The following is a 72,089-nucleotide window of genomic DNA, read 5'->3' on the forward strand; positions in this document are numbered from 1 at the left end:
GTGCTTGAAGATAAAAAAAAAAATATTTATTCTCCAAATGGAACCGTATAATAACGTAGTAGAAGGAAAGCCGACACTGCGGCTGCAATGCACGCGCAATACTGAGCGGAATTAAAAACAAAACAAAAACAAAATGAAATAAAGAAGAGAAAGAAAGGCATCTATTCCTAAGGCACAAATACACGTCATATCCAATTATAAATACTGTTTGAGCGGCCCGAACGCATACACCAGCACACAGAGTAGTACGAATGACCCTTCCGAGAAGTAGCACTAACAGCTTCCAACGGCGCGACCTTGATACGGTCCAATCCACTGCGTTCGCAGCGCCGCCACGGTATTTTTCGTCGTCACGCGCGTCACTGAAAAGCAGGATCCGCACCAGCCATAGAGCTAATATAACTAATTCTATAGGAAAAGCTGGGCAGAAAAAGGGGGAACCGCTAGGGCGCCGCCCTGTTGCTACTTGTCAATGTGGCCAGCGCAATTACTTTTGAAGGGGCTGAAAACAACTGCAGGTCGCCTTAGGCTTTATCATTAAAAAACGCATGCCTCATCGAAGGTGATGTGGGAAGTTCACCGAAAGCGCTTGCTAAGTGCGTAATTTATGTAAATCACATGTACGCACTCGTTCAATAAAGCATGGTGCGAATTGCGGTTTCGAATCTGTGTTTTTGGACGCGTAGTGGTTTCGTACAGTTTAAGTCCGACATGTGATCGCGCGACGACATCGGACGCTGTGGCACATTCGTACCTTTTGTGCCAACCAAGCCCTGAAGTGCTCTGGCATATACCTTCACATGCAGGTAAACGAATATCTTCTTGTTCAGAACACCAGGCGAGTAGGCAGCTCTTGTGATGCATCACAATCGTTTGTGAAGCGTCACAGTAGAGCATTTTTTACATGCGGAGCGGTGTTTTTATTTGCATGTTTCCCTTCAGTAGGGAATTGCTGGACAGGTGGACCAGCGCTCCGGAATTGTACTGGCGAATCTACAAGCAAGTCATAGAACCTGTTCAATGGTTGCACATTGAACAACCATGCTTCTACAAAGGCCACAGCAGAAAAACAGCCTGATTCCGAGTATTTATGTGCCAGGAAGCAATCAACAGGCGAGTGCCTAACACGGACGAAATCGAGTGCATGAACCCACATATTGATAGCGCAGGCGTTTTATTAACTGTGCAATATTTTCAACACTTCCTTGCATGCCATTTCATGTGGCATATCCTTTCTGGTCACACATGTGTGCAGCGAATCTATTTGCATGATCGACTCCGGGCCTGTGGGACCGTTCACTTGTACTTAATGCTGAGTCTTTTACATGTATCTATAAACTACAGATATGCACATCAGATACCTGCGAGAATGTTCAAAATTCAGTTATTTTAGACAACACGCACATATGGAATACTGACATAATCTCAAATACCACTAAGCAGCTGGGACACATTTTTGTTGAGTATACTCGCGGGTAAAATAAGTAGATCATGTGGACAGCTCCAGCTCATTTTCCTTAGATCAGTGTGTACAAGGGTTATGCAAAAATAATGTTCGCGCACCGATTATTTAGCTGTATAAGCAAGAGAACCTACCACATTAGTGTAACATATGTTGTACATCACACTAATACGTGCTTTCATTTACCAAGGGAGATGAGTTACTTATATGGCTCATTCAGTCAAATCACACTGCAAGCTGCGTTCATCAAACTTCTGTTGGAATTTGCAAATGCTCAATGAAACATGTTTCCCTGTTATGCAGATATGCAATAGCAAGCCCTTTATGTGTTCTAAAGGTAAGATTTAAGCTCTAAATTAAAGAAAACATTTCAAGTCAGAAACAACAAGCAAACATGGTGAATGCATAGTATCAGAAGCCCAAGGTACAGAAATTTTGAGAAGTGTCGAATGATTTTAAGGAAAGAATGGTATTTGAAAATGCGAGACTTTAGTGGAGGTCAAGCAAGTCAATATAGGTAGAATACTCTGCAAAATTATGCGAGTGATGGGATGGCAAACAATGGGTCAGCAAACAATGGCGCTTCGGCGGTGTGTCTGACTAATGACGCATGCATCTGGCTCGTCATTCGCCGATTCACCCGTCGCTAGGTGACGGAAGTAAGCCGAAAGGTTTAGTTTAATTTATACGCAGATATGTTTACTTTAGTCGGGAAAGAATAAAAAAATAAATAAATTTCTGTTAATCTCATTTGCCATTCTTTTTTCTTTTGCGATGCTAGCGGCAGCAAACGGTCGGCGTTAATACTATAACGTGACGTATTTCCTGTTGCCACGGTTCGCCGAGTTTCCCCTATTGTTATATTTCTTTCTCTATGCTTGTGTAATCTGATTTGATCGCGCGACGCTAATGCTGTAGAACTTTGTGGAAGGCACGCGGGTCCCAGCGATTACTGTGGAACCTTCGATGACTGATGTATAAAAACCGACGCGCTAGACCCGCTGATCAGATTTTCGATGATCGCCGACGGTGCTCGCCGCTATCGCTGTTGTTTGAGCGTAGCCTGCTTTTGAGGGCACAAGTTCGCCCAACAAAACGCTAGTTTCGTTAATCACAGTTTTGCTGCATTCTTTAACGTTACTACTACGTGACGATATATAGGAGATGCCAGGCAACGATCCTCCAGACTTCCTCCACTTCTTCTTGCCGCACTTTGTTCTGGTAAAGAATTTCATGCATAACATTCATCTACGCCCATTGGTCCGCCGGTCAGGGCGAAGCTACGCCGTTTGCCGTTTGTGCCATATACGGCAAAGTCAGCCCTGAGCTTAAATGCCTGGAAACCACGTTCGTAACATGATTACTTGTGCCGTTTGATACCTGCCTTGATTCTCTGATTTCATGGGGTCACACGGAACGGGATCGGGATGAGAACTTGCAATAAGTGCTTAAGCGCGTGAGCGACTCAGACATGAAGCTCCACAAAAAGATGCAGCAGATCCAACGAGTTGGAATCTATATGCAGCGATGCTTTGTGTTAAGGTATAAAAAAGTGGAAACACGAGCATATTCACGCCATCGATTCTCGATACGAATGCTTCTCTTAACTTCCCCAATTATTCTTTCTTTTGGGGTCTCGGCTCTTGGCTTCAACCGCAGTGAAGTTTCCCCCGAACGTGTCATTTTATTTGACACACTAATAAATGGCTCCAATATTGTGACATTACCTTTTTGTTCTTTTTGGAAATCTTGGAGCAATTATGCATGATATCGCTTCTGTTTCTCTTCTGCATGGCTTTTATTACATATTATGCATTTGTTTTGCTTTAAATGTACCAACAGTTTCTTGAGCAATCCTCTTGTTATGGACACGCGCCATAATGCGAGAGCCATCTTCATCATCAAAACCACGCGCCGCGCGGCACGCTTTTGCGTTCCGAGCTCGTGCCAGACGAAAGAGAAGCGCAGCAGAACCGAGGGCCTCACCACAATGAAACCCTGGGTCTCCAAGAACACCATGACCACGCGCCAGGCAGGAGCCTTCCACAGCTCGGGGAGCGGCACTACGTATACGGCAGAGGACACCCCGAGCGCGAGCCTCGCCCGAGCCGCCGTCACCACCGTGCCCGCGCAAGATGTGTCCCTGTCACAGCTCACGTACAGCGTCGAGTCTGGCCAGACGATCGCTGGGCCGGGCAAAACTTCGTGCGAGAGGAGCGAGCGGCAGCGTTCACCGTTGACCAAGCGTCGTGCTTGCAAGTCCGAGGGACAGCTAAGGGCATCGCCTCCTCTGCTAGCGCCTCGGCGACAGCCTGCTGCCCCGACTGCACTCGAGACCGAGCAGCATGGACTCCCGTGCAGCCACAGGCCTCGGACGAAGTCGCAGCAGGTCCGCGGACTCGTGAACGTGGGACAAGGAGGACCAACCGTAAGCAGAGGCATCGAACCCTACTCGAGTAGCGAGGCCTAAAGGCCGGTATTAACAGGGTATATTCCCTACAGGTGCTGTGTATTTTAAACCACATTGACCTTCTTCCCGAATAACCGCAGGCGTTAGCATGAGCATAATGGTATCGTGGTATTCAGAAATTTTTATTTTTACGATACTAATATATCAACTTCAGATCATTATGCTATTTCCTGTGAAAATTTTTCTGCTTGTAGCCTACTTACAATGAAATAATTATTAAGCAGTAAATGTAATGTGGCAGGATAGCGGTTAAATTGACGCGAATAATTATACGGCAGTATATTAGAAGTCTGCGCACTCCATAATGGGAAAATGGTTCTCCGCATTTGTGATCGGTGAAATAACGGGCCAAATGTTGAATAAGTTGTTTCCCTGGGCTAATCGCTTTTTAGATGAAAAGGGCCCTTTGTTAACCAGTACAACTCAAGAAAGAGAAATTGGCGGACTCATTTAATAGGCACCTGCCAAGTACTCAGCACAATCACTTTTTCTTTTCTTGATTTGGCGTCTGGCTTCGCGGGCCTCCTTTGTGGCCTGCTGTCCATTCGGCCTTCGCGGCACCGGCACTACACGGCTGCAACGCCGGTAGAGGCCAGTGCCACAGTGGAGCCCGACATCAGTATGCGCCTGATACGTGACGCGGTTTCGGCTATTGGCATAATTGGCTAATCGTTGTATATTAGTTCTCTCAGAATTTTTGGCTGTTTAAGACGAACGTTGATATTCCACATAATTTTGTAAAAATTGGGCGCGGCTCGTTCGGAGCATGTTCAGCAGCACAAGCCTACATGCTGCTGAGAGGTAATAAGGGGGGCGTGCCACGTAGGGACGTAAATATTGAAAAATGTCACTTTTTTGGTGGAAAAATCTCGTGCCCTCAAAAATCGACTGCTCATTCGTGCTCAGAAAACACGCGGCATTTCAAAGAGTGCGAAAAAAAAAAGGATCTAGTGTTTCTCAAAATTTGGCTACCCTGTTACCATTCCTCAACGCTAAAACTTGTACGACGCGTAATTCATCACCGGGATGTAGCGCGTCAAACTTTTTTGCATGGCGACCACGGCACTAGTGCCTAAGGGTTAATTTCCGTAATCTGATTGCCATTATGTGCCGAAAATTGCCTAAAATCGTCAATTTGTCCCTTATCCAATCGCCCCTTATGTAATACCCCGCAAGGGATCTTTAAGGTAATAAAATGAAAAAAAAATGAAATTTGCCTTGAATGAGGTATAGTCGCTTTGAAGATTATATCACCAAGGAAAAATATTGCAAATATATTGTGTTGTAGGTGCAACGATTCGTGATGATCCTGCAATTGCTAAGACACTTATTGCTTTCGTGCATTTAGAAAGAAAATAATCTTTGGAAATCTAGAGAGATAAAACTTGACAAAAAAGTCGCAGTTCTGCCCGAAAGGTGAAGCATCAATTGCGATAGCGAATTATTAGACTGGTATAAGAAATAAAGATAGTAGATTTATCTGCTGTACAAACTTGTAAAGTTTACTAACTAAATTAACAAGCATGGTGACACGCGCGCCCAAGCAAGCAAGAACAGATCTCACTTGATGACCGCAGACACTTGCTGTCAGAATGCTGGCGTGAGGAAGCGTGGCAGCCGCAGCTAGCGAATCGACCTTAACGCTCCGTCTCACTTCAACGCGAACTAAGCGGCGCAGATATAGCGTACACGAAGCTATCAGTCCCCTAGGTACGCCTAGACTCTGTGCCCATCGCAGATTGTTTTCAACATAGGGGCCGCGCGGTCGCGCTCAGTCAACGCCTCCTAGATAGGAGGCCGGTGCCTTCTGGTTTATGGCTTCACGTTACTTGGACCGAAATTTTCATTGCCAAGTCGGGCATGATGAAAGCGGTGACGGTAAAATCACCGCGGCTCACTCGGGGGCGTCCCCATTAGATTCTATAGCAGTCGGGCAAGGTAGCATGACGTCGCAGATTAAAGTGCACCGGCCTTGTGCTCCCTAGAAGGCGTTGGCTCAGCCGCGCTGTATGCAGCTGCCTCCAGAGTAGAACCCTCCCGGTACCTCAGTCGCGATGAAAGACATCGCGCTTCCTCCCCACTTTCCTCTGTGCACACGAGATCAAGCCACCCTACTTGGCTCGCTTTCGTGCGCTTTCACTCGCCCACTCAGCATATACTGCGTGGCCACGATATTATCACACTTGAACTTTGTCCAGAACGTCACGGCGACGCCGACGCCGACAACGATGGCGGAAATGCGCCTGCAATGCGCAGATAGTTGCTATCACAATGATATGATATCACGCGAACGTCTGTAAGCACAGGCACGAACATTAGGCAAATTTACGTGCAGCTCGCAGTTTTCATGAGAGCTGAACAATTCTAATGCCACCCACTGTGGTGGCGTAGTGCCTCTGACGTTGCGCTCCTGAGCCCGAGGGGGCTGGATTGAATTCCAGCCTCGGCGGCTGGATTTCGACGGGGCCAAAATGCAAAAACGGCCGCGTAGCGTCCACTGGGTACCCGTTAAACTCCACCAGTTGGTTAAAGTTAGTCCAGAGCCCCCCCCCCCCCCTCCCCCCCCACTATGATATGCCTCATAATCATATCGCTGTTTCGGGACGTGAACACCCAAATCTGTTTATACCGGTTTTTTAGCGAACACTTTCAAAAGTATTTAAAAGTTGCCTGCGCCAGATAGTACAATTGTACTATATAAGCTGGTCTACTCGAAGAGGCGGACATTACTTGCACAAAAACTGAAATGCAGAATCAACTTATTAAAATATCACTGATGGAGTTTTAACTAATTACCTTATGGCTCATATGGCGATTGACAAATTCCAGCAGGAGGGAGTTCCCAAGACACATCCACTTGCAACAAGTTCTCTGGATGACACCAGTTTCGACATATTAATTTCCAAACGTTGCGAAGACATGCACTGACGTTCCAGTTTCGTGCTTCAATGCATAACACGACGTTTTGTTAAGGAAGTGGAACGACAGTGCATTTTTATCGCAAGTTTGAGGGCAGATATCTCGTAAATGGCGTAATCCACACAATATATGCCTTGCAGTCGCACCCACTATAATTTGTAAATTGCAATATGTGCCATATGGTAATTAGTTTACAATTTAATTGTTGATTTTTATGAATTATTTGGTTATTCGTTTCAGTTATTTGTGCACCTATACCTTTCGCCTCTTGGAGCAGACCAACTCATCGACTAAAATTGTACTATCCACCACCAGCAATTAAAAAAAAAATTGAAGTGTTCGCTGAAGCATACTGTATGTACAGATACAGTGCTACAAAGTTGTCTCTAATAAATTTGTTGTAAACTATATGGGCTTGTTTACTGCGTATTCAAATGGCTAAGATAGGATTGTAACAGGGCCAGTGTTATGTAACGATTCCATAAGTATTCTCTAAAACATGGCGGCTATGACGTATTTCCGGCTCCTACAATGGCTTGCGGCCTCTGCAACCCGCAAGAGCAAAACCTTTGAGATTCGTTTCGTTCACTTCGAGGAAGTGGTCGCTGGTGGGCGTGAACGCCTCCTATTCCAATACGATTCTATTTCGCGCTTCGCCAGTAGTCTGAGCAGCACTCCTCTTTGCTGTTACAGGAATCAGCCGGCTGCGAAGGGTGTATGATAACGAATTTATAGAATCAAGCCACAGGGATCGTTACATCACAGCGGCCCAGATCACGAGAGTGTCATTGATTCATATGATACAGCTTCTTTAAAAGATGCACCTGCAAGAGAAAACGGGAACGTTCGGCAATGTTTTCTTTCACCTGCGCAGCATACCACGGAGACAACGCTGTGGACTGCCGGGTCGTCGTCGACGTTCCCCTTTATCGCCTCCCCGTCAGGCCCGTGGCGGCGATGCGGACACTCGGCCTTCCTGTACACCGTGGGCAGTGACTTAAGCAGCACCGTCGACACTTCCGCCACTACCAGCAGCAGTGCCAGCAGCGGCACAAGTACCAGCAGCGCAAGCTGCAGGGACAGCGCCCGAGTGTTGTACGTTAGGGGCCCTCTTATTTGGGGGCTGATCAGGGGTCGATTGATGGGCACAGACTTTATTTTTTTTTTAAAGCTGAGTGTAATAATTTCCCGCAGGCGCACAAGTGGTTCGACCAGTGACATGGTAGATGAACACAGGGGCCGTGTTTGAATTGCATGATAACGAGCCTTATCGGTTTTAGTTTTATTCTGACTGTTTACTTCGACTCTGACACTGCGTTGTGAAGTGTTTCTTTTGACATGTAGCAATGCTCGCAAAAAACACTGAAAAGGAGCCTTTTCATAATTTGCCTCATCTGTAACCAAGCCACTGGCGTTACTTTATCATTTTTCTGCATCTCGATAATACCACAACACTACACATTTTCTTTCGTAGTATACTAGTCGAGCACCTGTTTTCAATTCTGCGAGCTTGCAGTAAACGCGAGTTTTTGGAGTTGAAATCGGACTTACTATTGGCACATTAATTCACTGTCATGAAAAATCAGACTCACGATCTTCAACATAGGAAGCCAGAAAGGCGCCAATATTCAAGTCGTAAATTAGTAACCTTGTGTAGAGTCCATATGTTTCTATAGTGAGTAAACTATCATCCAAGCGGTTCTCGGAGAAAACATAGGATTTATTTTCATCAGATCTCCTCGGATCCTACGGACACTTTCATGGACAATAGATATAATTTTAGATGTGTACTGAACGGGCGAAAAGGCTGCTTTAAATTTCCCCCGAGGACTAAAAATTTTGTTGCCACCGATTTAGCGTTAGCAATAGATCGCAACCTCATATAGCTTCACATGCGGCGACGCGTAAGCAACCACTCGTCATTGAAAAGGAGCTGCTGTACGTTGGTCAACCTTATGTCGGCGGATGCAGAAACACGCTCGCTCACGCGTGGTCGCAGGCCTGCCCGTGTAGTGCGCGTCAGCAGCAAGGCGGCCCTGGCCCCGAACACCCGTAGCTGCGCCCTCGACTGCAGGCGACGCGACGTGGCCACGGCGACAGACTTGCCGCCGGGCGAGCACAACGGGAACCTCCCGGGCGTCTGGATGGGAGGCCGGCTGCCTCTGATGGTCGGCGCTGCACTCTTGTCCGCACTGCTGGTCGCCTCTGCGGTGGCCACCACTGCCGGTATCATGAACCGCCAGTCGACCACGGCACCTGGAGGTGCCGACGAACACCGCCTACGCGACGCCGTCGCTGGTGAGCTGCTGCCGCGTGCCACGGGCAGCGGACACTTGGGTACTCACCGCGGGCATGGATGCGGCTTGCTTTGGGCATCGATAATCTTCGACTATTTGACAGCCAATACGTCATTAACGACGGCTCGAGGAAGCACGTTAACGCACGGCGTTAAACGAACGCTTCTACAAGCTAATGTTAAAGCACGGCGGCATTGTTCCCGCAAATTTGATGCCACGAAAGTTTGATTTCATAATCCGAGAAATATAGCCATTATTTAAGGTAGTGTAACGTACGCTGCATCTAAATGTGAAAACATGCTTATCAAAGAGGCCACTGTCCATGAAGGACAGCATTACTCTATCTCTGGCATCCACGTCGTTCTTCTATCCACCTTCCGCCTCAACTTCAGTTCACTCTTTCACAGTGTGTTGATACCGGTGAGGCAAGAGCAGAAACTGCAGCTCGAAGCAGTAACAGAATGCAGTAGCTTATGACATTTGCTGTCCGACCTGTTAAATATAAATCAGTTATTACCCCCGTGTCAATATAATGCGTTCATATCAATTCAGCCACATCTCTGCCGCGATGTCATTTCAAATGAACACGTGAAGGAATTCGCCAGTTACGGATCTTTCAAATGTTTAATCTGCTTTTTACGCATTTACAGTTGGTAGTCTTTATTGAAACAACCGAAGGATTTTCGGCCTTTCGCTCACTGCCACAAAAGCTGGGTACATTTCTTCTCCTGTACAGGGAATCTGAGCGTAACGATGGTTACAACTCTGTATTTTGTATAATATTATATCGAGTTGTTGACAATTTCCTCTCGTGAAACTTCGTGTACCTTGCTAATTTCCACCGAACTTAATATATTCGACAAAAACTTGCGTGTGAGTAAAGAGAGAGAGAGATTTTATTTGCATTAAAGGGGGGCAGATGGGTCGACCTGAGCAGCTGCGCTGTAGTCCGCTATGCTGCATTGAGCTCTAATGGAAACAGCGGCTCTATAGTAGGCGCGCCCTCTAATGTAGATATGCATGAGTGAACTTCTATAGCCTTAAATGGACAGTAAGGAGAATAAGTGGAACCCTATTAGTAAATTATGCTTATAAGAATTGTAAATAGGGAGACGAGGCTCGATAAGCAAATAGTAAAAAAAAAAAGAAAAAAAGAAAACCCGCTAGAATGAAAGGCGGGTGGCAACGCCGACTCAGACTTGCCGCAACAGCTTGTCGTGACATCATATATTTTCACAGTGTCTGGCTAGGTCTAGATAACTGTTTATCAATAATGAGGACTATTTTTGTATCATATAGTGCCCGAAGGGTGAACTTGTTAAGCTTGGAGGATTGTTACGGGGCCACAGCGCCCTAAAGGCCAGAAAATGCACTGATATTTGTAACGTCACGCTGACGTTCTGGCGGTGTAGTTGTGTGGCGCATGGGAAAAAAAAAAGAAAACTTAGCCTTGATTTATTCTACTAACAAACCTCTTTTCGCGGAATGAAGAACAGCGTTTTTGAGGAATACTTTATAAGTCTAAACAAAGTTAGTGTTTCGCTTTACTGTCCCTTCAAGTACACCTTCTAAACCGGCAGTTCCGTAATGGCTAACAAATTTCCTGCAATGTATCTCTTCGAGCAGCTGGTGGTCCGCTTTTGGGAACTATTTCGACAACTTGGCCTCGTGTGCCAAGTGACTCGATCCCTCTTGGCACCCCCTCTCGCTGCAGGATTGGCAGCCACCAAACCGCTGCTGCCTGGATTGCCGTATACGGAGTACCCACTACGGCATGATCCTGGCGTCCCAGCTGACGAGGCGGTCACTGACGCTGCCTGGAAGTGGCCGTCGACTGCGAGCGAACCAGTCGACGGGGACGCGACCGTTGAGCAGCCGGCTGTCGGATACGGCAACGCAAGCGCCAGCTTCGTGACTGCCGAGAATCCACTGGAGCAACCGTTCCGGAGATCCGTAAGTGTAAACATGACGAGCGATGAATGAGAGGGTGCTGTTTTTGGCGCTTTGGAAAACCAGCCCGATCGCGGCACGTTGATCTAGTTCAGGTTTCTTCTCGTGGCGCTTGCATAGTAAACTGGTTCGTCTTTAGAACGTTTACGTGTTGTCTACATAATTAAATTTTTTTTCACGAAACTTCGAAAGAGTTGGGCATGTGGTGGGTAACGTCAGTAATCTGCAGGTCTTTTGGCTTGGTGACGTGATACCCGATGCACCCGTAAACGCAGCCACATCACTGACTCAATTGATGGGTAATGCTCATAAAGTGACTTATATTTGTAAAGTGATGTCCTGTGATGTAATCTCAGGAGCCTTTTTCGTATTAAGTAAGCCTGATGTTAGAGAGCCCCACGCTTGCAAGAGCAATAACTCACCGTGAACTCCAGCCATTGACCAAATATGTAGATTAACGGTCTAATGGCACAAGTGAACAGACCATGTGTGAGGTCTGTTAACGTATGGACTTATATGGGCAGATACATTCGCTGTAGGCACTTAGTATATAAATGTCTATATGCTTCCCAGTGCTCTATTCGTGCGTTCTTAGTAATACATATAAATCTGATTATAACGAACTAGAGTATAGCGGATTTTACTTCATATGTTATCCAACAAGCAAAATTCATTTAACGACATTCATACAAAGTAAATGCTTGAAATTCACTTTAATTCAATTATGGGGTTTTACATGCAAAACCACTTTGATTATGAGCCACGCCGTAGTGGAGGACGCCGGAAATTTCGATCACCTGAGGTTCTTTAACGTGCGCCTAAATCTAAGTACATGGGTGTTTTCGCATTTCGCCCCCATCGAAATGCGGCCGCCGTGGCCGGGATTTGATCCGTAAATGCTTGAAAACGAACAAGAGGATGGGATGTGTATATTTAACCTAGAGCGCCTACAATTGGCGCCATAAAACCACCTGCAGTGGCATATAGACGGTTTACCGCATGCTTTTATTGCGATAGCAATTATTTGGACACTCCAGGCGCATTCCTGCCGTCATCGTCACAGTCGGCGTCGCTGTGATGTTCCGCGCAAAGTCTAAGGGCGATAACGTCGTCGCCGCGTGCCGTATGCTGTATGTGCGAGTGAAAGCGTGCGAGTGTGAGCCGATGATGGTAGCTCAATCTTGGGCGTGCAAGGAAGGAAAGCGGTCAGGAAGCACGCCGTATAAAGTGTGTATAGATCGCTATACCTTAGTATTTACTTATTTATTTATTTATTTACTTATTTATTTATTTATTTATTTATTTATTTATTTATTTCAACATACTGTAGCCCAAAAGGGCTATCGCATGAGTGGGGAAATACAATATATGGAAAAGCATAAATATAGCACTGAACATCAATAATTAGTAATATGTAAGAGAAATTCATCGATATATCCAGTTACCTGATATATCGAAATGAAGAAAGCAGACAGTGAAGCGAGAAAAAGCACACGGGTAATCATTTGTTTTCCTTTTTAAATTAGAAATGTAAAAATAATAAGAAAAAGGGGGATTGGAAGGGGACGAAAATACAATTTAACGCAGATGAGAGCGGAACGCGAACGTTCCGCATCAGGCGCGCGGTGGAATACGAGTTCAGCTACCGCGGTGGCCATTTCTCCGACCGTATTTCTCTATCAGTTCTATAATTCAATTAAAGAAAACAAGTAATTTCCGATAAGCTGCCAATTTCCTTTGTATCGCTGTAACTAAACAACAGTCATGCGCATCCATTTCCCATATGTTTGTCGATCATCTACATATTCAGCTATTTCTAGCGCAAGAACCACTTCGTTATAACCGGAGTTTCGACTGCATGCTGGAGGCGCACGTGCACTGCACGTTGTTTCAGACGAGGCCCGAATGCGGCGTCGCCTTCTACACGTACTGCCGGGAGCCGCGCCGCGAGTTTGTCTACCGGGCCTCGATCAACGCCTGCCTGGCGACCGGCGACGACCACCCGGCGCAGCTGTGCAACCGCGGCCCCAACCGGTTCGCCTCGTGGCGCGAATGCGAGAGGAGCTGCGTGCTCGCCCAGCCGCCGCGCGAGGCCTGCCTCGACAAGACGCTTCTGCTTGGCTGCAGGAGGTACAGAACCTTTCTCGTGCTCGCGTAGGTGCGGGCAGGCCACCACAGCGCGTTAAACGTATAGCGGCAAATAAGAAATAAGGTAATGCCACAGAGTTATGTCAGTAAAGGACCCCACAGGTTTGCACTACTATCGTGGAAACTAGAGACATAAACTTTGTGCTTTAACTGTGAATTCAAAATACGCGCCACGTTTGAACGAATGAAACAAAAATTTACCTTATCCTACAGCAGCCACCGGCCGAAGGCACACGTGAACGGAAGTACTTGTACAGCGCACCACGGGGCATTTGCGTGATGTTCAAGAGTACGGACGGCGCAGGTACCAACTGACCGAGAGTTCAAGGAGATATGGCGATAGTTCTACAATGTTTACTTGCTACTTTAGCTTGGGGAACATGCAATGGAATACAATGATGTCATACTACGTCTACAGTCTTGGACGCCGTAATTCATTTCTTGCTAACCTTTAAGAGGAACCTTTAGTTTGGGACGAACTCCAATGCCGACATAAATGCATTTTGAGACAGACCCTAGGCCGATTTGAATAATCTTTACTTAATTTGAGGCAGGAGGTTAAGTTCTAGTCACTTAGGAAACGAGATTTTGATTGAGGGCCACAAAATGTAAACGAAAATTGCTGAAAATTGGTAAGTGCTAAAAAATAGACGCAGAAAGCTTACAAAGCGGTAACTCTGCACCAAAGTTAGCTATCGCAGTCCTGTCGACAGAATCTCTTAGAGCATATTGACACGTGTACTTATCTTTATCGGGCGACCACGTTTCGCCGCTTAACAACTGTAATCGCACAGCGACGGACGCGCCTGCATGTATCCGACGTTTCTGGAAAGTTATCGATGATTCTACCCGGCTGTCTGTTGTCGCCGAACCTTATGTTATCTGATTTCATCGCCTGACGCGAATGGCGTAGAACATTGTGGAATACGCGCGGGTCCCAGCGATTAGTCTGGAACATTCGACGGCTGCTGTATAAAAGCCGACGCGCTTGACCCGCTGGGCAGATTATGCGACGATCGCCGACTGTGTTCGCCGCTTTCGTTGTGCTATAAGTGTAGCCTGTATTGTGGGCACAGGTTCGCCCAATAAAATCTAGTTTTGCCTTTCACAGTATTGCTACTGTGTTCTTAACGTCACCACCACGTGACATCTGGTGGAGGTGCTTTTGGTCCATGTACCGGACGTCCCCGACAAGCCGTGATCCAAGCCCGGACCGTAAAGAGAGCACCAACGTAGTCACGGACCATCGAGTAAGCCGTCGTCTGCAACAGCTGCCCCCGGAACACGGACTTCTACCTGAGAAGACCAAGAAGATCGTGGCCAAGACAACCCCAATGGCTGCCCCAGCGACCCCGATTGTCCTGCAACAACCTCGGGACCCACCGACCTTCCATGGAGCAGCAACTGAAGACCCGGAATCCTGGTTGGAGAAGTACGAGCGAATCGCGACATTCAACAACTGGGACTCCGACGACAAGTTGCGGCATGTATACTTCGCCCTAGAAGACGCCGCCAGAACGTGGTTCGAGAACAGGGAGTCGACATTGACAACATGGGACCTGTTCCGAAGCGGCTTCTTGCACACGTTTACAAGCGTCGTGCGAAAAGAGCGAGCCCAAGCTCTACTAGAAACCAGAGTGCAGCTGCCAAACGAGACGATCGCGATCTTCACGGAGGAGATGGCCCGTCTTTTCCGGCACGCCGACCCGGAAATGTCGGAGGAGAAAAAAGTTCGCTTCCTGATGCGTGGCGTCAAGCAAGACCTTTTCGCCGGACTTATTCGTAACCCACCGAAGACTGTGGCTGAGTTTTCTGCAGAGGCATCGACGATCGAGAAAACTCTGGAGATGCGCACCCGGCAATATAACCGCCAGGGGCACACGCCGCAGTATGCCATCCAAGGACTGGGTTCGGACGACCTTCAAGAGACCATCAGGGCCATTGTGCGCGAAGAACTGCGCAAGGTCCTGCCTTCGTCGCAGCCTCAAGTAGCTTCGATCGCTGACATCGTGAAAGATGAGGTTCAGCGATCGCTTGGGGTTCCTGAGGTGCAACCTCAATTACCGCAGCCCCAGCCAGAAGCGATGACCTACGCCGCCGTCGCACGCCGTCAAGGTCCCCCTCCGCGACCACGCCAGGGCCCTGCAACGACGCAATTCCGTCGTCCGCCGCCGCCGCCGCCAGCACGCCCACCCGTCGCCCAGCGCACCTACGCGAGGAAGACGGACATTTGGCGAGCCCCCGACCACCGTCCGCTCTGCTATCTCTGCGGAGAAGCCGGCCATGTGTATCGCCGATGCCCATACCGGGAGATGGGACTGCGAGGTTTCGCCGTCAATGCTCCGCGCCCGCAGAGAGGTGAACGCCCTCGCGATATCGCCGACTACCTCGCGGCTACTCAGTGGAGTTCTCGACGACCGTCGCGTTCACCATCACCAGGCCGCTACCTGTCGCCGCAGCGCCGACCATACACTGGCCCAGCTCGGGGCCGGTCAGCGAGCCCATATCCGGAAAACTAAAAGCAGCAACCGATGGAGGTGCGGTTGCTGTCCGTCGAACTGTCGAAGATCCTCCGCCGCCGACGAAGACGCCGAAGAAACTACCTCGACGACATAACGACACGCCGCCGTCCCGACGAAGTCTGGAAGGAAAGAATGCGACGACGAAAGACGACCTGACGACGTCACATACCAGCCACAAGTCAACGCGACGCAGTCGTGATCCGACGCCAAGACCGAACTGTAATGCAAGACAAAGAGCCACCGACCTCGACGTGCTTCTCGACGGCCACGCAGTCACCGCCTTAGTCGACACAGGGGCTGATTACTCCGTCATGAGTGGACACATCGCCGCCCAGTTGAAGAAAGTTAAGACTACGTGGGAAGGCCCTCAAATTCGTACCGCCGGAGGACACCTCATAACGCCGACTGGAATGTGCACGGCAAGAATTACCATTCACGACCGGACTTACCCTGTCACCTTCGTTATCCTCCAACAGTGTTCACGAGACGTCATTCTCGGCATGGACTTCCTCAACCAACACGGCGCAGTCATCGACCTGAAGTCGAAGTCAATAACTCTGTCGGAAGACCATGCGATACCGTCGGAGAACCCTCGTAGTCACCACGCCTTGAGTGTGCTCGAAGATCAGGTGAGCATCCCGCCTCGCTCCAGCATTGTTATTTCGGTCGGCACCGAAACACCCACTGACTTAGAAGGTGTCATCGAAGGCGACCAACGTCTACTGCTAGACCGTGAAATTTGCGTCGCAAGAGGGATCGCTCGACTGCACGGAGGAAACACGAAAGTGTTGCTGACAAACTTCAGCCAGGAGTACAAGCACATCAACAAGGGCACGACGATCGCATACATCGAGGAAATTCTGGAAAACAGCAATGCGTTTGTCCTCTCGGATTCCGCCGCATCTACCCCGACGACCATGGTTGCCGAACCAGACTACGACATTAATCCAAGTCTCCCCGTGATTAAGCAACAGCAGCTCAGAAGTCTGCTCCGGCGATACAAAGGCTGCTTTTCGACGTCATCGAGGATTCGACAAACACCAGTCGCCAAGCATCGCATAATCACCGAGGAGTACGCTCGACCACTTCGCCAGAGCCCTTACCGAGTTTCGCCGCGAGAACGTGAAGCTATAAGAGAACAAGTCGACGAAATGCTGCGCGACGACATCATCCAGCCGTCGAAAAGCCCGTGGGCATCTCCTGTTGTGCTGGTGAAGAAAAAGGACGGAACCCTTCGTTTCTGCGTCGATTATCGTCGTCTGAACAAGATCACGAAGAAGGACGTATACCCTCTCCCACGGATAGACGACGCATTGGATCGGCTCTGCAACGCTAAATACTTCTCCTCGATGGACCTCAAGTCTGGCTATTGGCAAATAGAAGTCGACGAAAGAGATCGTGAAAAGACCGCCTTCATCACCCCAGACGGCCTCTACGAGTTCAAGGTTATGCCATTTGGACTGTGCTCGGCGCCTGCAACGTTCCAGCGCGTGATGGACACGGTTTTAGCAGGATTGAAGTGGCAGACCTGTCTCGTTTACTTGGATGACGTCGTTGTATTCGCTGAAAATTTTGACGATCACCTTAGGCGGCTTGCCACAGTACTAGAGGCCATCAAGTCATCAGGGCTCACTCTGAAGCCAGAAAAGTGCCGCTTCGCTTACGATGAGCTTCTATTCCTAGGCCACGTCATCAGCAAATCAGGAGTACGCCCCGACCCGCAGAAAACAACTGCCATTGCAAAGTTCCCGCAGCCCACCGACAAGAAGGCAGTGCGTAGATTTCTTGGCATGTGTGCCTACTACAGGCGATTTGTCAAGAACGTTTCACGCATCGCTGAGCCGCTGACACAGCTAACTAAATGTGACGTCGAGTTCAAGTGGGAAACGCCACAGGGCGACGCATTTCAAGAACTCAAACGACGCATGCAGTCGCCGCCCGTACTTGCGCACTTCGACGAGCACGCCGATACCGAAATACACACTGACGCCAGTAGCCTAGGCCTCGGTGCCGTCCTAGTCCAGAGAAAAGATGGACATGAACACGTGATAGCTTACGCTAGCCGATCATTGTCAAAAGCAGAAGGCAATTATTCTACAACCGAAAAGGAATGCCTCGCCATCATTTGGGCCACAGCGAAATTTCGCCCTTACCTATATGGCAGGCCATTCAAGGTGGTCAGCGATCATCACGCGTTGTGTTGGCTAGCTAACCTAAAGGACCCCTCAGGACGGCTGGCACGGTGGAGCCTCAGGCTACAAGAATACGACATCACTGTAACCTACAAGTCCGGACGAAAACACTCAGATGCCGATTGCCTATCCCGCGCCCCCATTGACCCGCCGCCGCAAGATGACGAGGATGACGACGCCTTCCTTGGAATAATAAGCGCGGAAGACTTCGCCGAACAGCAACGAGGAGACTCGGAGCTAAAAGCCCTAATCGAGTATTTGGAAGGGCACACCGACGTTGTCCCAAGGGCATTTATTTAAGCGTGGATTATCTTCGTTCACGCTTCAAAACAACCTACTCGTGAAGAAGAACTTCTCACCAGTCCGCGCCAACCACCTTCTTGTTGTTCCGTCGGCGCTACGTCCAGAAGTACTGCACGCCCTACATGACGATCCGACCGCTGGGCACCTCGGTTTCTCCCGGACGCTATTGAGGATACAAGAAAGGTATTACTGGCCGCGCCTAACCACCGATGTCGCCCGTTACGTCAAGACATGCCGCGACTGTCAGCGACGCAAGACACCACCGACAAGACCAGCGGGATTACTACAGCCGATCCAGCCTCCTTACCGACCTTTTCAGCAGATCGGGATGGACTTGTTGGGACCGTTTCCGACATCAGCTTCCGGAAATAGGTGGATTGTCGTGGCGACGGACTATCTCACCCGCTTCGCTGAAACTAAAGCTCTACCGAAAGGCAGCGCAGCCGAAGTGGCTAAATTTTTCGTCGAGAACATCCTGTTGCGACATGGTGCTCCAGAAGTCCTCATCACCGACAGAGGAACGGCCTTTACAGCGGAGCTCACTCAAGCCATTCTGAACTACAGTCAGACAAGGCACAGGAGGACAACGGCCTACCATCCGCAGACGAATGGTCTTACGGAGCGGCTGAATAAGACCCTCGCCGACATGCTAGCGATGTACGTCGACGTCGAGCACAAGACGTGGGACGCGGTCCTGCCGTATGTCACCTTCGCCTACAACACGGCGGTGCAAGAAACAACACAGATCACGCCATTCAAGTTGGTTTACGGCAGGAACCCGACGACGACGCTCGACGCCATGCTGCCGCACGTCACTGACGAGGAGAATCTTGACGTCGCTACCTATCTCCAGCGCGCCGAAGAAGCCCGACAGCTCGCCCGCCTACGGATCAAGACCCAGCAGCGTACCGACAGCCGACACTACAACCTCCGACGACGCTTCGTCGAGTACCAGCCCGGCGACCGTGTTTGGGTATGGACCCCGATACGCCGGCGAGGACTCAGTGAGAAGCTGCTGCGACGCTATTTCGGACCCTACAAGGTCATCCGACGTATTGGCGCACTAGACTATGAGGTCGTGCCAGACGGCATTTCGCACTCACAGCGGCGCCGCGCACGATCTGAAGTGGTCCACGTGGTGCGCCTTAAACCATTTTACCGACGCTGATGAACTTCCTTAGTTTGTTGTTTTCTTTGCTACGAGTGCTTTTCTTTGTTACTTTCGTTTGTTAGCAGCATCGGGGCGATGCTTTTTAAGAGGGGGGTAATGACACGTGTACTTATCTTTATCGGGCGACCACGTTTCGCCGCTTAACAACTGTAATCGCACAGCGACGGACGCGCCTGCATGTATCCGACGTTTCTGGAAAGTTATCGATGATTCTACCCGGCTGTCTGTTGTCGCCGAACCTTATGTTATCTGATTTCATCGCCTGACGCGAATGGCGTAGAACATTGTGGAATACGCGCGGGTCCCAGCGATTAGTCTGGAACATTCGACGGCTGCTGTATAAAAGCCGACGCGCTTGACCCGCTGGGCAGATTTCCGACGATCGCCGACTGTGTTCGCCGCTTTCGTTGTGCTATAAGTGTAGCCTGTATTGTGGGCACAGGTTCGCCCAATAAAATCTAGTTTTGCCTTTCACAGTATTGCTACTGTGTTCTTAACGTCACCACCACGTGACAATATGAAGAGGACAAATTTGTTATGAATTGGCCGCTTGCGTAAAACTGTTCCGACGTTTACGAGGGTTTTGTAAAAGTCCTGCTAACAAGTTAGGGGTCTAACTGGGATGGTGAAAAATTAGATGAATCTTGTGTGCTTTACATGTGTTATTAGGTGCAGTTTATAGATGTGATACTGTTTTTATTAGCGAGAGAGAGAGATTTCTAAACTTGATTGTTCGATTTCTAACAATATCTTTTTATTAAAATACTGGCGACCTAAATTAAAGACCTGCTTCCTAAAGTCCCTATTGCAAGCAAACTGGATTGTCTCAGAAACAGTACAACTAAACAAGCAAAAGACCCTTGCCATTTTTCTTACTAACAAGCTTCGATTCACCCCTGCGCCGGATCCTTTCACTGGTTATGGCGTTCGTGTACTGAGCACGTGGAATTGAATTAAATTCCCTGCCGCGGTTGCTGCCTTCCGATAGGGTCAAATGTAAAAGTCCTCGTATTTAGATGAACGCTCAATATTCTCACGTCCCCGAAACTAAACCGGATCGATAAACTGCTGCGTGTCGCGAAAGCTCAGTGGTTTGAGGTAATGCCATGAATAAAACAAATGTGAGCAGCAGTGGCCGAAAAAAAAAATCCTTCGCTCTCTTGTTCGGCCACGGTCTATCCCATCGAGTTTAACTCCTATCTTCCTGTGCAACATTTACCTTGTAAGAATCTTCCAAGCCTCTTGTATAAAGCAATAAGATCCAACTGTCTCCAGAGGATAATCACAGCTAAAGAACATATTGGATTCTTTCCGCCCATATACAGGTTTTTTTTTAGCTGCACCAAATTAAAAAAAAAAAAAACGGCCGTGGCTTAGCTTGGTTAAGCCTGGTGATTGCGAAGCAATAGTGTGTTATTCTCGGATCAGCTGGTAGTATGGCTGGTGGCAGTCTTGGGTTATGCTAGTGTTATGGCTTACAGTGAATCATCTAAGCACCAGCACATCCAGGTGCATCTCGGACTTGAGCACGCCGTTGGCAAACGCCCGTATCGAGCTGAAGGACGAGAGGTCCAAGTAGCGCATGACGACGTTCTCGATGCTCGACACCCGCCGAACGTCGGCGGCTGCGAGGAGGCCGCTGCTGATGTCGCGACACGCGAGGATGACTCGGGCGCCGCGCCGCGCCCCTGGTGAGAGGAGCGGGAGTTAGGCCGCCGTTGGTGGCTACCGCCTCGCCTCGCGACGGCGTGAGATGGGGCCCCGTTTTTACACAGCTGGTGTGACGTCACTCTAGGTCACGTGGTGTGACGTCACGCAACGAGGTCACGCTAAAGGTCAATGGTGCCTACCACCGCCTCGCCACGGAACGGGCTGAAGTGCGACCTAAAGTAGTATTGCTTCGCAATAAAAGAAACTGCATTTGGCAGATAGCACAGTTGTAATTACTCGATCAGGTGACTATTACTTATGCGAGAAATCAAAACAAAAACATGATTAGCACTTGCTTTAATGAACTTTTTGGTTATTAACATTACGACCACTGTTTCAATCTACGAATTATAGTCGGCAAGATTGCAAGGCGTATTCACTTAGAACGAATCCTCAGGACTGCACCAGTTTCGAGATATCAATTTTCAGTGTCCGACGAGATGCATTGGCGTTCCACTTACTTTTTTAAAGAACACGCTGTTTTATTCATAGAAGCACAAAAGTAACTGGAACACCAATGCCTTTCGTCGGACACTTGAAAAGTTATACCTTGAAACTGGTGCAGTTCTGAGTATTCGTTCCAAGAGAATATGCCTTGCAAACTCGTCGACTATAATTTGTATATAGAAATAGTGGCCATAATGTTAATAATTAAAAAGTTAACTTACGTAATTACGATAATCACTTAATTATTTTGATTTCTCGTAGAAGTAATCGCCACCTGATCGAGTCATTTAGATAAAGAATTAGAACTGTGCTATCTGCCACAGGCAATTTTTTAAAAATTCGATGGAGCTAAAAAACAGCACACTGTATGCGGTAGATAAAGGCACTGTACCGCCAGTTTTATCACATGAGACATACTGTGACTATCGATGATGTCAATGTTACAAACGCTACAATCTGTTGCTTAATATTTAATTTAATAAAATAGTTACGATGACATTCCACAATATAGCCTTAAAACGTACACAGAATTCTGCAGCAAATAGTTAAGTTTATTTCGCCAAATACCGCTTGCATCCTCTAAGTTACCGTGAGACCAGGTAAATGTAAGGAACATAGCAATAGATAAATTAGAATTTAAGATGTTCCGCCAAATTTGATGCCTGTATCCCTCACTAAGACATGTTGCAAGCTGCTTGAGGATATCTTTTTTGACTACCTTGCTCTTAGTTTTAGTAAGCGTGGCCAAACTAATGTGCTTATAGTGGAATGAAAAAAATTTATTTTGTGGCCGTAATTATTTAGTCGCGCAAGTTGAAGTCGCTTAATGAAACGGATCACTCTAACGCTGAAATAAAGATATGTTAAGTCGGTTCGCAAGTGATACCAGAAGCAAGTTTCTGCTTCACTGAACCAGGGCCGTAAAGTTGAAACGTTGGCCTGCTATATATGTGGGCGTATCACTATGTTACAACAACCGTCGTTAAAGTCAGGTGAAGAATCTGGTTGCATACATCATTCAGTGGCTGCTTACAATGAGCGTGGAGAGAAAAGAACAGCGTTCACTTCAATGTTTTCACTCCGGCATTGTAAGCATTGCAAAATTCTCAGCGACATGCTGGTCCGAAGGCTGGTACCAGATTCCATGGCGCAAGCCATTTATAGAGCACTTTTTATAGCTTTGCTGATTACTTTTGCTTCTCTTAATGAAACACGCAGTAAGGCTCATATACATCAGGCGGGTAGTGTAGGAAGTTGGTGGGCATGTGGGAAGTCCACCAAAGCATTGCAGGCCGCGTGGTTCAGTAACTCATATTGTACGATACGAATATTTGGCCGCGAAGCTGCACCAATGTTAAATGCTAACTGTAAATATTCTTCAAAAGCGCGTGTGCTACAGCGGCATTACTGTTTATATTTCTTCATTCCTTACGGAGCCGCCGCTTCCCTAGCCAAGCGCCGGGTTGACGCCTTCCCCACATAAAAAGTGGTGTGGCTGCGCTACCTAGATTTGAGGCGAGAGGATACAGGACAAGGTACGCCCTCTATTTCTCTCCTCGTTTTTTAATCTACGGCTATGTAGCGCTGCCGCGACGCGAACCTTTTCTGACTAGCCCTTTCTTCTATGCTGACGCGCAGTCCACCGCGTCGCTAACCCGCCTGTCGAATTGCTCTCCCCTTCCGCAGGCAGGACGTCCGCACCAGCTGGTGGTGGTTCGATGGCCGGGCGTGCCTAGCCTGGAACTTCCCCTGGGGTGGATGCCCGGCCAACGGCAGTGCCGTGTTCCCCACGGCCGGCCAGTGCACGGCCCACTGCACCAACCCGCGCTACCCGCCCTGCGCCGCTCCACGGAGTGCGCCCTGCGGCAGCGCGCAGTTGAAGTTCCCCTTCTTCGCGGCAGATGCGCCTTCGTCGGCGGTGCAGGTAGGACATTAGGCAGTATAATAGCAAGAGCTTGGTGGCGCAACCCACCGCCCCGTTCCAAAGAGGACGCTCATAACATCCATCCATCCAGGTCGAGAGGCGCTGCTTCAGGTTGACGCGGCGCGTGCTGGAATCGCACCGGTGCCTGACCGGCGCCAACCGGTTCCTCACGAAGACGGCCTGCGAACTGACGTGCAAGAAGCCGCCGGCGCGGCCATAATGACAGTCGCGCGACCTCAGGGCTGGCGACAAATAGATATAACAATAGAATGGCAAAGCTTTATCCACCCGTTGGTGTATTTTATAGGACTTAGTGTGGACGGGCTCGTTAGAGGACGTTTTACTGTGACGTAACTAAAATAATAAAGACAATTGCTTTTGTGATACTTGTGGGGAGAATGCTTGTTCTCGAGTTGGGTAACCGGTGGCACACATACCATACTGAAGAACTGGTAGACTTTGTATATAAAAATACCTGTTCAATGTGACGTGGTTTCCATTAAGAGGGGCATGTGCGCTTTAAAGGTATCATGAGATATTATACACAACGGTTTTCATTTGCGATTTATTGTTTTCACTACGCAGAATACTAGTGCACTCTCTGGCACTGCACTTCGTCGGTTTGCATTGAAGCGTATACATAACTAGTTTATTCGGCGTGAAATGTTACGTACCCCAAACCCCAGGGTTAGGCACCGGAAGCTTAGCTGTAATTCCCTTACTGCAACAAGTACCCGTTTAGCACGCATTAGTCTTTTATTTTAGGCGAATGTTTGTCTATCTCACCCGAGATCACAATGGATGGTGGGTTGGTTTCTCCCCAAGTAAACTGGACCAGTCACGGAAATGGTGTAATGAAATCTCGGCTGAACCTACGGTCGCTTGGCTCGCACATCGGTCGCGTGTCGGGATCTCCGCGTTCACGTTGGCGCTAGCATGTGGGGAGTTGTGGTTAGGCTAAGCATATAACCCCATATTGTGACTGCGTGGCATTTGCACCTAAGTTTTGGGACCGATGCGCACTCCCAAAGCCGGGTAGCTTATCGTGAAGTGTAAAATAAGTGAGTTTTATAGTAGGCAAGCTATAATCGAAAGATAGAGATTGTATAGCCTGCACGATCTTGTGAAACTAAAAATTCTACCATGACCATAAAGTAAAAACAATTCAAGTTCACTGTCGGTGAAAGAAAAGGAGGCTATAAAATTCAGAGTTTAAAATCTCCGCTGTCCGGCGTGCCCGCGACCGGGCCGGTGGACTAGACCTACTACTCCCGACGTGGGACTAGCCGGGTGCGCGACGAGTTCGCGTCCTCGCCGGCCCTGCAATAAAGTTTCTTCACTCACTCACTGAAATCTCATTGATCCTGCAAGAAAATTTTGGATGGCAGCACTAACCTTCCCGTCGCTATGCCCAAGTGTAGTGGCACTGAAAGAAAGCACATTTTGAACAGTTAAACCTAATCTAAGACGGCGAAGTGGTATTTCTAGGGTTCGTTCTCTTAAGCTAATAAATCGTCGACAAGAAAAAAAAAAATTGTATAGTTTCATCTTCCCTAAACACATGACAAATCAGTGAGGGTGCCAGACTAGCCCTCTATAATGAAAAATTTAAAGAATGTATGCGACAGGGAAGCCTACTAATATTTACTTCGATTTTTCTAGATTGGCAAAGAGTGCTTTTTCAGGGGTACAAAAAGTGTTTAAAATCCAGGGAATTTGTTATATATGGCACAGAGAATTCTCGCATCATCATTTGCCTCCGAAATCCTGCAGCTATGATCAAGGCTGATGTAGGGAGAATTTCAATGGCTGGGCCAGCTAGCGACGCTTTCGCCAATGAATCAGCCGTTTCATTTAGAACTAGGTCTGTATGCCCAGGTACCCAGACTAAATGGATATTAGTTAAGTGTTGAGGTACTAAGGATTTAAACACTCGCGGAACCCAAGATTGATTAGGTGCTGTGAGTGAAGTACACAAGGACAAAGAAACAGTAACAATGATTACATAATGTATTGTTGGGCTTAATTTACGAAGGGTAAGTACTTTTGCTAAAAATTCTGCAAGAAATATTGGTACAAAGTCTGGAAGCCGCAGTAAAAAAAGGCCAGCTGAGAATAGGGCTGAATATACTAATGCCACATTTTTCTTGGTACTGCCTGGCATCAGTCGCTACGATTACATTTGTTTGTGATTTTTATTAAATAATCCTGTAAAATCGCACTTGACATTTGCTAAGGTAGGTGTTTTGCGTTGAGTGGAAAAGATCTTTGTACCGCGAGCATACGGAACCGAGTTACAAGAGGAGGAATTCGTGCTTCTAGAAACAAAATAGTATTTGCTACCAATTTTGGCAGCGCAAGACATAGCCTTAATGCCTGCTTTTCTAGAAGTACAAGGAGGCAAAGCTTATATGCAGGCCCACCAAAATTAGTACACAGCCGAATTCCAGGACAGGACGTACATACATAGGGTAGATTTACAGCCAGGTGGCCCTGCGCATCCCCGATCAACCGTTGCAACACAACTATCGCTTGAACGCCCTTAGCTGCAATACAATTTATGTGCGCACACCATGAAAGAGAGCTGTCGTATATAACGCCAAGATACTTAACAGCATCTACTTGTGGAATGAAATCAAGCTGGTACGACAGAGATATATGTACATATGTATATATATACATATACATTTGTATATACATATAGATATATGTATGTATATGTACAGGAAATACGAGCAATGAGCACTTGTTCACGTTTAGAGCCAGACGAATGGAATTTAGCCAAGCTACTAGAACAGATAAATACCGTTGCAGTTTTTCGTTAAGTGTTTGAATATCCTTTGCCGATGAAAAGAGTGAAATGTCATCCGCATAGACGTAAGTGTACATGTCCTTTTGGGATGGAATGGAGTTCAGTAAAATATTGAATAAAACCGGAGATAGCACTGAGACCTGTGGAAGTCATTTTCCCTGTCTATATGTACTCTATGAAAAGGCTTCCTGAAAGCAATAACATTTTCTGTCACTTAAAGATTGCGTGATCCATGCTTGAAAATATTTGGGGAACTTAAGTTCTCACAGCTGGCTTACTAATATCTCGTGTTTGACGCTATCGTATGCCTTGGTGATATCAAGCGTAACCAATGCCGTATACTGACCTTGGTGCCGTGGAAGTTGTATACGACTTTCCAGGTCAATATACGCCTGCCATATAGAACATCTCGGCCTGAATGCAATTTGACATGGACTAGGAAGCTTTCTTGTAATAATAATATTAATAACGCGAACATTTAGGACTCTTTCTACCAACTTTACAATATTTGATGTAAGGGCGATTGCTCTGATGTTGTCTAGGGTACAAACCTCTCCCGGGTTTTTAGGTAACGGCATAATCTTTGGAATCTTCCATACTGGTGGAACCCAAGCTCCTCTCATTAAACAATTTACGATGTTTAGTAGATCGTCTTGCGATTCTTTATATAAGATTTTTAACATTGTCGACGCGACTCCATCAGGGCCTGGAGCCGCAGTCAGAATTTTTTGTAGGACATAGGACAATTAATCCACTGATATCTCCTTAAAATCCTCATCAATATGGGAAATCAATGTAGGGGGAGTAACATTAGAAGAAAAGCGATGATCCAGCCCTTTAGCTAGAACTTCCAATGAATATCATGCCATGTGGGGATAAAACTCTAGATTCGACGTTTACCGGTAACAGAATCATTCAGTTGCATCTAAGAAAGCCGAATAGCGCTCGTTTGTTATTGGGTTTGGCAAGAAAATCGAAGCGCTTTATACCGTATTCATCTTTTGCTTTTGATACAGTACATTTAAGCGTAGCTGCAACAAATGTATAGTCTGAGCAATTTTTCGGGAATTGGTTATGTAATAATTTCTTCCAGGCGGCTTTTCTTCTTCTATAATCCCGCGAGCAGTCATAATTTCACAAGCGCGAGAAGGATTTAACTGAGCGAACCTCAAATTCAGCTTTTTTACAGGACTCCTCTAAGAGTGAACAAATGCTAAATGCTTTTTGTCTAGAATTCGCTTCAGATAGGGCAGCCAATAATGATTGCAAATTACCTTGAAATTTATTGTAATTTATGTATGTTCGTGCATGATACACTGAGAATGGTGCTGGGCACTTAATATGGAAAATCACAAAAATGTGGTCACTATTTGTGACATAGACAATAGTCGACCAAGCGCATACGCAATGACCTGAACCTGAGAAAGTCAAATCTAGAGCTGAAGTAGCTAAACCTCAAACAAAAGCAGGATGACCTTGATTTTAACACAAGAGATCATTGTCCTGAGACCACTACCACAGTCGAGTGCAGCACAGATCTATTTTTAAGCCCTATGTGAGATGATGGGAGTTGAAATCACCCGCAAATATGACATGATTTCCGCTAATAGAAATTACACTATCCAGAGGCCGTGTAACGTGAACCCCTGAAGGATAGTATACATTGGCGATGAAAAGTGTCTTCTTGGCTCGTCTCTTGTCTACATTTTGCGCTGTTAATAGCAGGTTGGTGGACGTGTCATTTTCCCCTAATGAATTATTTCTGTCCACCTTGCGGGTATCCACTGAACTATTACGTGAAATTTCTCATGATGCTAAGTGGCCATGAACAGGAGCGATGTTTCAGCCACATAATGTGGAAACATGCGTTGGCAAATTATTACGCATTAGGAACACTGCTGTGGGTATTACCAGGCTGCCATGAATCACATAGGCTTATGCGTGGCGTCAGGATTAGCGAAAAGTGGAGAGAATTCTCACGGCGACTCGCTGGAAAGCCCTCGTAGCTATAAAACACGAAGTTTATGAATAATACAGCTGTTAGTTTTGTTTATTTCTATCGCAAGCCTTGTTTTCCCTGATACAAGATACTGACAGATATGCACTGGGCTAATAAACCGAACTCAAACAAAAATGAAAGCAAAACCAAATCTTAAAGGCAATAAGATGTGTCCAGTAAGCCAGTCACGTGCAATGATGTACGACGCGAACTGAATATCTTGATATGATTTAAAAGTACATATTTTGTGGTCAACATCGTAATAATTCTATTCATTGACAACGGTATTTGGGAATTCGTCGATTGCCTGCATCGTTTCGCGTTGTGCACGTTCGAAGGATTTTGCCATCGTTCCGTCTGTAAGAGTTGATGTATGATTAATATTCCTTCGAGATATTTATTGGTCAGTAAGATAACGAAAAAAAGGGGACAGACTTTATTAAAGCGAATACAGAACAGTGAATGTCCTAAAGGGCGTAAAACGAGGCATTAGACAATGTCCTCCAATAACAGTTGCTAACAAAGCCCAGCTGCAAACACTGGCAAGATGCCTGGCTCCGTTAGTCTACGATATTCGCAGGCAGATGTCCTTCGGGATGGGAACTTCCACGCACGTCTTGCGGCAGTCGGCACGGTTCGCGAACAGGGCACGCGACACAAGGCAGTGGTGAGTGGAGAGAAGCTGGACTGACGCACGGAAGCAGTCGAACTTGCCGGAAGAATAACTGGCAAAGTAGGGAAACCTGCGGGTGCGCATAGGGATCCCATAACTGGGTTGTGTAAAGGAACATGGTACTCACCGTAAGAGGCACTGACAAAGCCACATGATTCGGATCGGCGACCGCAATCATTAGCGAAGATCTTGGATCCACAGCCATCAGAAACTTTTCAATACATTGCCTGCACGCTCAATAGTACAAGTTTTGGAAGAATAACAAATATATAAACAAAAAAGCTTTATAATACGATACTTCTCACGTAGTTCTACTTTGGTGCTCTGGGAGGACCTCATGCGCAGATGCCTAAGAATATTCACATTTCGTGGAGATTTGTAGTTTGTGCATGTATACTTTAAATGCGATGTTGCTGTATTTTTTTGAGCCGTTGTTTCTGTAGCGACCAACCTTTAGAGCACAGTTATGTCAGAAAAGAGGAATAGCCGGCGCCACCTGCAGGCGCCAGCTTCTCCTTAAATAGAGTTAAGAAAAAAAAAAGAGGTGATAGAAGAACTTACTTACAGTGTATGCAGCACCGAAGCGTAAAAACGTAGTATGTTTACAGGGGAGTACAATAAATAGAGTGGCATAAACTCATGACCATACTTCACCGAACACTGTCAGTGAGAGTTGAGGGTCCCTTCTGCCTTGACGTCAAGAATCGCTCAAGACACGCCAAATATGTTGTAAAATTGGAACACTAAGCTTGTTGGTTTTGGTAGCGGCGCCGTTGTGCGTAAATACAGCACAATCCAGCAAAACGCGTGCGACGCGCATTGATTGTTGACGTACACGTGAGAACGCCTCCTGTATTTTTCGATGCTTCGCAGCTGCTCCGGGCATGTGTCGTAAATAGTTATGACGACTGTAATACACAGTTGACCCAGAACCGATAAAAATTCGTTTCAATAAATAATGGATTATTAAATGTTACTTATGTGTGAGGTGCGCTAAATATCCATTGCTCGCCAACAACAGTGGGAGCAATTCTGTATGTACACAGGTTCCAAAAAAAAAAGGACACATCCATTGTTGAGCGATTTTTTCTTTTTGCGGAACCAATTCCAGCTTTATTACAAAAGAAACACTTGTGCAACGTCTTACATCTGACAGCGACAACACCGTTAACAGCTAAGCGAGCAAGTACCCTGAACAGTTGTCGCTTCTAGAATTTATAGAAAAAAGAATATGTGTTCTAAACATTGTGATGTGTCTGTTTGGCCCCTGTTTTAAAAGAAATGTTCAATAAGAACACCTTTAAGTGCCAATGAATAACCGAATTCTGTCACGAAAATAGCTGCAGGTTCGGAGCAGTTGGTGCATAGTCACGTTTGGCCACATGTTTTACAAAGTGAGCCTTTGTCTAGTTTTCTTGTGCTGGATGTCCGTTAGCCTCTCGCTCAGTGGTGGCCTACCATAATGTGGTCCAGCGGGTTCATATTTTGTACGCGAGCAGGCCCGGAGTGTGAATACCTTGTGGAAGTTTGCCGCTAGCCGCTCTTAGGTTGGACAGGCTGTATGGGAAGGTTCAAAAGTATGAGGTAATAGTTGTACTCCACGTACTCGTGTACAGAAATCCTGAGTATTGACTCTCCCACATAGACCTTCTTGGCGACTACCGCCAGTGATCGTCCCGAGTTGTCACTTCCAATGACCTGCGTCCGCCAGGCAAATTCAACCTCCTGGGCGACGTCAGACCACTGTCAGTGCTTTATTTTTGACAATTTACACGTCACATTTAGGTATTAGCTATCTTATGAAGTCAGAAACGTAGGCCCATGTCACATTCTGACAAGTGTCAATCTATAAGGTGCTGTGCCCATAGACTAGGGCTATTCAAGCGGTATACTTTTTCATGTCTTGTGTTAGAATGGAAGCTGTTATATTGAAACTGATGTGCTACGTAGGTAGCAGATTTGTTTGTGATTACGACATGTTAACTTCTATGGTGGTCTGAATGGTATTTTTTAATACCTCGGTGTCTACATTGTTGAGCGTTTAGCTTTGTAGCCAAGCAGAACAACAGGTAAGAAGTGAATAAGTTGGCAACAGAAAATAAAGTACGCCGGCTACAGGGAAGTGAAAAATACTGGCCTCAAAAGTAGCGGAGTCTGTTGAAAGAAGTAAAGTTACCAGAATGTGACCAGAATGCACACTGAGCGACGATTATTTAGCTACATACAACTAAACTGAGGACATTCGAGTACACATCAAAGCAAGTTTCACTAATAAGTTATTCCTATATACAAGGTGATCAAATATAACTTTTATGGATTTTTTAAAAGTAGTCTGTTGAAGGGAACGTAATTATAGCCCTCGAGCTGGGTTATACAGAGAGGCGGGCATTACTTGCACGAGAAAGCAAAACACATATTCAGCTAATTAACAGATATTCACTAAATCACATCCTAAATAATATATTTGCGGTACACTTGACAATTTAGGAATTGTAACCGGTGAGATTGCAAGGCGAATACCCTTGGAATGAATTTCCAGAATTATGCAAGTTTGGAGATATGCGCCATCAACTCGCCCCCCCCCCTCTTCGATACGCAGTGTTCTTTCACTTACTTTCTTGAAAAAGCGCTCTTTTAGGCATTGAAGCACAAAAGTAACTGGAACGCTCATGTATTTCGTTCCACATTTTGGGAAATATCTCGAAACTGGTGTAATCTGAGAACTCATTTCGAGCGGATACGTCTCCCAAGCTCGGCGGCTACAATTTGCAAATTGCACTATGTACCGAAAATTAATCAATTAAGAAGTTCATTATTAAATTAGCTTTAACTAAATGTGTAATTGTTTTAATCTCTCGTGCTATTAATGCAGGCATCTTCAGATAATACAGCTCAAGGACATGAATTATGCGATCATGCCGCAGACAATTATTAGGAATTCTGTAAAACGTAAAAAAATGATGACCCCGTATGTATACAACCCACCTATGCTCTTTCTCTTTTTTTCTTCTTCTACGCCGATAACGAAGCCTCACCTTAGCACGTTGGCGGTGCAAGTCACTGCGCGACCCGTCCCGGAGCTACACGGTTTCGGCGACCCGTCCGACATATTTCGGGGAGGCTTGCAACGGCGGTCACAGTTGCGACGGTCGGTGAACACCCGCTCATTATTGGGCGCCGGGCAGAGTCCCTCGGGAAAAGGCCATCGCTTGCACCTCGTGCCGTCAAAAAAGCTCCACTTGGGCTTCACGTCACGCCTGCATTAAAAAGCATCGGTTAGCGTCACACGATGAAGTGCGCGGTTTAGCGGAGCATTACCAGGCGGTAGAGTGACGCTTGGCCATTGTTAAGGGGGCGCTGGCGTGATGTGAAGCATGTTAACTTTAGTGGACATTGATTTGGGCGTCGCCTTGTTATCGTCAAAATAACCAGTCCGACACACTTCTTGAGAGAGCGTGGACTTACAAGTGCTGTAGCGTCGCGGCACTTTGCGCCGCTGACATTCGCGCCCCTGGAGGTCGCTGAAAGGCTTACGCGTTAACAATATAAGCTGCGCTGCGGAAAAAGCACTTAGTTTTCAATAGCTAGAATTCCAGAAGCGTTCGCACTTTGGATCATTGTACGGGCTTGCGCAGTTCAGCTCGCCTTTTTCTAAATTGAATTGTGCAACCATCAACACCTTATACGAACCCCCTCATAGTGAAGATTCTCTTGTTTCGCAGCATATATATATGACCTAATATACAGGGTGTCCCAAATGTGATGCACCAAGATTTGAAATATGCAAATGCCCCGTAACTGGATAAAACCGAAGCAATGTTGTTTGGCTTCGCTTGGAGATACTCGGATTACTTTTGCATTCTGCCAAATTACATAATTGTTGTATAGTGATCATTCAACTTCTCAAACATTATATTTAGATGAAAAGCGTCAATGCGAAAATTGTAAAGCAAGATAGAAAAATCGCGATACATCTTTCTGTTGTTCAATACGGGCTACAATAAACGAGTTTTTCCGAGTGCGAAAGAAGACCAGGGTAGTAACGACCCTCGCAGGTGTGGCCATGCCACTGCTTTTACTACCGTTATTACGGCTAGTATGGACGTATTTCATGGGAATGCTCTATGCGGTCTCGCCCTTCTCGGTTTTAACGGTCCAACGCCTCCAAGACCGAACAGATCACGCGACCTCCAACACTGGACTCTCTTGGACAGCTCACATCGAGCCACGAACCCTCTTCCTCCTCCCACCCTGGCACCCACGGTAATCGCGTGGCCTACCACAAACAACACAGCGGCCGCGCAATCGCCATCGCAGCCCGAGCAGCACGGTATCGGGGACTGCGACGCAGCGAACGCGCATCGAAGAAAAAAAATTACGGGGTTTTACGTGCGAAAACCACTTTCTGATCATGAGGCACGCCGTACTGGAGGACTCAAAAATTTCGACCACCTGGGGTTCTTTAACGTGCACCTAAATCTCAGTACACGGGTGTTTTCGCATTTCGCCCCCATCGAAAAGCGGCCGCCGTGGGCGGGATTCGATCCCGCGACCTCGTGCTGAGCAGCTTAACACCATATCCACTGAACAACCACGGCTGGTACGAAACGCGCATCGAATTCCAGTATATTTGTTATTGCGATGTGTTATCGCAACAAAACCGAATTGCGGAATTTACCGTCCTGAAACTGCACAGTGAGTTGCGACGACACGCCGTAGTGGATTGCTCCGGAATTATTCTGCCCGTTCGAGGTCAAACGACGTGCGCACAAAGCACGGCACGTGAGCTCTTTTGCATATCGCGCCCACCGTAACAACGCTGCCGCAGCGACCGATAATCAAACGCGTGGCCTCGTGCTCGGCAGCACAACGCCATGTGACTCACCAGGACGGTTTAGTTAAAGACGTTGATGACAATGGCGCGAAGAGGAAACCAACGATAGCTCACTATGCTGCAAACATCGCGCGCATTCGAGTCACTCGTTTCGGCGAAGCAGTCAGTCACGCTGGTTCAAGAAACGCAATCGCGCGCGCCAAGCGCCCTACCAAGTGCACTCCGAGAACAGCGGCCCGCTGTCGCACCGCTCCGGCCTTCTGCGCGATTGCACACACATGCGGCGGCATCCGGCCATCGTGGCGAATCGGTCGGGGCTTCGGTTGCACATCTGAGCCGGATCCTCTTGTGTGGACACGCACGTGTTGGTGCTCGGGCGGTAGTGGTACAGGCGGAAGAACTGGTGGCAGAAGGTGTACACCAACTTGGTGCAGTTGGCGGGCGGCTGCGAAGGGGGAAGGAACAGGAAATGCAAGAGGGATCCTGGAAATTGATTGGGATCTTACTACACGCCCCGCAACTTCGCATGTACGCGAGCGTGCTCGAGAAGCTCAAGAAAGTGGAAATCTAAAAAAAAAAAGTGGCAACTGTGGCAAATTAGCACAGCGGAAGCCTGGAAAAATAGGAGGGAAGATCCACGAAAACGAAAATAGCCATGCTCCTAACTGTAGCGCGAAGCTATGAAGGAATCTTTTGAGAATCCCCCCTTTGCCTTGCGAGATTCCGCAGAACTGACTTGCCACAATGTGTGCGCCTGTACTACGATTTGTTAATTGTGCCATGCAGTGCAATCTTGCAAGCCTCCACGTTAGCTCAGTTGTTGGAGCGAGTGCTCGGGAATAAAGGCCTTGGTCCTGGGTTCGATCCCCTGGACGAAGACGAACATTTCTTCTTCATCTGTGAAATTTTCCTTCTGAGAAAGCCGTACTGGTTTCTCTTGTAGCTTAGTGGGCTGCAGGCAGGGAAATGACAATTGTCTCTTTCATGAAAGGAAAGGCACAGGCGAAACGGGCTAGATTCATACAAAAAAGAAAACAGTGCAGGTAAGGGCAACGTGAACTCTCCGTGAGGCATTACTCGCAATGGTGTTCAACTACTAAGCGCAAAATCAAGGGTCAGATTTCCGGTCGTGACTGCCATCTCCAGATAGGAGGGGATATGTGAAAGCGCTCGTGTGCCTGTGGATTTAAGTTCACCTCTGGGAACACTAACGTGGCCGAAATATAATGTGGATGCCGCTGTTCGACCGGATGTGGAACATCCGGTAGAATAATCTGTGTTTTGCATAATTCTAAAGAAAACAGCTCTCTAAGGACTTGGACAGTCGGCAAACGTGGTCATTTGGCACTGCGCCGAGAAGCAAAGCGCAAGCTAGCTGAGAGATTCGGCATGACAGTCCTCTTTGCCATTTCCTTAAATCTAAGTCTGGATAAAAAGTGCAGGGCTGCTAATTTCTGTTCGTAGCGCACACGCTTGGCAAATATTTTTAAGAATGTATGGCATACTACACGCTTTCATCACCGGTCTTCGCAAGGTGCCGACGACACTTCGGGATATGAGCACTTACCAGTCCGCCCATCGAAAATTCTGGTGTGTCGGCTTCGCTAAAACCGCGCTTCGGCTGCGCAGTGCGCTTGTTGCAGCTGGTTTTGATGACTATTGTAACGTTGGCGATTTTCCACCAGGGTCGAGTCTTGTTGACCTGCTCATTGACGGCGGTAACGTTGCCCATCTCCTCATTTCGGAGCATTGTGTCAGCCGAGGCAGATGAGTTCCCGACGTTGGCGTATTTCGTGGTGAGCGCCGACATTGGAGATGTGGCGTTCTGCGACGCACAATAAGTGCAAGTTAAGCACTTTATAATTAATAGAAGCTTCAAGAGTTCGCGGTATAGAATGAAACCTCGAGAAATAGAACGCTACATGTACCATGAATAGCTATCAAGGGGAGGTTACACACTGAAATAATTAGAAAATAAAAAAAGGAGGCCTATCCAACGTTTCGAAGGTTACGAACGACGAGAAAATTATTTTCTACATATGTTCAGGTTACCGTTTACCAGGTGCCGGTGCATGCATTTCATACTACGTGCTGACCACAATCGTGTGGTAGGGACGTGGAATATGCGGTCTACATGGCTGGAGAAAGTTTTTCTGGTGATACGGAGCAAGGTAAAAAAGAGAAGAATGTGAGCCTTGCATATGTAGTTGAAAGACATCTGTAACTTTTTTCTCAGTTCTCTCCAAAGTAACAACAAACAATTAGTGCCGTTTATTCACTATATGTTTAATGGCTATGTCAATTGACGTTGCAAGCGTCAGGTTATTGGATCATATATGAAAGAAGGAATGATCAGCCCAGTGGTCTGCGACTTCTCTTTGCTTAAATTTTACATGCTTTAATGCCTTAGCGTAAGGAGCGTCAAAGTAAAAAAAAAAGAATGCGTGTATGTAGAATCTGAGAAGCCGGACGTGTAGCAGTCGTAGAGAGGATGGGAGAGCTAGAGCGTGTGCACACACACACACACACACACACACACACACACACACACACACACACACATATATATATATATATATATATATATATATGTATATATAGCAACTGTTGGTCACCTGCTCCGGACGACGATCAGTCGCAGTTCGTTTCTCGACGAGGGATGAGGCAGAAGCTGTATCGAGTGAGCTCCTGAACAGCAATTTGCGATGAGGTGAACGTGGTTTACATAATGTATACGGACCTCAAAGAGGTGCGACGTAATACCAACGCATTTCTCTTGTATTTAGTGTTAATCACCGCTGAATACTCTGGCGGTATATGGTTCTGCTCAGTACGCGATGGTAAGTTAGGTCTATAGACGCTGATTCATGAGGCATCTACTTGTTTGAAGTAAATTTGACGAATTACCTAAGAACTATTTTTTCTCTAATGTAATGATCGAGGCTCAAGGTGAGTGAGGGTCTGTTCGTTTAAGTTCCAAGTTTTGGGGTGTAGTATGCACTCGTGCGCCTCGTCTTGTGCTTTACTTCTTTATCTGACACGTTCTTAATCTTGTGAAAGTGTGAGGAAACAAAAACACAGGACATCAGTGTAGTATCTTACACAAACGACACATGAAAGTCAATCAGTGAAAGGTCAACAATAGAATGGTTTCTTTCTAATAAGGGTAGTGGACAAGCGTCGTGTAGCTGTAGGTTAAGCAGAATATTAATTGGTTTATAATCCTTCAAATGTTTCTGGTGCGATAACATTGCATTAGGACGGAGTAATCGTGATGTGGCTCGAGCACATATTAATTTGCAGATGTACTACACATTATGTCGTTGGAGTTTATTTATTACATTACCTGTCTCGTGTCGAGAGATAATTTCAATCTTTCGTATCTCTTATCAGTTTTTTTTCTTGAAAAACGTTCGAATAACATATATCTTCCCCCGGAATTTTTTGCGACTGGAAACGTACCAAGTTGGTTGGTGACTTGGAGCGTTGCGCATCCACGATACCACTGGGAAGCTCACTGCTTGCGGCGCTCAAGTTGTGAACCGCAGCACTCAGCGCCACGCCGGCCTCCTCGTTGTGTGCTAAAGTTGTTGGCATGTCCGTGCCCAGACCGGCATTTTTATTGTCCAGCAGGACCGCCGCCTCACAGTACACAAGCGGTAACACCAGCACCAACATTGTGAATCCCAGGCCCACAATATTAGCGCCAAGGTCCTGCGACTGCATATGAAGCATGAGGAGAAACACTGTCGTCGGCTTCTTGGCCAATTCCCCGTAGTGGTTAGGCACTATATATAGGAAGCAAGCAAGGAAGCAGAAAAGCGTATTAAAAATGATGGAGGCCCCATGCAATATGACAATCTATGTTATGCTAAACATTCTTGAATGCAACACATGTGATAAGGGAACGTTTGAACGTTGCCCTCCATATGTAATTCACTTGTTTAGAGCACGTGTTTGCTTGCGCCGATATCTGTATTTACGGCACCTACATCAATTTAGAGCGCCACGTTGCAGCGCCATGCACACTTCTTTTTTTTTAAATGTCAGACTTGCAATTAATAACGCGTTGCTCCAACTCTGTAGTTGGCGAAGCATAGCGGGCATGGAGACACGCTCATTCGGCTTCTAAGGCGCGCTGAAGCAACGTTTGGCAGCAGCTCTACAACGCTTTTGACGCTTCTTCAGCGGCTGCAGCTGGCTTGGTGCCCAAAGAATCCGAATCACGGAGACCTCGTGAGGGTGCGGTTTATACAGGAAGAGTACAGAGAACCCCAAAGTAGGCGCAGAACGCGGGATGCTTGTTCAAGTAGCTTAAGAACACTAAGATAGATGTCCAGTTGGTGCATAAGAGAGGAGAGAGCGTATGGCGCTCTGGCAAAACACGTGCTCGTGCTTTAGCACAAATGGCTACGGTGGGGAGGCTACCTGAGGACTGACGACTATGCAAGAAAAACCCGATGAGATAACTAAACAATGCCTTCGCATTGATTTATCAGACGATGAAGGACTAGACTGATAGACATGTGTGAACTTTTGAAATTCCAAATCTCAGTTTAGCGACAGACATTTTGATATGCAGTGCTCGGCATACGTCTTCCTGGCCGAGAAAGGGGCCTTCTATTGCAATGGAACTACTCCGCAGCCTTCGCGTGCGCCCTGCTGATTGCGTCTGCCGGCCTAACTGTACGAGATTTCTTGAATCGGCGCAGCAGTGTTGAACGCGTTGCAGTTAGAAAAAAAAACACAGAAATTAACATTTCTGCACTCTGAAATATGCTTTCAACTTCGGGCTGTCTTTACAGAGTGTATTCTGGATAGTTAATCAATGTTGAATGAACTATATTGTGAAAGTGGCACGAGAGTGACAGAGCACACGATCACCAACAAGACGAGAGGGATGATATAGTACAGCCTGAAAATTGATAATCACGATTAGTATTCATTTATTATCATTTCCAAATCACAAAATTTTATTTACGTTTTCTTCCCTTCTTACCTACTGCCGCCCGATTTATGGCCGATCCCCCGTAGTGGGTTGAGCCATATCCGCAGGCACCAAAAGAAGCTAAAGTGGGGCGAGCTTAATGTTCCATCATGCTGGCTTCGTCGTTGTCTGTTAAAGTTTTTTGGCATGTCCGTGCTCAGATCAGCATTGTCATTGTCGAGCAAGACCGCCGCCGCACAGTCAAAGATTTATTATTAATAATTTTCGAACATTTCATTTAGATCGCCCTGGTGGAGGCGGTGGTCTGCTAGCGTTAATCTCATCAAAAATTTACCATAAAGTAAACGTCACTTTTGAAGATGTGTATTCAGACTACGAAATTTTAGGATTAGATTTTTAATGCCTGGTGTCGCTGCGTTTACAGTGGCTACTGTGCGTTTCCCGAACGGAGTCAAGCGCACTGATCACCTGCACTCACTGTGCCGAAACTTGTCATATGCAATACTCCTGGCAGGAGACTTTAGTTCTCATCATACTTCTTGGAGACTTAAAACGGATGCTTGTGGAAAGAGGTTGTGGAATTGGATTTATGACAACAATTTTCAATGTTAAGGCCGGTTGAATTACTTTTCTAGGTGGGCGATTCTCTTCTGCCTCAGACTTGATTTTCTGATCTGCTCATATCTCTATTTCATCTTGGAATACTTTTGACAATGGAACAAGTAACGATTACTTACCCATTACTTTTGAAATTTTGGTTTCACGTCAGGCTCCTATTGTATGGCAAATACGGCTCATTAATTGTAAAACCTATAAATATCGTCTAAATGGAGGTTTTCCAGCGTTGATGAGCAGCGAAGAGCTGACTACGTTGTATCGCTCTTAAGTTGTGCTATTCAGCCCGCTGAGGTTGCGGTTATGCCTGGCAGCTCGCCGTCAATCTCATCTTGGTGGAATGAAGCTTGCATACGGGATTATAGGCGAAGACATGCAGCATGGAAAAGTCTCCAACATAATCATTCACCGAAAATTTGGACGGACTATAAATTCTATGCAGCTGCATTTAAAAGAAATGTGGCAATAACCAAAAACGAACATAACAATGGCTACATTCAACTTTGTCGAAACCAGAAAGAAGATCGGCACTTCTAGGTTTTTACGAAACCAAAAAATTTTGAACCGTACGTATGGTCCCATTCTGCTGTTCTATCTCCCAAAGAAGCCGCGGATTCACTAAATGAGATCGCGAAAGGGCTTGAAGCACGCTTTTCTTTGCAGTGTTCCAGACCTAGGAGGTTTAAACGTTCGACATCTGAGTTTGTGAAAGCTTCCATGTCAGAATTATCTGATGCCATCTTAGCTACACGTCAGTCGGCTCCTGGACCAGACCATATCACAACTGCTTTGATTAAATTATTGTTTAACTCTTTCTTGAATATAGTTAACTGTTCACAACAATATTTTCACGTACGAGTTGGTGCCGCTCTGGACGTTGTGAGGTGAAGAGGAGGTTGAAGTGTCTCGACGATCGGTAGATGGTGTTATCCTGACTACTGAGCTACAACTTAGTAATTGTATATATTGTAAATAAATATATTTTCTCCCCCGTAACATTTTGGTGGACGTGCGGGGTACTCTCGCCACAAGCCGGCCCTGGATCTTCGCAATGGGCGTCACACCGGTTACGCTGTTATGGCTACTGACGCTGCCTCCGCCGCTCAGACACCAGCGGAAGTAATGTTATCTCAGCTACGTCACCCGGGAATCTTCATCGGCACTGGCAAGGTCGGCGTCGAAGACTGGCTGACGTCATCTGAACGCGTCGGTAAGCACAAGTGGGATGCCACACTTTTGCTCGCCAACGTGATCTATTACTTGGGAGGAACCGCGAAGGTATTCTTAGATTGCGTGCTAACGCAATGTGAGAATCCGATGCAAACGGAACTCGCAGCTCTTTAAAAGAAGTGCCTCATCTACATTACAACCACAGAGGCTTGTAAGCTACAGTATCGTCGGGACTGACATCGTAAAGGATACTACGTAACGGCCTTCAGAATTACCATTGACATTTTCTACATATGAATACCTAAATTTCTTTGCGCTGCCAACATTAGCAGTGACTGGGTGCGATATGACAAAGAGGGAATACTTGCGCTTGCACGGAAAGACGTAGGACTACATGTGCCGTCTCCTTTTCGCCAACGTCCCCGGCCCTGCGAGCCTGCAGGACCCGACAAAACTGGGAAAGCGTGATTAAGAGGTTGGTGGACAGAACAAGCGACTATCATTTTTACGCTCCTTCAATTTTACCAACGTTCATTCACGAGTTCTGAAAGCAGCCACGAAACTGTTGCAAAGGAAATGCCGGACGTTACGTCAAAAGAGCCTGGGACGAGAGCCCGTATGAACAGCTTAACCTTTTCAACTGGCTGAGTATATGTGAAGCTTCGGCATTCGCTCGGGCACCAGTTCCTATTGTAAGCCAGCAAAAAGAAGGCAACAAGAAGTGAAAATAAGAGCTCTAGAACGATATCAACAGATGGTCGTATTCACACGTACGTGGGCTATCCGTTACTTGGACACGCTTTCGAAGTGGCTCGTCTTCGCAGGGTGAAAACAGCGGTGATTTCAACTAGAGGCCTTCATCACCGCTTGCTTGCGGCTTCTTAAAACTTCTCACGACCATCGAGGCTCAGACAAAGGACGCACAAAAGTAGAGAATCCGTCGTAAACTGCAGGGTTTTGAGCCAGGAAAACTATAATATTAGTCGAAGATTTGTTAGTTAAAAAGCAAGTGGACGAAAGTCAGGATGCGTTTTTTTCTCTGAAGCTTTTGCTTTTGGTGAAGCTTGAATTCACTAAGCGGTGGTTCTCAGCAACAAGTAGTTATTGTGGACATCTTTCACAGTATTTTTTACAAGGTCGCACTTCAAAAGCAATGACTTTTCACGCCACCTGGCATCATGAGTGTCCCGGCACCTCATCGTCGTGTACCTCGAGTATGACTGCGTTCCGAAGATGCCCTCTTTACGCGATCACATAGACTTACGTTTCTGCAGAGAGGTTGCTGTTGTGCACTCTCGCACTCGGCTTGTCAACCCACTTAGCGATTTGCTACACAGGATATTATTTATGAAGTGAGATGTATCATAGAGCGCAAGTACAAAGATGAAGTATTTGGCCGTATAGTCGCTATATCGTTTACGATGATTATGAGAGCGGGCCTTTGCCCGCATGCTCAGGAGTACCGGTGCTGAGAAATGTCATGTCCATGACATCGCTGTCGTTCCGTGGAGGACAGCTTTTTAATGACTGTTTGTCTACCTGTGGATTCATTGCAAACTTTAATTGACGCAAGTGAAGCACATCTAAATTTAACTCGTCATTTTATTTCTCGCGTTTCGGTCTTCTGCACTGAGGAGCCATTCATGGCTCCTCAGAGGCTTGCGTGCAGCGATTATAGTACTTGGTAGACATGGCGATTATAGTGTGTGCTTCGCAGGCTCTGAATAGTATCGATTGCGGAAGTATTCCGGCCAGATGTTGCCGAGATTGGTGCAAATCATTGTCTTTACCATCTTACGCGGAGGAAAATTCATATGAGATATCCTGCTCATGCGTTGAGAGTAGGCTGCGTTACTTTAGGTTTGCCAGTGCGACGAGTCTACTGGTCAACTTTTGTAGACAGAAAAAAGTTTAATGAGAAGAAACGCACTCAAGGCTGCCTAAAGATCAGTCGTCTGCCATACTGAAGTACGGGCGCGTGTCAGTGTGTGGCTAATGGTCAGGGCTGACTAATGATTTACCCGGCGAGTGGAAGTACTTGAAGAACTTCAACACAATATCTGACACTGTCATTGATTTCCTTTACTGAAGACCACTTCAGGCGTTTCAGATGGCATCCTAAGAAAACGAGCATTTTATTATATTTTGTTCTGATGAAACGTAAAATACGCATAAGGCGTCAAGGTTGAAGTTCGCTTAAAGTTAAATATGATTAGCAAAACGCAAAAAAAAACCAAAAGACAAAAAGAAACTTCGCTGTTCGTTTTGTTTATACCTGGATGCCAGCAAGGATAACAGAAGAAAGAAAGAGAGGGAAATAACTCTATTGGCTTCGTAGGGTTAAAAAGGCGAGGTCTTCAGTCCAGGGCTCCAATAGACATGACGACGTCGCACACCCGCAGGAGGAGCGCCTGCTAAACTTGCGGGTTTCGTGTTCTTAGCACAGTCTCCCAGCTACCCAGGGTTGGGATGTGGTTGATATCCAGGCGACGGGATATCAACCACATCACTGGCACTCCAGCGTTACGTGAATACTCGTCGGGCCGCCACCAATGGCCCCTATAGAGGGTGTTTCAGCGAACATTTTCAAATATCATTAAAAGTTGCCTGTGGCAGATATCAAAATTATAGTTCATGAGCTGGTCTACTCGAAGCGGCAGACAATACTTGCCCGAAAAATTGAGATGCAAAGTCGAGTAATTAATAAAAATTCACTAATGAAGTTTTTAACTAATCTTATGGCCCATAGTGCAGTTTACAAATTCTAGCTGTGGAATTTGCAAGGCGGATCCACTTGGAACAAATTTTCAAGATGACACCAGTTTCGAGATAGAAATTCCCGAACTTTGCAGAGAAATGCATTGGTGTTCCAGTTAGTTGTTAAGAAAACGTCGTTTCATGCACTGAAGCGCGCAAGTAACTTGAACGCCAATGCATTTATCCGCAAAGTGCGGCAATTTATACCTCGAAACTGGTTTCGTCCTGAGAATTCGTTCCAAGTGGATCCGCCTTGCGGAATCCCCTGCTAGACTTTGCAAATCGCAATATGAGTAATAATATAATTAGCTGGTAAGTTATTAAGTGAATTCTTCTTAGTTAGTCCATTTTGCATTTCATTTTTTTGTGCAAGTAGTGTCTGCCGCTTCGAGTAGACCGGCTCTTAGACTAGAATTGAGTTATCTGCCATAGGCAACCTTTAAAAAATTTTGAAAGTGTTCGCTGAAACGCCTTCTATATAGTCAGTGGTGAGCTCGTGCAACACTACAAAGACAATCTTAGACAACAGTTCAAAGGTCGGATGCAAACACGTAATGCCTACTTGCTTACTGCGTGAAAGACTATGTATAGCACGACGAAGCCAATGCATGTCAGACCTGTATGTATACCCCACTGCTAGTGAATTGCTTTGTTAGATCGCGACAGAAGCCAGAACACCTGGCTGAGACAGCGTTGAATGACACAGCATTGAAAATTATGAAAACTACACCCTCCTCTTCAAACAATCATTCCTGGCATGACCTTCAGACTTCTGCGATGTGTGCCCCATGCAAGATATATGCTTGGACTAGGGTTTCGTATGTCTGATTTAGTCCAAATGCACTTTAGGAATTGTCGGTGCTCAAAAGAATGAATTTACTTATTGAAAGACCAGGCACGTGAAATATTACACTCTTGACTCTTGGGCTGTAAAGCCTAGAGGTCAAGAGCGAGAATCCGTGCGCTTCATTACTGAACCATTCTTGGTGGTTGTTGAAGCACTCTTTATTTGAGCACAATACAAAATATGACGCAGTATCACTGCGGCGAGTATCATTAAACGGCGCGCATGTAAATAGAGTGGCTTGCGTATAATAAAAAATATGCACTTCTCACAAGACTGTTAGTTGTGTTATTCGATCCTTGATATAAGTTTGAGTCGGACAAATTTTATTGCTGGCTTGCGTATAATAAAAAATATGCACTTCTCACATGACTGTTAGTTGTGTTATTCGATCCTTGATATAAGTTTGAGTCGGACAAATTTTATTGCTTACGAGTGAACCGGTGCTAGTTTGTGCAATAAGGTTCAACAACGTAAAGAACTCTGATAACAACTCAACCTGGGTGTGCAGGCTGATGACGACGTCAATCCTATGTATCGAGGAGCTTGCATCCCTGGCTGCGTGGTGCGCAAATGGCAATTTCTTGTTCTTGCTTGCGAGACCAATGGTGCTAAACGTAAACACATTCCCAACATTTCTATCCTAATTTTGCAATCAACCCTGCACGAATGGTAAAAACTTTTTGGGCCACCTCCACTTCGCCTGTTCGGCGACGCCACGAAAACCGCGAAAATGGCCTATCTATTATGATATGCGCACGTTGGTAATGCATGACTAAACCAAGCGAAAGAAAGGTAATTATTTCTTATTCGACGCCTTTTTCGCCATTATCCTTATACTGTTGGTCCAACGTTTCTTGGCTGAGCCTTCTTCGCCTGTTTACCACGCGACGTCACAAAACCATGGAAACTCACTGCGTCAAAGTGAAATGTACTCATTAAAGAAGCATTAATATGCCAAACGAAGCTGAAATTATTTATGAATAGCCGGACACTGCCCCGTTCCGAAAGGAATATCTGCCTGCCGATCGCGCTGGCACTGGTTACTAGGATCTGCCGGGGAGCATGGAGTTATTTTCATATAATAAAACAGTTTTGCGTCGCATTATAGCGTTATCAAGCCCTTTGGGCATGTATACGACATCGCTATGCTAACTTTTCTCAGCTAAAGGTCCGTTCTGTTGGCATTTTTAACCTTCTGTTGCAGGCCATCGCGATTTTTGACCAGCCACCGCAAGCTAAGTAAGGGAAGCGGACCAATCGCAGACGCCGGCGCCACCCCCCTCATCCGGTTATCTATTTTCCCTGTGCTGGCTCGGCCCCGTTAAATTCCTTTTCACTTGAGCGTGCTCCTCGCATCTTGTCGGCCAATTAGGCAGGAAAAACTGCTCAATGTAGGCAATGCTATTCGCTTCTAAATCTAGAAAAGCAGCCGCATATAAACGGAGAGCGTGTTTTATTGGACTTTTCAAATAACGCTGCGGGTTTTCACGCCTGTGGTGACGCAAATTTGACGTCAGGAGATTAGAATAAAAATTGGTTGGTATGGTTTTACATTATGGGGCCCCCAGTTATATTTAGTCTGTGTGCTAGTTCGCGAAACCTCTAGTCTGAAGCCTATTTTGTATCAAGTGTACGTCTGGGACGTGCAGTCGCGTAACATTTTACTTCTGATGTTGTATGTTCGAAGGCCTCTACAACGAAATGACCTGCGTAACGAAGGATTTCGTCTGTACAGCTGAATTTTCGTCTGTCATATTGTGAATGCCTCTACAGTGAAGAGCGCAGCAACAAAGTTTCGTGCACAACGATTGAATGTTCGAGTCCCCGCTAACTGATTTATTGCTTCACAACGTACGCGCCTATAGTGGCAGCGCCACTTAGCTGCAGTGTTTATATGGAGCTACAACGACAGTCTACACCACGTTAAAGACCGACCATTCTGGCGAGTGGCACTAGTGCGGCCCACTGAAAAAAAGAAAAGAAAAAAAGAAAGGTCGACCTAAGCCACAGTCATGTTCGCGCTCTGGCTAGGCGGCGGCTCTAGGCGAGATGCAGTGAGCTAAAAAACCAGGAATGGAATCCAACACTGAGAAACTCTATGCATAAAAGGGGAACGTTGCCGATGAAGGCGGCGGGTGCAGATGACCATTTTGTGACGATCCAGTCGAGAACTGACCAAATGACAAACTCGCGCAATTAAATGTGTACCTTGCGTCGTTCCGGCTTTCAACGCAAGGCATTACGTGAACCTAGATACGATGAGTTTGGTTGCACTTGCACATTCCGTCGGACAGTGCGTGCAGCAGAATATTAGCGTCTTTCGCTACGTATCTCTTCAATTTATAGGTTGAATAAATATTGTCGTTCGCTGAACGTGATTAGCTGCTCTACTGCAAGTCGTGTGATGATGCATGGTGTTTACAACGAAGTGACCTCTATACTGAAGGATTTTGGATGTTACCAAGGGCACTGTTATCAGTTTGTCTGACAGTGCTTGTACTTGCATTGGTATGGGTCATCTTGTCTGAAACATTTTGTGTGTCATACGTCTGGTCGCACTTAAAAGAAACAAAAAAAGAAGATAAATGAGTAAAGCTGTGCGACGATATTTTGGAGGCGACAGTCGTCATTCGCTGAGTGCATGGTAGATCGGACAATACTTTGCCTCACAAAACACAGGTGCTTCTAGCAAGCGCATCTTTGTCAACGTCCAACTGAAGCGGCAATTGATGAGCAAGTGCACATCAGCCACTGGCGCCGTGCACAAGGGTACTGTGAACTTGCTCTTCTGAGTGCCTTTCCTCTTGCAAAATATTGTTGAAAGGTTACTGAAATGTCATCGGTCAACGTCAACAATTGGAATTGAAAACTCAATGGGGAGTTAAAACATCATTGAGGAAGTTGTTGACAAGAGTTGATAATCGGCCCGCAACATTTTATCAGTACATCACTGGCACCTTTCAATTTTAAATATCCTTGGTGCGTTGTTGAAGTTCTAATGTATTTCAATATTGAAAGCCATTGAAGCATTGTTGAAGATATGTTGAGTCTCGATACTGAAAGCCTATTAAAGTATTATTGAAATATTTTTTTTGTCAATATTGGAAGCACATTGAAACATTGTTGCAGATGTGTTAAGTCTCAACGTTGAAATCTCCTTGACATATTGTTGGAACATGTTGCATGTCAATATTGAAAGCTCACTGAAACACTGTTGGAGCTTTCTTGAACGTCAACTCTCAAATTATGTTGAAAGATCTTTATGCCAGCATGTATTTAGCAGTGTTTAAAGCTGCACTTTTCTTAAAATACTGCTGCGCTATGTTGTGTTGCATATAATTGTTTGATTTCACGTTGATGTTAAGCAGGAGAGGACAGGGGATAATTCAAATACAGGCATTTCTGCATTGCAGGCCTTGGTCCCCATGGGCTCAAAAGCATGCTCCTAGGTTACCGGTAATAACTCATATTGTGAGGCTGCTAGCAGTACTGTTATGCGTTTTTCAATTGGCAAAGTGAATGGTCCTTTACGAAACAAGAGTGCTGAATAGATGATGCAGGCAAAAACCCTATTTTTAGGTGAAGTGTTTATTCGTAACAGCATATCCGTGTAAATGTACAGCCATTTGTTGCTTGAGAACATCAGCTACTTCTTAAGAACTATTTCAAAGCACAAACTTCGCGCAGCTTGACACTATAACAAAATTGAATACTAGCTGATGAAGTCTGTGTGGCCCTCAAGTAAAACACATTTCCCAAAGGAAATAAATCTTAAAAAACAAATACCTCAATAAATAAATGTACAAGCAGACTGACATGACAGCAAATAAGAACACCCAAAAAAGGTACTTGCTTTATTTATTAGGTAGCCATTGGTACTATATAGCACGATTTGCTTGAGCCCACAGCAGACACTGAGACACTCATATGCAGAGCAGTTAGCTTTAAGTTTTATGTATTTCTTTAAGGACTGGCTGTTGAAGTTAACATGATTCTAGATTGAGCTGGATTATACAGCGTGCCAAACATTACTTCCATGAGAAATCAAGACAGATATTCTGCTAATTAACAAAAACTCACTTAACTTCCTGATTAATTTTTACAAATTGTAGCCGGTAATTTTACAAGGTGTATACACTTAGAATGAATTTCCAGAAGGACACCAGTGACGAGATAGATGCTATTAAACTAGCGGTAAAAATGCACTGTTCTTCCACGTATTTTTTACAAAACGCACTGTTATGCATTGAAGCACAACTAGAATGCCCATGTATTTCGTCTGATATTTACGGATAAATCTGGAAACTCGTGTCATTCTGGAAATTATTTTAAAGAGAATACGTCTTTCAAACTCACTGGCTACTATTTGTAAACTGCAATATGTGCCATAATTTTATAAGTGAATTAGTAAATTTCTGAAAATCACTTGAATATGTTTCCGTTTCTTGTGCTAGTAGTGTCCACCTATGAATACTCTAGCTCAAAAACAAGAATTATGCTACCTGGCACAGGCAATTAAAAAAAATTCTGGAAAACTCAAAAAGGATCACTCTGTGCAATCCTTATTTTTTGCTTGAATGGTACGTGCCAATTTCAGTAAACATTACCTACTTTTGAAACCTGGCAATCGCAATAAGTGATGCCATGGGAGCAGTTTATTGCGCTGAATTGCTTGTTGCATGATCCATTTGTGTTTTCTGTCATAATGACGTTCCTACACAGGTCGTTCCACATCAAGCGACGACTTCATATGGACTACTTTAGGTATTTACATGAAAAAAAAAAAACATTAGTGGCGTGCTGGAAGACTAAAAAAATTATTCCTCGTGTGAGTTCCATTTCAATTTTGTTCAGCGCCACCAAAAAATAACGAAAATATTCAAATATCTAGTTTCATGCAAACATGAAAGGCACATCATTGCCATTACTGCAGAGCTTTTGTTGCACTTTAAATTTAAGCCAGCTTACACCTAATAATTCTTACTCATGTATTTTAGACAGCAAAATAAACAACATTTGCAAAGTTACCTAAAATGCAGTTTTTACTGAACGGAACCACTCTGACAATGGCACAGATGCACTTGCAGGTGTGTCATTCCATGCCGAACCAACCAGCATGTCTTCGACACCACAGATTTAGCGGAAAGCATTGCCACATGTTTACTAGAGTTCAAAACCCCTTCCCCACTTTTATTTTTGCCAAGCTTATTGTAGCATTTTGATGACAGTTCATTCTTTCTGTTCAGCTCAGCTAGAGGACGTCAATCAACATTTTTTTTTCAAACACACTATGTATGCATCGATGCCTTCAAATGGTGTGCATGGAAATAAGATGAAATGATGTGGCTGCCAAAATAGTCAATTTTTTCCAATACTTGAATACTTCGAGTGCTTTTGTCACTGGCGAAAGTGAGTAAAATTGCAATGTGTTAATTTTTCGTTCGTAACGAAGAGAAAATTCACAAGACAGAAATTAAATACAGAATGGTTGCCCAGATGACATGGTATAGCGGAAAATTATTTGAAGCTTTGAAGGTTCAGCCAATCGCCTGTAAATAAACTGTAAAATTTCAAGCTTTTGCAAATGCTTTATGTTCAAGGTCAAAAAAGCAACTTTGGTGGTTGGCCAAAAATATGTGATACTTTATCAAACAGCTCTACATGTCTGCTATGCATGTGTGGAGTTGAAAACCAACGCATAATTTTTAAATGCGAAAAAATTTTTGTTCAGTTTTTTGTGAGCACTGGCTTTTCGCCAGTGTGCGCAGAAGCTTGCCGGCAGGGCCTGCAGGCGACAGAGCTGGCTTCGTCTGCAATGCAGATGACAGAGAAGCGGTGTTGGGGTCTGCATTTTATTGGCAAGAAACGCACGCTCTAATGCAAAGAGGCTTGTGCTCGGTGTGGGCCGGGTAAGCTATACAGCCATTGCACATATAATATTGATGCCTGTTAAATTCGTGAGGGAGTACTGCAGTGCTAAAGGATACGTTTAATGCAGTTCAAAAAAAAATATTTGCTCTTACGTAGACAGTAAACCCAGAAATAGCACTGATATTGTTCATGCAAAGAATTTTAAAGGACATGGTGCAATGTTTAAACTGCAATGCAATGCGACATATGAACATGCAATGCGAGTTACAGGGAGCTGCACACTCTGTGCCCTGCTCCCTAGAACCCAATGACGATGCAAGTAGAAGACACCTTCCTAATTAACACTGAAAGCATACAATAGTGGGAACAAATTATTGTGGTGTTGCGTGTTACCACTATTTGATAGCCAGAACATGCTCATCTATAAAAGTCACATGTGCCGTGTTGAGTCTGATGTGGTCAGATGTCGTTGGCGACCACTTTTCGCGTTCATATTAAAAATATATGAGTCGAGACTGCAGCGCTTGAAGTCGCCTGCCTTCGTATTAATAAAAAAAGGGAGTCACAGTTTGTTGACTAGCTTTTGTGGCTAATTATATTAACCGTCTTTCCTTGCTAGACGCCAAGGCTTCATATATTTATTCTGTATGCGTCATCCACAAATGAACATTACAAAAAATTCATCAAATTTGCAGAATAATATCTTTTCGTAACTTGTCACTTGCATAGCAGAGACGTAGAGCTATCTAATGACGGGTCACATATACTTTTGGGCCGGCCACCAAAACTATTTTTTTTACCTTCAGCACGAAGCTTTTTGCAATACATTTGAATTTTACAGATCTTTAGCCGATCGACTGCTCAACTGAACCTCCAAGGCTTCAAATATTTTGCAGCTATCCCAAGTCAACTAGGCTGCGATATCACATTTATTTTGTGCCTTCTGTATTTCCCAGCGTTCGAAGAAAAAAATTCACACTGTGCAATTTTGGCCGTCATACCACTTCATTCTCTCGACATGAACACCATCTGCATATTTGGATCACACAATTTCCCTCTCAGAAGAAACGTTCATCAGTGCCTTCTAGCTTAAGTGGGCAAGAACAATAATTTTTTGTCCAAATTCTAGAAAATTTTTGCGAAGAAAAATAAATGGGGAGAAAGAATTCGGAACTTCAACAAACATATCGAAATATTTTCAACTATATCTGTGATGGTCAAGAAAACGCTGGTTGATTTGACGTGGAATGACTCAGGTGCGTGTATGAAACCAAAATTTTTAAGAAAGTTTCTCATTGTACAAACTTTTGCATATCAAGCAACCTTGAAATGGTTTGCCATAATGGTACAGTTCTTGAGAAAACTGGGTGGTTTGGCATGAAATGACTGAAGATACTTCTTAGGTGGAACTATATCAAAAAGTTACTGAAAAATGTAGTGCAAAATAACAAAGCACTACACTTGTATGCTTGATTGAGCCATACAACATGGGCTTTTTAGGAAACCAACATAACAAATAAAGTTAGCATAGAAATGTCAAGGCGTACAAAGGCACAACATTTGTAGGCTCGTTTAAAAATCCAAATTTGGCCCTTCAGGAGACTAACATAAACATAAACGAACATAAAAATGTCTAGAGATACAAAAGCACAACAGGTGTTTTGGCTTGAGCCGTCCAACTTGGGGTCTTCAGAGGCTTTTGGTCCCATGCGTCAAGCGAGGCCAGAGTGTTCTTTACATAGGGCATGTTGGTACCAGGAAATTTGCGATACGTAAAGCCTGAAAAAGCAACAAAAAGCCAGAACAAGTTTCAAAAAGCAACTTCCACGTGCAAGAGTGTGGCATAGAATATGCCCTCGTTATAATGAATTTGATTTATGTATTCGTCTTGCTTTGTTCCAACTTTCCTTCGGTACAGGTACATAGTGTGACCACTTAAATTTATTGAAAGTGGCACAAGACTCCACTAAGTGTGAAATGCAGAAAAGCGCAAAGAGGGCCAACACACCGTAACAAAAAAACTTTATGCATCTCCTCAACGTCCAAGATGTGAACTTTGCTTGCTTAGAAACAAAGTGGTGAACAAGAAACTTCACGCCGTTCAAGAAAAAACTAAACTACTTACAGCTAAAATTATTTCTTGTAACTTTCATAATTAAATATGAGCAGAACTTCACTGTGCTTTTTCATGCTCCAAATATAGTACAGTCATGCCACTAGAATTGAGTGTGGCTTCATTTGAAGTTAGGTTTCACGAGTTCACATGCAATTGGAGTGCACTTCTTGCCTTATGCAAGGAAATAAGAGTGAGACGGTCTGCTTAGTCCGCGATTTTAATGAACTTTCTGTTCTCTTCTCGCACCCCAAGTTTCGGTCGTCGTCCTTCGTATCTTCACGGAGGTTCCACTTCAGGCACTTCATACTCTCCGCGACTTTGATTGTAGCCACTCCTGGGGTTATATGGAATCACGTTGCCTATAGCGCTGGGTTAAATCTCCTTAGTCTGCCATTTTATTGAACTTTCTTTTCTTTATTTTACACCACAAGTCTCGGTCATTCTTTCTTATCTTCACGGAGGTTCCACTTCATGCACTTCACACCTTACAATGGCTGAGTACTCTACTTTAATGAAAATACTGCTTACGACGTATTGTGTTTTGTGCCTCAACGACTGGTGCTTCGTAATAAATGGTCTTCAGAACGCCTGGTTGCTTCACTGTTTTGGTCACCATGCAACTTCAAGCCGTACAGTCCTTTGCGTACAACGTCTAAGTGCCCTGGTTCGGGGTCTGGAATTTTATACCGATGTTTGTAGTTGTAACATTTCTTCATTGATTGCTTGTACTGATGCTATTGTTCTTTTGTCTTGACACGTTCTTGTAGAACTATCTTGCCCGCCGGTAGCCATGGGCTGGTTCCACAGGCAGCAAAATGAGGGGTGCACCCAAGGTCAGCCGTATAGGAGCGGTTGTGATGCTGGACAGCAGCTTCCAGAGTGCATTTCCATCCGCCAGGGAAGTTTGGATATAATGTTATATATGTCTTCAAATCGCGGATCAATCGCTTGGCCAGAGCATTACCCTCAGGATGGTAGGGTGTAGTGAATCGCAGGGTGATCCCCTTTTTCTCTGCCCAAGCTGTTAGCCTTTCGTTTCTGAATGCTGGACCGTTGTCCGTGACAATGACTTTAGTGTTCTCAAACATTTCCCGTTGCATAAGCGGAGTGATAGCGTTGGAGTCTTCGTTTCCTGGTTTCGCAGCTGCCATTCGTGTACATTGGTCAATAGCAACCAGAAAAGCTTGCGTCTTACGCACTCCTTCCCCTTTGTTTTTAAGCTCGCGAAGTCTAGGTGTACAACTTCAATTGGCACACTGGAGTACGCAGGTATTGTCATTTCTTTACCTTTAGGCTTATATTTTGCTTATTTCACTTGACAATTATGGCAAGTCTTTACGTAATCGTGTACATCATTTTTCTTATTTTTCCACGTGAGCTGTTGCAGCACCTTCATATATGTCCTCCAAAAGCTGTCGTGCCCTCCTGAGTCGGGGCTGTCGTGATAAAACTTCAAAATTTTCTGGCGGCTTGTTTCTGGTACCTCGAACTATCCATCCTTCAATAGAATCTCTTCTGTCTTCCCGAATACTTGCGGCATGCTGATTTTCAGTTATTTCAGTCTCTGGAATGTGCAATCTTGGGAAAGCGTACGCGTCGGGGAGAGTCTTTTTAGGACGTCGTTCCGAGGTGAACGACGTGGAAGGCGAACTGCTGGATTTCGCTGACTCAATGAGCAATGCTTCCCTTTGCTTGAGTAATATTGAGCAAATAAGGAAAAGCACGGCTGTTCGTAAACAAGTTAAAGCGTTGACCTTCGAGATAAGGGGGAAAGTACCGCAATGCCAAGATGACGGTCAATGCCTCTTTTTTCGTGGTATTGTAGTCTTTTTCAGATTTTTTTCCAAGTTGACTAGCTCTTCACCGTCACTCCGGTAAATTTGAACGTATCCGCGTCCATCATGGTGTTGGCCGGTTCCAATCTGGACTCGCATCAGCTTCACGTTGTAACGGCTGCGCCAAAATATAAGGAAATAAGAGTAAGACGGTCTGCTTAGTCAGCCATTTTAATGAACTTTCTCTTCTCTTGTCGCACCTCAAGTCTCGGTCGTCGTCTTTTTTACCTTCACGGAGGTTCCACTTCAGGCACTTCACAACTTGTAACGGCTTAGGAATCTCTACTTTAACGAAAATATTGCTTACAGCGAAGTGTGTTTTCTGCTTCAACGGCTGAACGACTGTTATAATGAGGATTGTCTGTAGTTGTGCACAAAGCTGGTTACCATGACACATGCAGATTGTGACAGATACGAATAGATTCTCAGTTTTCTATGAGCCATACGTCAGTGGACTAACTTCTTTAACCCTTTGAGGTTCACAGCCGTACATCTGTGACTACGACGGAAGACTTAAAATAATGCGCGTTTTCAGAATAAAGCGTTGCCTAGCATCACACTGGAGGTACTGCAACATTTTGTGACTTCTAGAAAATATTTTTATTGTGCTGTGGATGTTTGGGTTTCTCCAAAACTGATTTTTTACTTAGCGCCTTGGCGGCTGTCATTGCAGTAGTTTGGAAGTGTTGCCACTTCGCCTAGTTTACAATAAAACAAGCTTTGGAAGTTTCATTACATTAAGAAATTATGCTGCTTTATCCTTCATAGAACAATAAATCATCTGTAAAACTGCAAATACTAAAAGAGGTTCTGTCGCTTCATTGTCACAAAAAATTAACCTGTTTTTTCCTCGAAAATTCACTCTGAAGAACTTAAATGTGGAATAAAAATACGGTTGTGCGAATAGCGATTTTTGAGACCGAATCGAATAATGCGATAAGCGAATCGAATATTGGGTAGTTTCTGAATAATGAACGGCTGATATCACAATTGTTGTAAAATTCTGTTCACATCCTAGTATTCTTAAAGTTAGCAAGTTTCTGTCGTTGCATACTACGTTATGAAGAGCTGTTTATTAAAACCACAAATGAAGCAGCAAAAAGAAGTTTGTTCGCATGCACATGACTCTTGAGTGAGCGCGAATGACTGCTGTACAGCCTCTAAAGTACAGCTACTGAAGTAAGGTAGCCTGCTCTGTTATTTGTACAAGTTCTCACGTTTTATGCCTATACTATGTTCTTGGAGGTGAAAATTTACCGTAGTTTGGTTGAAATTTTATGTTTCATTGGTGTTTTGAAATAATCGAATATTCGCATTTACAGATGACTATTTGATTCGAAGACCAAATCAAAAAGGACACTATTAATTCATTATTGAAAGTTTCGAGAATTTGCACACGACTAAAAAAATATATAACTCCTAAATTGCAGAGGCATATCTTTCCCCAAAACGTGATCTTCAACGGGATAAACAAGAGTGACGTGAAAGCCCATTCATCTTTTTCATAAATCTAAGCCCATAAGCTAGTTAGCAATGGGTTATAATAACCCTGTAAATGGGCATGTGAAGTAAGGAACCAGGAGGCACTTCTGACAATTTCAGAATGGGAATAGTGGACATGTCCGAAGTAGTCGCCAAGGGCCTATTCAATACTGCTCAATTTATTTAAGCATATAGGGAAAAGCCACCTAAACGCTCTTTTTTTCATATTATAAAATACAAAGTGATGAAGTACATGTTAATAAATGGGTTAGGTGCTTAGAATAAATAAGCGTCCACTAAACATAGTACTGTTGACAGTGATGCTGGCAGCTCTGTCCCTGTTGTTTCTTTGATTGAAACAACCAAAAAAATGCCACATGTCCCCTCTGCTGAAAAGCTGCTGTATGGCATCAGATGGACCTCCTTCAATATAGGAGCAAGTTTTGGATTACAGAACCTAGAGGGCTGTTTTGATTGCTGAAATTTGGTGAAGGGGCCCGCTCCTCGAGCTGAGCAGTAACCACACTTGAGCATAGCTTCTCCGCAATTCATGTATTAAAATAACACTTTCAGGCCACTTAAACGTGTCCTCCATGCCACTAGATTTTGAATGTGTTTCAGAGGCAATTATCATTGCAATAACAGCCAAGTGTCACTACTAATGCACAAATGCAGCTCATTTCATCTGGTGGAGCCACCAAAAACTTCAGGCAAGCGTTTGATTCAGTCGAAACCTCATGGAGGCATTACGGAATCAGGGTGTAGACGAGCCGTATGTAAAAATACTGAAACATATCTATAGCGGCTCCACAGCCACCGTAGTCCTCCACAAAGAAAGCAACAAAATCCCAATAAAGAAAGGCGTCAGGCGGGGAAATACGATCTCTCCAATGCTATTCACAGCGTGTTTACAGGAGGTATTCAGAGACCTGGATTGGGAAGAATTGGGGATAAGAATTCATGGAGAATACCTTAGTAACTTGCGATTCGCTGATGATATTGCCTTCCTTAGTAACTCAGGGGACCAACTGCAATGCATGCTCACTGACCTGGAGAAGCAAAGCAGAAGGGTGGGTCTAAAAATTAATCTGCAGAAAACTGAAGTAATGTTTAACAGTCTCGGAAGAGAACAGCAGTTTACGATAGGTAGCGAGGCACTGCAAGTGGTAAGGGAATACATCCACTTAGGACAGGTAGTGACTGCGAATACGGATCATGAGAGTGAAATAATCAGAAGAATAAGAATGGGCTGGGGTGCGTTTGGCAGGCATTCTCAGACCATGAACAGCAGATTGCCATTATCCCTCAAGAGAAAAGTGTATAACAGCTGTGTCTTACCAGTACTGACGTACGGGGCAGAAACCTGGAGGCTTACGAAAAGGGTTCTACTTAAATTGAGGACGACGCAACGAGCTATGGAAAGAAGAATGATAGGTGTAACGTTAACGGATAAGAAAAGAGCAGATTGGGTGAGGGAAGAAACGCCAGTTAATGACATCTTAGTTGAAACCAAGAAGAAGAAATGGGCATGGGCAGGACATGTAATGAGGAGGGAAGATAACCGATGTTCATTAAGGGTTACGGACTGGATTCCAAGGGAAGGGAAGCGTAGCAGGGGGCGGCAGAAAGTTACAAGGGCGGATGAGATTACGAAGTTTGCAGGGACAACATGGCCACAATTAGTACATGACCGGAATACTCGGAGAAGTATGGGAGAGGTCTTTGCCCTGCAGTGGGCGTAACCAGGCTGATGATGATGATGATGAACAGTCATTCCAAATGGCAGGCTATTGTAGCACACAATTGAACACCCGGCCTATTTGAAAGTAAGTTGGTATGCCTATGGTAAATTCCCAATTTAAGATACAAAATGTGAATGTAAAATGCAACGGGAAAGAATGTATGGTACTTGCCTATAACGGCGTTGACTATGGTGGGGTCAAGAGCTGCTTTTGCCCCTTGGTGCTACTTCCAAAGAGTAAATGACCCAAGAGCTGCTCCTCTGTGAATATACGGTGAAGCAAGGCCCTTGCAAACTTTCCTGGTCCACCATCGGAGGCCATGGTAAGCTGCGCCAGGATAAGCTTCTCAATGCGCCCTCCTCCAACCTATGTGAACCTGCATGTTTAAGCAAACGAGTTTGGAGCCTTTTAAGCACATTTACACAGCAGCCATACTGCAAATAAATCACAACCATAGTGCCTGTTGCAAGTCTAAAATGCTAAACTTACCTGACTTCTTACTAGCTTTTCCCGTTTATTTTTAAATTATGGGGCATTACGTGCCAAAACCACTTTCTGATTATGAGGCACGCCGTAGTGGGCGACTCCGGAAATTTGGACCACGTGGGGTTCTTTAACGTGCGCATAAATCTAAGTACTCGGGTGTTTTCGCATTTCGCCCCCATCGAAATGCGGCTGCCGTGGCCGGGATTCAATCCCGCCACCTCGTGCTTAGCAGCCTAACACCATAGCCACTAAGCAAGCACGGCGGGTCTTACGCTGTCTGGACGCCACGTGTATCAGAAAAACAAATATTTATCCAGCACAAACAAGATAAATATTAAGTAAACCAAATAATCCAGAAGATGTACTATTATTTTATGCAATCAGCATTCTGAGGATACTTCATATTTACGTGTGTTTGTCTCTATTTTCCCACCCATCTGTGTCAATGGGTTAATGGGAAGAGATTGGGCTGCCATGTGAGGGAAGCGGGTTCCTAATCAACTGTCGCAACAGCTTGGGTGACTGGGTATGCGACCCTGGGCACGTGCGACTTTTCAATGAATCTCTTTCACGCCATCTTGGACCACTGCTGCTGCTTGTGTCGACAAGCAGCATTAGGAGCTCGAAGTGGGACATGAATGTCGATCGTTACTATGATTACCACCACACAACAGGTTCGCTTGCTTTGCTCCAGAAGCAATAGGCGAGATTCCACTCTCCTGTACGAAATGTACATAAGCCACAAAGGCAGTATGTGCTAACCGCCACCTCATCAATTAAATTAATTGACTGGCAAAGCACGGGCTGCACAACATCACGGAGTGAACTCAGAAGTTTGTGGACAGTCATTTTCCCGTCATGCATCATCGTGCCCTCACACACTGTAATACATTTCTGTGTCTCGTTAGTGCCACCGTTCTAAGAACAGTCATCACGTATCACCACTAATTAAAATATAAGTAGACACTTATATCTACTGTTTATTAAAGCTTTATGGAAAATACTTTGAGCACGAGTTTTTGCAGAGATAATGAATACTGCAGCGCAAAGGAGCACTAAAGAAAAAACTAATAAATTAAATTCTGGCACTTTACGTGCCAAAACGACAATCTGATCTTGAGGCACGGCATAGTGGTGAGCTCCGGATTAATTTTCGCCACCTCGAGCTGCAGGGTACATCGGTAGTTTTGCATTTCACCTCCATCAAAATTCGGTTGTCTGATCATGTGACTTTGTGCTTTGCAGCGCTGTGCCTACGCCACTAAGGAACCACGGCATGAAAGCACTAAAGAGAAAAAAAAAATTATTTTAGACGTATCTGTAAATGACGTTCCTACAATTCAAGAGATTCACTCGTACCGTGACAAGAGCCTGAGTAAACTGTGAAAGGAACAAGACGAAAGATTGGTGGCGCCGCTGCCTTGAAGTCGCCACTCCAGCTTGCTGTGACGTTATGGACGTCTGCTCAGGTGTAGCCTTTTTTTTTTTACAAATAAAGGTGTTCTTCATTGTATTCCAAAGAAGGCAAAAACCGAAATTAAAAAGCGCCACGAACTTTTACTGAACAAAAACAACTCAAATTTATAAGTATACTTGAAATCCACAATGTGACAATGTGACAGAAAGTTTGGGGCGATAGTCAGAAAATTGAACTTTCAGCTTTATTTTCTTTAATAATCAACCAAGTATCAAGAAATAAACAGAAGTAGATATTTAAAACGATGCTTTTTTATTTTAAGTTGATTCATGGTGTCATTAGTGTCCCCTTAATAAAAAAGAAGCAATGCACTTGGCTGCATAATGGGATAACATGCATCATTGGTTTTAATTAGGTAGGATTGTCAGTATAGCAGAGGGCATGCACTGGCTGATCCAGAAGGTAGCGCTGCCACCTGCCCTCAACATCCCAATTTCCAATTGTTTTATCAGCAGTGATTCGATTTCTGCATCTTAAAGAGACATAATGACAAGGAGATTCATGCCGCGCTGGCTACAGTATATGGTGACCGGTACTGCACACTGCCCAGCCCGGTATCAATATTTTTGCAATTTGGCCCTTGAAATGCAGAAAGCTCGGATTCAACTAACTTCCTTAATGATTGCTCCTGTTTTCGTTTGGTGCCACTAGCAGTGCATTGCTGTATGACATACGACATAATACGTTTATTCTACCAAAACTAGAAAATGTGCACTCATGAAGACCGCTAATATGCACACCAAGTTTCTGAACGCCCCTCTTATACCAGGTATATACTCTGAAAAGGCACATCCTAGGTTTAATATGTTCACAAGTGACACTGAAATTTGCTCCCAGTCCCGGTGCAGTTGCAAAGGCTCCCAGCCGAATGCTTAAAGTGATCATGTCTGCTACTGAAGGCACTGTGCACCAACTGATTACCGGAGGAAATGCTTGCGGTTGCATCAACAATGTTTTCTTTACTGCTCCCTGCAATACATTTTCACGGAATCACTGCATTTCATCATGGTGACACTGCAGAATGAACGGCCAAAGAATTCACCTTTCGCGTTTCCAGCTGGGATGTCTCCAAGCTCATTCTGAATCTGAAAAAAGATGTCAGTATTAAAACGTGAAGCCGCAGTGCACCAAAAGCAACAATCAAAAAAAGGTACATGAACCATTAAGCTGTCATGAATGGATGGATAGAAATGACTGATTGAAAACAGTAAAGTGAGGCTGCTCTTGGCGACGGCAGTCTGAGCTGGTCAAATAATATATTTCTAATTGCTCTCCTTATAAAAAAATGTTTCTGCTCATCTACTTAAGAGTTATGGCCACATCTTAAAGGCAGCTTCTTCATATAAAACTACAATGTCGCATTTTCTTGCCCCCTGTCTACCTAATGCTACTGAAGTATTGCTTACTCTAAAAGAAAGTATTTCATAGAACTGCCCCACCGACAAAGCAGTGTTCCAAGCTTGTGGCAATGCGTCATTTAATTCACAAGGATACGCTTCCCTTTCAATCTGTTATCTTTATAGCGCTCGAATTCAAAGCAACATAGTTTTTTTCATAACTAGCTACTTCTATTGTCACAAGAAACTTCGCTAATTATTGCCGTTTATCTTGTCGATAACGCATACATTTTGACTGGAAACACAGTGGGACGACACGGCAGATATGCCCAGGCATCTCGTTCCTTCACTGATTTGAGAGCTTTGTTAAATCAATCAGTTACTGAAGTGCGAGAAGCTAAAATTTCACGCTATTACATTATTCTGTGTGCCCTATCCAAGTAAAGTATGACCTAGAGTGCCATGGAATCTGCTTTTTCTGCGAATGCAAGGAGCAACTACGCGAAGCCGTTTGCGCGAAGCACTATATGGCGTCGAACGGAGAGCATGAAAAAAGAAAGTTGAATGCGCGCGAACTGGTGGAAAACAAAAAGCACGCGGTTGGCAAGGCGCACAACTCGATGATTTCGCAGCATTCGGTGGCACCACCCCTATTTTATCTCACCTATCACGCGGAATCGCATGTACAACCTTGCAATTCTTTAATTATCGCGCCATAGCCTCCCATATGTTTTCTGATATAGCGAGCGTCGACCACACGGCAAGTCAGCGGCCTTGCAGCAACGCGGGGCACTCGATCCTCAAGCGAACAGCGCAGCAGAATGCATTTTCGCCGATCCCACCGCCACTCGTTTCTACAAGCCCGCTCACACGCCATGTACTAGACGGCGTGGCGCAAACGAAATATCTTTGACTAGAGTGCATTTCGGATGGTTTCACATCGCATTGTTTTGAGCTCGTTAATAAGGATACCTCAATCGGTGCTCGAACACCGTACCAGAAATTGTCGCGTACGACATGCCCTGTTATAGCTGGCACCACATAGCTGCCTTACGTCACAAGCGGACCGTTAAGTTAAAGCAGGACAAAACTCCATGTTCAATATCATGAATCTAGTGCTCTACAACCAATTCTCTCCACGGAAGGATAGTACTAGGAATGAAAACTAAAAAAGACGTGCGCGGAAGACGCGCACAAGCACTGTACGCATTTTCGCGATTTTCACCGCGTCGCAATGGACGAACAAGGGAAATTCGAAACACTCACTCGCCTTTGGTGTCGCAGAGTCGAAAGCGATCTTGTTGAGACAACAAGCCCATAAAAAGCGAGCAACATGCAGGAACATTCCAAAGAAGTCACAGCGAAGCACACAAACAGCGCGGCAATTCAACGCAGGAAGCTCTCAAGCAAAGCGCCTGCAAAAGCTCCCGGGTTGCGCCGAAGCGTCAACAGCGCAAACGCGCATTCATACAAGTACACCCATACAAATACAGGGTTATATCAACATGAATTGTAACATTTATTAAAAAAATTTGTAACATAACATTATTGCATAAGAAGTGCTGTGATTTGCGAGTGTATGAAAGTTTTCTGCTTGGCTTCTTTGATGAACTACTTTCTTTATCGCAGTAACGCAGTGCACCGGCCCGAGCTAATGGAGTGCGCGAAAAATGGTGCGAAATTCAAACGTCGCAAACGCCGTGCCATGTGTGTGCGCACAGTTTTCGTCATTTGGATAAAAAAAAAGTAATACGTGCCGCAACCATGCGAACTGAACTATTGATCAGAAAAGTACAGAAATGTCGCTGTTTGTGGTTCTTAGTTCGACATCATGGCAAACCGCAGACGGTCTGTCGTCCCATTCTTTAAGAATTTGTGCCTGTGCTTCCGCGCTATACGATTTGTCACCGGAAAAGTATAGCAGCGCAGATTGTGCTTGGTGGCCAAGCAGATTTCGAACACACCGACCAGCACCGCGTCTATGTCACAGAAAAGACTTTGGCCTCCATGTAAAAAAAATACGAGCACCATGCCGTAAATATCGGTCAAACTTTAGGTTTCAATAGAAAGTTTTAGTTGGGCGTCCGCAACCACACACGTACGCCTCGCACGAGGTTGTGCGTACGTAGCGGAGCACGCGCGCACGATAGGGCAATAGTTGGGTGGACGCAAAAGTTGAGAAGGGGATTCCTGACTTGCACGCGCCGGAGCCGGTAGTGCGTGACTCAGCGCCGCCATATGCGAGCTCCTGAAACTGCCTAGGCGATATCAGCCGCCACAAAGTCAAACCACAAGCCGGAGTCACATCTTCGGCAAGCGCCATATCGAAAAAAGGCGCTCTCGTGGGCACTCGAGAACACGCGAGAACGTCCTGCAAAGCCCGCAGAGCCCGCTAGGACGCTTTAGAAAAGCTGCGGGCGCACGCAAGAGACCGTGCGTGGTCCTGCGTAGTGCGCATGCCCACTGTCGCCTCCGCGGGTTTCCTGCGTGCGCAAAGCTGCTGCATATATATATATATATATATGCAGTTTCAGAAGAAGTAAAACGTCCCTCCAACCGATGACTGGACACATCCTGCATTCCCATCGGCGCTCATTGTAAGTGGCCAGTGGCCTGGCTGTGTATTAGAACACGGCATTGCCTCCATGTTAAATGTGGGCAAGACGGCGGAGAAAGTTGTCAAAATTAAAGCCTGGGGTTTTACATGCCAAATCACGCTTTGGTTGTGAGCCACGCCGTAGTAAGGGACTCCGGATTAATTTTGACCACCTAGGGTTCTTTAACCTGTACGGAACCCACGGTACACGGGCGTTTTTGCATTTCACCGCCAATGCAGTTTGCGTCCAATCATCGGTGGGAAGGACGTTTGTCGTCTTCTCAAACTGCATGTACATATATATATATATATATATATATATATATATATATATATATATATATATATATATATATATATATATACAGTCACATCATAAGCAGCCAACAAACACTGACACCACGGACAACATAGGGGAAATTACTTGTGCTTAATAAATGAAATAAAGAAAGGATAAATGACTGGAAATGAGAGTGGATGAAAAAACAATGTGCCGCAGGTGGGGAACGATCCCACAGCCTTCGCATTACGCATGCGATGCTCTACCGATTGAGCTGCGTCGGCGCCATTTCCCCATCCACTTCCTTGGGTATTTGTGTTTTCTAGTAGAACCCTGTGAGTGTTAGCCTGCGCCACCACTCACAAACCTTGACGACGGATGTGGAACATCCAAAGCTATTCAGATACTAAACTACTACAGAGGCATCAGACGAAAATACCCGCCCCCTCACAAACAACTAAATAGAGAAGACGCCGTAGCATGGCGGCAGCTACAAACGGGAACATTCCCGTGCCTAAACATGCTAAGCAAGATCTACCCCACGCAGTACGAGAGCAAGTGCCCATGGTGTGGAGACAAACCAACCCTATACCATACCACATGGGCTTGCCAGAAAATAGATGGGCTAGCCATAATAAAAAACCCCAGTGCGGAACAGTGGGAGAGGATGCTATCCAGCGACATCCTGAAAGTCCAACAAGGACTAGTAAGGCGTGCACGCAGGGCAGCTACCCTCAGCGGAGCCCTGGACTAGGGGAACCGACCCTGGAGAGAAGATGGAAGACTCCATCTGAAGCCGCAAAAATCACTGCAAAATAGAGCAAATAAACGTTTTTCACCATCATCATCATCATCATTTCTGCCGCAGGCTTCAGGAGAACGTGAAGTGTTTTTTTTTTTTGTGAAGGCAACCGGTCAATAAACCCACACATGCTACCTGAAGGCATCAGTGTTGCCTGATTCAAAGCCCTCGTTATGCATTGAGCGAGAAGAAAGTGCGGTTTAAGCGAGGGGCGTAATTTTTATCAGTTTTATCATAAGAACCCAACAAACGCTGACACCAATGACAACACAGGGGAAATTACTTGTGCTTAATAAATGAAATAAAGAAACGATAAATTAATGGAGATGAAAGTGGATGAAAAGACGACATGCCGCAGGTGGGAAACAATCCCACAACCTTCGCATTGCGCGTGCGATGCACTACCGATTGACAAAGGGTGGCCAGCCAGTAAAGTGAAGCGGTACATTCCCTTCCCCACTCTCCGAAGTGGGGGAGGGGCGAAGTCAAGTAACTTGAGCTATAGGCGTATCTACATAGTGGGCAGGTGGGCACTGCCCTCTGCCCACTCGGTACATAGGGCTATTGTTCAAGTGACATGAAACGCACTCTATATAGGTAATTGTGGTTAGGTGACCAATAAAACAATATATATGTGCAAAAGACGCAGACATACATATGTGCGTGTTTTCGCATATATTTCGAAACTGAATATTCCTCAATAAGGCTCAGTATTATTCAGTGTTATTCAACAATAAGTTAACCGCACTTAGTCAAGGACTTTATTTTTGTGGACACTCAACAACGCCTTAATGATACTCAATACTCTTTATGTATAGGGCAACATCATTAGACGACTTTTATGTTGTGAACTACACTTTATTGTTGAAATATTGCTATGTGCTTTCAATAATTGTTGAGGTATTACTGAAAGGCTATTGAGTCGACACTTCATCAACAATATGCCAACATCTTCATATAGTCATCTTTATAAGGGTCCTGGTGATTTTAAGGCAAGTAACTCCTTTTTTCCTTGATGAAGCACATAGCATGTTAGAGTAGAATACGCCCTCCCACTGAAACGTGTGCGCTAATAAGTCAGCAGTAAAGTTAAACATTTTGAAGAAATCTCAATTCAGAAATAAGTATAAATTTCGCAAGTACATTTCAAATACCACTTTGTCCTTGCGCGCAAAGTATATGTAAGAAATTTCACCGGAGATGGCAATGACAATGGCGACGATGTGCGAATATTTTTTTTAATCATGATGAACGAAAAAAAACTCATACGATAAAAAAATTACCAAAGCGCAGACAAGGTCGCTGCTGCACATTTACAGACCCATTGTCGGCGCCTGCGCACTCAAATGCTTCACTTTAACAAGGCTTTCTGACCCTTCAAGCACGTAAATTATCCTCCAGGCGCATTTAAACACCATTTTTTTCAGACGCCAACCACCACCTTTAGCAGTCAATTTAATTTGATAGAAGTGCAGTGGCATTTCTGTTGGTTCGAGATGATTATATTAGATTTATTTACAATGATGCACGCGCAAATACATGTCCACGACTTGTCCAGGCCACACACACTGCCCAAACGATGACCGAACACGCGTTGGCGTAAGGACGTGCCCATCCCAGAATCGACGAGAGCCTTCCCCGGCCGATGGCGGTTCTTGAAATGCGGCACAGCACTTTTCTCGCCCCTGTGCGAGCGTCAGCGACGTGTCCGGGGATTCCCCATGCACTTTTCTCGGCATTTCTGCTCGTTCACGAACAAGGTAGGTGCCGTGAGACAGCGGCGCCTTGCGAGAAAGTCCTCCGAAGCTACGAAGCACTTGTTGGCCGAATGATGCGAGAAGTAAGGGAACCTGCGGAGTTTGCGCAAGGCAGCAGACTTGCTTAACACACACACACACACACGCACACACACACACACACACACACGCACACGCACACGCACACGCACACACACACACACACACACACACACACACACACACACACACACACACAGCCGCGCTGTAGCAGTCCCATACCTGAGCACCTCCGGTCCGCACACCTCGGCTGGTCCAGGACCGACGGGACATGGGTCACGTGGAGGGCTGGCGCCCCACTTTTCTACAGCCTTAAGGCACCTGTCCGCGCACTCTTGGCGGCTGGAGAACACGGCGGTATTGTTGGCTGCCGGACAGAGCCCATCGGGGAAGGGCCATCGCACGCATCGCACACCGTCGAAGATGGCCCATGTGGGCTTCACGTCCCGCCTGCGTTACGCCACAGGATGGGTGCGCACAGGCCGCACAACTCACTCATAAAACGCCTTCATATTATCAGGAGGGATTACCTTGACACCATGTCAATGTGCAAATTCCATTCTTTATTACTTCTTAAGTTGGACTTATGTGTCTGATGATCATAATTTCGCTCGTTCACTAGAGCACTACGTGCTTGTTCAGGAGAGCGGTTTCGATGACGTTGCTACTTATTTCGTAATACCGTAATATACATAACCTCTTCAGAAGATGTGCGGAGTATAGGGCTACCCTTAATTAATGACTTCTGAAACCCCTGAGCCCAGCCCGATGCGCGATACGCTACCTAGGCGATGTGGTCATAGCGCTTGAGTGCGTATGTTGCCTGCTTTGGAGCCATGGGACAGGGCGTTGTCGTTGGCTGTGATGCGTACCCATTGACACATTGACAGGCGAGTCCCCTTATATGAAATTATCACTATCGTTTTCCACAGTGCACTCGCCTCAAGTGTTTTCAAATATAGAGTTATTACAACGATGCGATTTTTGCTTGACAAACATTGTCGGAATTTTTCCATTCATAGACCCCTAATAAGAGTTCTTGAATTGTACTGCGCATTTTCATTGCAATACAATTCAATGATCACTCTTATAGCAATCACAATGCGTTTATTTGAGCAGGGCTTGTACAATTTGCCCCATTTACTTGCATTTACACTGATATGCAGTGCTCTTCGCATAAGTCTCTCACACTTTTAAATTCTATAGTAGTACACAGCCGGGTGAGCAACCTAATGTTAATTGCTGTCATATTGAGCCAATCGGAATGTTTTGTAACACAAGAAGCTGTCTAATGTAGTTTAAATAATGATGACCGTGGGAATATGCATTTTAAAGCGAAGCTGTTAGCCTTTCACTGTTCGGTATTTTTCGTGTCTCTGTCCGCGGCCAAGCAATGTGGACCGATCCCGGATGTAGTGCAATAGCGGGCCGACCCGCAGCGGGGAAGCAGGCGTCAAGCACTCCGCAAAGTGAACTGAAAAGTGCATACATTCTTTGGAATCAGGCGTGCAAGATACAGAGCAGTATTCGTTTCAACGAAGAACAGGCACGAAACAAGCATCCGAACCACATAATTGATGACGAGGCGCTCCTGATAATGCGATGCACGCAGCGCTCCCCGTATACGGTTCCCGTTAAATATTACTGTTGCGCAAGCTGCCGCGGCGACGGCAGCTTGCGACGTGGGGAGTGATGTCAGTAGTTTTCGTTTATAAAAGAACCAGCCTAGCAATTTATTTCAATTTTTGTTGCAGCACTGCTATGGGTAGGCAATGCACAGTTAGAGTTCCCAAGGAGCAGCGTGAATGCTAGGAGTGGCAAAGGCATAAAGAAACGGCAATACAAGCAGTGGTGGCGTGCTGTCAAAAAAGCAGGCACTTTCATTACTCCCATTACTCTAAATTACGATTACTACCATTACTCTAAACAACAGCTTCGCTGGACATCCACTTTCGCAGGTCCGGTATGGCGAGTCAATATTTTTATTGTAGAAATTATATCAACAAAAGTAAATGTCAACGTAAACCAGCTTGCACAACTTCAAGTCATGTCACAGGAAAAAGAATGGTTAGAGAAGTTCCCAGAAGAATCTGGTTTACGTATTTCGATAGGTAATTCTTTAAGCGCCGTTTTCTCCTGAAATGTGATAGAAGGGGTGCTATTCTCGACCCGCATGGCGGCTGCACGGCCGCCATTACCCACCATGTTTACTCTCTGATTGGCTGTCGAGAGCTCACATGCCTTGAAATTTGGGCCGGGAGACGGAAGCTTTGCAAAATGCAATTTTACGTTTTCATCAAGCTGACGAAACCTGACGTGGAGCTGCAAATTTTATCGACTAATACATTTTTTTGCTCCTTGGCAGCTATATTGCGATGTTAGCGCTTCAAAAAAGAAAGTGAGTGGTTGCGTACAGAAGCTATTGCAATGCACTTGCAATTTCACGAATATGTGGTGGCGATCCAAGATAGATGCCATGTCAGCTTGCTGATTAGCTGAAGGAGAATGCCGTGAGGAGCGTCACCGGAAGGGCCGTTTCGTAAACGTCAATTTGACGCTGCGTGACGTTGCGCTGGGCCGCCATTGCAGAGATTCTCCGCCATAATTTGTGGTGTGACGAGCCGCGAGAATTACGCTAATGAGCAGCCACATGCAATGGCGGTCGAGAGGAATGCGTATCGCCACATTTTTTCCGTCGTTTGGAGCCATGAAAATCTTTTGTTCATAACCCGTGCTCGTAGTATTTGCATCGCTCTCGGGTTGTGTTGGCATTTGTATTTTGGGCCATCATTTTCTAAAGGAACGCGTTCACAGGAAATAATATTGATTGAACATAGCAAACTTCCTGCAACGTTGTTCGCTTTTCGCTGCTGCGTTTCTATTCTAATCAAGAATAATGCATTTTCGCACAATCAAAAGTTATGACAACGGCATCTTTTTAATTTATAATAAAGAATGTACGCAAGGCGGCGCCTTGAAGTTTCCTCCCGCGATTCGAGTAACCAGTGAAGTGAACAAGAAATGGCAGCGTCGGCGCTTGCGTCGCGCTAGTGGATATCCCCGGCGCGCGCAACGCTATCGGTGATATTCGGCCTTTCTCAGCCAGCCGAGTTCGGCTGAGTCACTTACGTTTCACGAGATAGTGATAACGTGGCCTAAAACGCGCGCGCATCCACTGCTAGGTCGCGTATGTTGTCTCAATGAAGAAAACAAGCGCGTTGGCGCCAACATGCGATGACTAATTCCATTTCCCGGGGACACGCATCCTAGCTAATGAAGCAGACGACGGCTTGTACGCAGGAGACGACGGAAGCGAGAAGCGTTTTCGACGGAATAATCATGCACTTTGAGCTAGCTGATTTATTTTTACTGCGGACGAAAACTGTTTTGCTTTACAGAGAACCTTAGGTTCCGTGCCTTCATTTGAGTTTCTTAGGCAAAACGTCAAGGCAAAACGAAAGCAAAATGGGGCCATCAGTGCCATTTTATTCGCGTCGCCTGTACGTCACGCATCGAAGAAAATGGCGGAATGTCCAGAATAGCGCCCAAGGTGGTAAAATACGAAAAAAAAAAAAGAATGACGTCAGTAGCGACGATAGGCGTCATGCTGCTGGCGATATTCGAAAAAGTGCGAAAAAAGAGAAGTGGTATTGCGATAACCAAATGTTTTCACTTTGTCTATTCGTACGTACAGCAAAATAAATATGAGAAACAAATTAAATTATAGGACCTAACGTTCGAAAGAAACACGCACTATGACAGACGTCCTAGTAGCATTTTCATGATTGATTTCATTAGCTTGGGAAAGTTCTTTAACTTGAAGATATTACATGAACGTCTCTTTACTCCTTCATCAACGTACTGCGACCTTCACGGCAAAGGGTGAAGCTGCCGTCGTGCTCAGTGTAATGAAGCCGTGTTGACTGATCCATCTTGGCGGGGATCATCATGAGGTATCGTTTTTGGGTCTTTTCCTTTTCAATGTCGAAACTGAGAGCTGTGTAAAAGAAAAACGTTCGAGACGAATTATGATCTCAGCGCCATGAGCTGTCGTCATTAGCGTTGCTGCTTTCGTATTCGTCGAAATAAAATCTCGGTAACACCGTAATATGGCAACGACAAAACGTACGTCACGCTATGTGTTCTCTAGACGTCTATCGTGTACATTACGGTGCTTGGGTAGCGGAAGCCGTTATCATCTACTACCTTACATCATAGTCATCATCATCATCATCAGCTCAGCAGCAGCACATTTTATGTCCACTGCAGGACGCAGGCCTCTCCCTGCGATCGCCAGTTACCCCTGTCCTGCGACATACATACATACATACATACATACATACATACATACATACATACATACATACATATACACTCATTCCCATAGATGCTAATCTATAAAACTCAGATGCGCAACCGGGTATCGGACGCCAGATTGGAGTGATAGTCTTGGTTACATCATCGTACCCAAGGAAAATAGAAAAGGAGCCGGAGGAAACATGACGTCAGGCCGCTAAGGCAACCTCCTCTGACCTCTCCCCTCCTTCTCTTCGGAGCTTATCTGTGAGATGGCTTTTGCAAACTAGGCCTTGAAAGGTGCCACATGTTTCATGGCGTTGTTTGGTTCGTAGTATCTGTTAGTGACGCCCCCGTAACGATCTGATCTTGGCACCCCTTTTCTCCTTTATACGCTCAACGCGCTCGGCAGCTAGAAATTGCTGCTTGCCTATCACGTCGAAAGGCATGTTCCCAGCGAGTCTTTACATTCTTTGTGCCTAGGCTTCAAGATTGTCCCGCGACGCTCTTTCGTAGAGATACGTCTTTCCTTCCTCCATAATCGTAACACATAGGAGGGCGCAGCGGTTCGCTTACTATATTAAAATCCCGTATTTATTCCGAATTCCGAAGCGCCATCTGTATTCACTTCGCTAACGTACTGATTTGCAGTAGTTGATAACTGATGTTCGTTTTTCTGTGCCTGCGTCTTTTTCCTTGCGCTTGACACTTGTTACCGCGTCTATTCACTTCCGCCGTGGGAATTTCACCTCCTTCCGACAACCCTGCTATTCGCCAGAGACGTTTCTCACCAGGTGCAGGGCGCGAAGAGCGGTCCTGTCGAGCACACTTTTGGCCTGTCGGCCACCAGGTCATCGATGCCCGGGACTACGCAGACGCGCCGACAATCGTCCATCGTGGCGAAGCGGTCCGGGCTGCGGTTGCACACCCGCACGTTCTCCGTCACGGTAAACACGCATTCGTTGCTGCTGGCTCGGTAGTGGTACAACTGGTACAGCATGTTGCAGAAGGTGTACAGGGCGTCGCCGCACTTGTTGGACGCCTGCGCGCGTGAAATGCAACCGCACAACGTCGGAATATAAAAAAAAGGTATATATAAAGTCCAGGTTGTGACGTCCATGAACCACAATCTAATTATGTGGCACGCCGTTGGGAGGAGGGAGGGGGGCTTTGGAGCAATTTTGGCCGACAATGGGGTTGAATAACAAACTTGCAATGGACGGTACAAGTGTTTTCTTTTTTTTTTGTGCACTCCGGCGCAATCACAATGCGGCTACCGCTGCCAGCATTGAATCCGGCACTTTGCGCTTTTAGCAGTGCAACGCCATATCTCAGCGGGTCTGTTAAAATTCAAACTTGGCCGTTTACCATATTCTGGTTTGAACTCTGGCAAACAACAGGACCTAGAAATAATCTAACGCTAATATATTTTGTCGGACACATCATAAATACATATCTCAAAGCCAGTGTCACCCGCAGAATCCGTTCCAATTCGACATGCTTTGCAAACTCACGGGCTACAATTAGTAAATTGCAATATGTGACATTAAATAATTGGTTAAAAACTGAGTGCTGCTATTTCGTTCATTAGTCGAGTATGCATTTTCATTTCTCATGCAAGTAATGCCCAACACTTCTAGTAATGCAACCGAAGCACTTAAATGGCTCTCTCTGACACAGGTGATCGTGAAAATTTTCTTAAGTGTTAAAATTTAAGGATTTCAGAAATTCAATACACCCGATATATCGAAAGGGCCTCACCGATTCGTGTATCGGTGGCAAGGGCTTCTCGGCGACGTCTGT

At 45.4% G+C, this 72,089-nt stretch overlaps 3 protein-coding genes across 3 annotated transcripts in view; 1 reads left to right on the forward strand and 2 right to left on the reverse strand.

The window, feature by feature from the left end:
* Positions 1–3,312: 3,312 nt before the first annotated feature.
* LOC126523548 (uncharacterized) lies at positions 3,313–23,893 on the forward strand. The gene is made up of 7 exons (XM_050172144.3): positions 3,313–3,890; positions 7,726–7,946; positions 8,851–9,149; positions 10,863–11,101; positions 12,993–13,228; positions 23,278–23,515; positions 23,607–23,893. The coding sequence occupies exons 1-7, from the start codon at positions 3,327–3,329 to the stop codon at positions 23,733–23,735; spliced, it is 1,926 nt and encodes a 641-aa protein (XP_050028101.2). The 5' UTR covers positions 3,313–3,326; the 3' UTR covers positions 23,736–23,893.
* A 4,867-nt stretch (positions 23,894–28,760) lies between these two features.
* Positions 28,761–35,653, reverse strand: LOC129382629 (uncharacterized). The gene is made up of 4 exons (XM_055066757.2): positions 35,401–35,653; positions 34,046–34,278; positions 32,035–32,256; positions 28,761–29,069 (listed from the first exon to the last, which is right to left on the reverse strand). The coding sequence occupies exons 1-4, from the start codon at positions 35,641–35,643 to the stop codon at positions 28,892–28,894; spliced, it is 876 nt and encodes a 291-aa protein (XP_054922732.2). The 5' UTR covers positions 35,644–35,653; the 3' UTR covers positions 28,761–28,891.
* Positions 35,654–65,548: 29,895 nt separating this feature from the next.
* Positions 65,549–72,089, reverse strand: part of LOC126523307 (uncharacterized) — an 11,537-nt gene continuing 4,996 nt past the window's right edge. Inside the window, exons 2-5 of the mRNA XM_050171958.3 lie at positions 72,048–72,089; positions 71,078–71,328; positions 66,213–66,440; positions 65,549–66,044 (exon numbers count right to left, since the gene is read on the reverse strand). The exon at positions 72,048–72,089 is cut by the window's right edge and continues 255 nt beyond it. Of these exons, the coding sequence (XP_050027915.3) occupies positions 65,891–66,044; positions 66,213–66,440; positions 71,078–71,328; positions 72,048–72,089 (675 nt within the window). The 3' untranslated portion in view covers positions 65,549–65,890. The remainder of the gene's footprint in view (positions 66,045–66,212; positions 66,441–71,077; positions 71,329–72,047) is intronic.

Source organism: Dermacentor andersoni, chromosome 6 (assembly GCF_023375885.2).
Source record: "Dermacentor andersoni chromosome 6, qqDerAnde1_hic_scaffold, whole genome shotgun sequence".
Taxonomy (NCBI): domain Eukaryota; kingdom Metazoa; phylum Arthropoda; class Arachnida; order Ixodida; family Ixodidae; genus Dermacentor; species Dermacentor andersoni.

What these genes read in the sequence shown, in the direction of transcription:
- LOC126523548 (XM_050172144.3), top strand. Translation starts at nt 3,327, where the DNA reads ATGGACACGCGCCATAATGCGAGAGCCATCTTCATCATCAAAACCACG. An exon ending in CCTACGCGACGCCGTCGCTG is followed by an intron (nt 9,150 to 10,862) that starts GTGAGCTGCTGC and finishes CTCTCGCTGCAG; the next exon opens with GATTGGCAGCCACCAAACCG. An exon ending in CGCCTTCGTCGGCGGTGCAG is followed by an intron (nt 23,516 to 23,606) that starts GTAGGACATTAG and finishes CCATCCATCCAG; the next exon opens with GTCGAGAGGCGCTGCTTCAG.
- LOC129382629 (XM_055066757.2), bottom strand. Translation starts at nt 35,643, where the DNA reads ATGTCGGCGCTCACCACGAAATACGCCAACGTCGGGAACTCATCTGCC. An exon ending in CTGTTCTCGGAGTGCACTTG is followed by an intron (nt 32,257 to 34,045) that starts GTAGGGCGCTTG and finishes TTTTTAATGCAG; the next exon opens with GCGTGACGTGAAGCCCAAGT. An exon ending in TGCACCGCCAACGTGCTAAG is followed by an intron (nt 29,070 to 32,034) that starts GTGAGGCTTCGT and finishes GCGCACCCGCAG; the next exon opens with GTTTCCCTACTTTGCCAGTT.